At 40.4% G+C, this 72,089-nt stretch overlaps 1 protein-coding gene across 1 annotated transcript; it reads right to left on the bottom strand.

The window, feature by feature from the left end:
* Positions 1–16,993: 16,993 nt before the first annotated feature.
* On the bottom strand, positions 16,994–64,335 carry F9 (coagulation factor IX). Its single transcript, XM_006881832.1, has 8 exons — positions 64,248–64,335; positions 52,551–52,714; positions 51,718–51,742; positions 44,347–44,460; positions 33,007–33,135; positions 30,710–30,909; positions 18,415–18,529; positions 16,994–17,541 (listed from the first exon to the last, which is right to left on the bottom strand). Exons 1-8 carry the CDS (start codon positions 64,333–64,335, stop codon positions 16,994–16,996), a joined length of 1,383 nt encoding a protein of 460 aa, XP_006881894.1.
* Between the last annotated feature and the right edge of the window lie 7,754 nt (positions 64,336–72,089).

Here is a 72,089-nt window from a genome sequence, read left to right as displayed (position 1 = left end):
CGTTCTTCCCCCCCCTCCCCTGACTGCTTCATGATGCAACTATTATTCTGGACTCTTGTTATGCCAATAATGCCTAATCATATGTTCCTTTTACACAGTTCTCTCCCTTGTCTGTTTCAATGCCATGTATATTATTTATCCCCTCTGTTCTTAGTTTCCCCCCAACTTTCATATGTACTGTTTTATAACAGTGGAATTATAGTATTTTTCCTTTTGTGACTGAGATATTTAACTCAGCATAATATCCTCCTGGGTCACCCATTTTGTATAATATTTCATGAGTTCCTTATTTTCAATGCTGCATAGTATTCCATTGTGTGAATATCAGAGCCTCTCTATCCATTTGTTTGTTGATGCGCACTTGTGTGTTTTCCATCTCTTTGCTATTGTGAACAAAGCAGCAATAAACATGGGTGTGCATATATCTGCTTGGTGGGGGTTCTGATTTCTTTAGGGTATATTCCCAGTAGTGGAATTACTGGGTCAAATGGTATTTCTATTTGGAACATTTTGAGAAAGTGCCATACTGCCTATAGAGTGACTATAGAGTGGTTGCACCAATTGACACTCTCACCAACAGTGAATAAGGGTTCCGTCACTCCACAATCTCACCAACATTTGTTGCTTGCAGCTCTGTTAAAGTTTGCTATTGTTACTGGGGTGAGATGATATAGTGGTTTTGATTTGCATCTCTCTTAGAGCTAGGGATATTGAACATTTCTTCATTTGTTTGTTGGCCATCTGAATGTTTTCTTTGTTGAAGTGTCTGTTCATGTCCTGTTTCCATTTTTTCAATTGGGTTGTTTACCTTTATCTTGTTGTGGCATTTGACTATTCTATAAATTCTAGATATAAGTCCCTTGTCAGACATGTGATTACCAAATATTTTTTTCCCAGTCTGTGGCTTTCCTTTTTACCCTGTTGGAGAAGGTTTTGAATGTGTATAGGGATTTGATTCTTAGAAGGTCCCGTTCATCTCTTTGATCCTTTCCTGTTTTTAGGTTTTTCAGGATGCTTGGAAGACTGTTCATGTTGTAGATTAATGCTTCTAGGGTTCTTCCAAGCTTTTTTCTTTCTTTTTTTTTTTAAATTTAGGTTGTTTACCAAGCTTTTTTCTAATGAAGTTTATAGTCCTTGGTTTTTGTTCTAGGTCCTTGATCCACTTTGAGTTGGTTTTTATGTAGTGTGAGGTGTGGGTCTTGGTTTTTTCTGCTGATGTTTTCCCAATTTTGTGAACACAATTTGTTAAAAAGGCTGTCATTTCCCCATTTAACTGATTTCATCTCTTTGTCAAAAATCAGTTGACCATAGATAGATGGGCTGATTTCTGGGTTCTCAAGTCTATTCATCATTGATCTATGTGTCTGTCATTGTCCCAGTACCTTGCTGTCTTGACCACCACGGCAGTGTAGTAGGATTTGAAATCAGGGAGTGAGATGCCTCCTATTTATGGATTGAAGCTCACCATCAAGATAACGAAGTCTCAGGACTGGGCTGATTGACCACATCATGATAGATGTTGAAGAGATTGAGATTGTTGACAGCTTCAGTTTCCTTGGCTCTAGAATCAACACTCTTGGTACCAGCAGCCAGGAAATTAAAATACAAATTGCACTGGGAAAGTCTGCTGTCAGAGACCTCTCCAAAGTACTGGGGAGCAACGATGTCAGTCTGGAGACTAAGGTGTGCCTGATCCAGGTCATAGTCTTGCAATTACTTGCTATGCATCAGAGAGCTGGACAATGACTAGGGATGATAAAAGGAGAGTTGATGCCTTTGAGCTGCGGTGCTGGAGAAGAGTATTGAATAAATCATGGACTGCTAGGCAGGCTGCTCCTTGGAGGCAAGGATTCTGAAGCTTTGTCTGACACACTTTGGACATGTTGCAAGACGTCACCAGTCGTTGGAGACGGACGTCATGCTTGAGAGGGTGGAGCGACAGCACAAGAGAGGAGGACCCTTGATAAAATGGATTGATTTGGTCACTGGGGTAATGGGAGTAGGTGTGTCAGAGACAATAAGGTTGGCACAGGATAGAGCAGGGCTTAGGGCTGTTGTATATAGGGTCATTATGAGTTGCAGGCAACTCGATGGCACATAACAACAATAATACACAAATAATTTGTCTTTTAAATAGACGTGTTATATCAAGATCCTGGATTATACCAATGTTACCAGTTTGTATGACATACCCAGTGCATTTTATTCAAATAAACCTGCAAATTATGAATTTTCAAATAGCCAATTGCTGAAAGTGATGCTAATTGATTCATAATCCACTCATTAAGATGCCCTTACATTTTATATTTGATTTAATTAATGTTTCTTCAAAATAACAAAACAAAATAGAATATTTTTCTTTTTTGTGGTTAGAAAATAGAATTAGTAGATAAAAACTTTGAATAATACTGTTTCTCTGCATAAAATATTTTATTTTCATGATATTGAACTAAGAATTGTAATCATTTAAGATAAACCGGGCTCTGTATATTTAAATGTACACTTGTAATCTTTTAATCATTATACACTGAATACCATAGTTGTATATGCTTACAGGTATAACTACTGAATTAATCTTATTAGGCTATAAATGTGTGTTAGTATAAAATATAGCAGCAATTTAAAAATATTAATTACAAAAAAATATTAATTACATAGTAAATGTACTTTAAATGTAAATGTACTTGTATTAGTACTACATTAAAAATGTCAAATCTTAAATTCATTGATTTTTTTTTCCAGTTAAGTATGGTATCAATTAAACATTAAGAACACCCTTCCCCCACATATTGGTGATACCCTAAATGCACCATAAGTATTTTGAACTAAAATTTACCCTTAACCTTGCTTCTTTATCCTATCTCTTGATAGGCAGATTGAGAGATAATACCAAGACAGATAGGTTTGTAGGTATGTATGTATGTAGGTAGATAGATATATAAGTAGATAGAACCAGAGCTGGGATAAAATGTAAAATAAATTTCCTTATTCAAAACAATAAAGTTGAACTCATGCCTCACCACATATATGAAAATTATCTCAAAATGAATCAATAAGATATTTAAAAAACTGTTATACTCTTAGGAGAAAATAGAAGAGTAAAACTCCAAGACCTTAATAGTGGATTCTTAGATATGACATCAAAACATCCAAAGTACAACAATGAAACTAAAGAGACATTGGCCTTCATGAAAATTTAAAACTTTGGCACATCAAAGAACTTTGTCAACAAAGAAGTAATCTACAGAATGGGAGAAAATACTATACTTCAGAACCATAGATAAGGCTTTAATATCTAGAATATATAATAACAGTAATATTAAGAAGAAGCCTCGTACAACTCAAAACCAAAACTTGTTTTAAAAAAGGCAAAGGACTTGAAAGATATTCTTTCAAAGAAGATAGATCAATGGCCCATAAATACTCTAAAAGATACACTTTAAAATTTGCTGCTGTTGAGTCAATTTTTACTCCTGGAAACACTCCATAACCAATGGGAAGGCTCTTTTGTGAAAAACAATGTATTCAAACTTTCTAAAGAAATCAAAATAATCTAAAAAAATCTTCATGGGAGGAGATTGACCAGTCTTTTCCTGTAGAGCCACGGGTGGGTTGGAACTGTTGATCCTTTGGTTAGCAGCCCAACACTTAACCCGACACCACCAACACTTTTTTTTTTTCTTAATCATTGAGAATGTAAATAAAAATCACAATTAAATACCCTTTAAACCCACTGTTGTTGTGTCCCATCAGGCCAGTACTGATTCATGGCCGATGATCCAGAAGGTTTTCAGAAGCTGAAAATCACATGCTCCTCCTTCTCCTGTGGAAACGGGTGGATTTGAACAATATGTTTTCAGGTTGGCAGTGCAATTCTTTACCTTTAGCAGCCAGACATCCCTTGAAACCAACTAGGATGGCTATTACAAGAAAAGAAGGGTGCAAAAGTGAACTCTCTCTTGGGGTTGGAAGAAATGATACAAATACTTGGTGTTTTCTAACCATCGACTGGTTATGCTGGTGGTGCTGCTTTTAAATCCATTCTGATTTATGGCAATTTCATAAGACTGATCTAGGTCATGGTCTTTACAATTACTTATTATGCATCAGGGAGCTATACAACGACCAAAGATGACAGAGGAATTGATGCCTTTGCGATGTGGTTCTGGAGAAAAGTATCGAACATACATACCATGGACTGCTAAGAGAACAAACACTTCTGTCCTGGAGATGGTGAAACTGTTGGATAGAAAAAAAAAAAAAAGTAGGGAGGGAGAGGGAGCTAGAACTGGTCCCAAGAAAAAACAGGCCTTTATTAAGTGCTCTGGGAGGGATGCCAGGTGCTCCTCTGAAGAGAGGATCAGAGTGGCCTTAAGCAGGCAGACAAAAGCAGTTTCCTTTTATAGGGGCTGTTGATGGTCAGTCTCCTCCCTTTCAATTAACGGCCTCTGAAAACCCACTGGAGGATCAGCTAGGGTTTGTTTCTGACTCCATGGTACACACCACCACAAGGAGGTTTAGAGGGGATGGGAGTTTGCTCAGGAATCTGGGGACAGACGTCCTGTCAATGTGTGATCAGGCCCAGGGCCTTATCAGGATCCTGTCATCTAGTCATTTTATCATGATATGGACATTATTAGGTTTCCTCAAGGAATGGTCAGGCCTGAGGGGACCTGGGACAGTCTTCCTCCAAAAACCAGGCTGCTCCCTGGAGGTAAGGATTTCAAGCTCTGTCTCACATGCTTTGGGTACGTGGCCAGGTGGGGCTAGTCCTTGGAGAAGCTTAGTGGGTTTTAGAGCTTGGAAACATCATGGAAGGGAATAGTGTAAGTCCCTACAGACTATGCTACCAGAGTTCCTATATAAATCTATACAGAGAGAGCTGGACAATGACTAAGGATGACAAAAGAAGAATCGATGCATTGTTGTTGTTGTGTGCCATTGAGTCAAAACCAGCCCAAAGCTGACCCTCCACTAGGTTTTTAGAGGCTGTAATTGCATGGGAGGAGGTTGTTCATTTCCCCCTAGTGAACAACTGTTGTTGTTGTTAAGTGCCATCGAGTCGTTGGCGACTCATAGCGACCCTATGAATGGAAGTTCTTGACAGTTGCGCGACTTTCATCCTTTCTCCATGTTCGTAGGGTTTCACCGAGGCAAGCTATTTATGGAAGTGGATGCCACTAGGTGGGTTCAAATCGCCTGCTTTTGGGTTGGCAGCACAACTCCATATTACTAAGCCACCAGAGCTCCCTCAACCCCCACTAGCTTTTCCAAAGGGCTGCTTAGTTGGGTTTGCAGATATATTGATCTCTTCAAGACCATCATGAGGCTAGAACTGGCACCTTAATGTAGTGTGTGCAACCCTAACAAATTGATTTGATTGAATCTTACGTCTAAAGAAATCTCGAGATGGTTTTAGATGTTTTATTAAGTATCTGGTGCAATCCTATAAAACGGATTTGATTGATCTTTATATTAAAAAATTTTGAGATGGGTTTGGATGTTTTATTAAGTATCTTATCGCTGGACCAGCTATTCTTTGCCTTTAAATTCCTTTCCAGTTCTTTTGAAAAAGAACTGACAATAAACTCATTCATTCCCCTATCCATAGTCGCTGAATCAGAACTGACTATATGGCTGGTTTCCAAGGCTGTAAGTCTCATGGGAGGTGATTTCCCACCTTCCTTCCTTCCTCAGAGCGCTTGGTGGATTCAAACAGCCAGGAAGTCACCGCCTTTGAGCTAAAGCACAACTCCAATGTGGACAACACCACCAGAATTCTCTCCACCAATGGACTAGTTAATAAGTCCATCCATCTCCGAAGAACTCCCTGGAAATGAAAACGGGCATTCACATCTTCATTTTTATATAGAATGTGGACATTTGCAAAAAGAAAGAGGAATCTTACAGAATACACCCATCAGAGATGACGTCCATCACACAGGTGTACTGCAAATTTTCTCTTCAGAGGAGAAAAATTCAGGTACAATTTTGAAAGTGTGAGTGGATATAAGAAATACTCCGCTTGAAGAAAAATTAGGTCAGTGATTTTGATTTGGATTTAGTCAGAGGTCAATCCAGTTTCGCCCAACATTGTCACTACCCCAAACAGGTTTTCTTGGAAGGAAAGAAAAGCTTATTATTACTAGGTACAGAGTGCAGGAAACTTTTTCCCGCTGGAGCAGCAGACTCTAGAGTGCTTAACGAGTCGGCTCTCAAGCAATGAAATGCCAAAACAAGTCATGTCTATTACATTTGAGGATACTTCTGTACATTGATTTGGGATGGTGGATCTGCAAGTGGTCTTATGGGACCTACCAGGGACAGCAAAATGTGGAGGAAACAACTAGTGTGAAAAGCAAAACCACCTTTAACTTGCTCAAGATAAAATTAGTAAGAGTCACAGCTGGGTACCTCCCGTTCAGTTGAATTCCTTTTTTTTCTTGATGTGCATATTCTTTGCACAGATTGATGGTATATTAAAATCTTAAATTTTTCTCCTGCGCTGGTCGAGAACCCACCCGGAATTCTTGTTGCATGTAATTCCTGAAAGTACTGTTTTGCACATTAAATTCCGAGGAGGTATTTTTTGGCACAGGTTCACTAAATAGGAATAATGACCTGTCCTCAAGATAGTCAACGAAGTTGAACTTTCTGAAGATTTATTCTTTAAACGAAATGAAATTTAAATCCAAATGAATGTTACGGTTTCAAAGATAGGTTTAGGCTATGTTGACCATCTCATCTAAGCATTTGTGAGATATACTCTGCAAATTGGTACTACAGAATTACAAACAAAGCAGGTGGTTGTTGTGTGCCTTCAAGTTGAAACCAACTCTTAACTGATCCTCCAATGGGTTTTCAGAGGCAGTAAATCGCACAAGAGGGGATTGCCTATCTTTCTTCTGAGAAGCACCTGATGAGTTTGAACTAGATCCTCTGGGTTCTTTGGGCAACTCTTTATCCACTAGGTCACTATTTAAAAAAAGAAAAAAGCATATGTGCCTCAGTGATTCCATTACTGGGAATATACCCCAAAGAAATCAGAGCTGTGACACAAACAGGTGCATGAAAATACTGTTTATTGCAGCATTATTCATAATAGCAAAGAGAAGCTGCTCAAGTGCCCATCAACAAATGAATGGATAGAGAAACTGTGGTACATCCACACAATGGAATATTATGAAGCACTGCAAAACAACAAACATGTAAAACACTACACAACATGAATGAGTTTAGAAGACATAATGCTAAGTGAAGTATCTGTCACAAAAGGACAAATACTGCATAAGACTACTGGTTTAACAATAGGATGAATATGATGGGGAGGGGAAAGGAGAACAGGAAAACAAGGAATAGATGCACTTAAATAGGTAAAGGGAAGGACAATTGGAAAGAAACTGATGATTAAGTATTATGATAATCAGCAATCTGGAACAGGACTAGCATCACAAAATGAATTGGGGAAGAGGTGGGGAGGGATATGTGTGTATGTAAGAATGAACGAAAACCTATACCTTTGTAAACTTTCACTAAAATCACCACCACCACAGCAGAAGCATGAGGTCTCTAAAGACTGATGGTGTGAAATCACCTGTTATCATGAAAGAATGGCCGGGAAAACGATTTTCTTAAAAATTACAACCAAGAAACACCACCAACAAAAATGGAGCAAAAGAGATTTGTTGCATGAGAAGAATTCAAGTGCCAAGAATGAACCTGGTTAACTGCATAGCAGTTTGATCATGGATGCACTGTTTTACATAGCAAGCTATGAGAAATCAGCTACCCAGAAATAAAAACCTTAAGTCACTAAGACAATTAGGACTCTGTGATTATGAGAAAAATGCTGCAAAAGGAAAAAAGTACAATACACATTGTGAAATAGAATATTAAAGACTAAAATGAACCCTTGAATGATTTGCTCAACATATAGATTGAATCGCTGAAAATTGTTAATGTTTTCTTGCTAATCCAAAGGTTAACAATTTGAGTTCACCCAGAAGCATTTTGGCAGAAAGGTCTGGTGATCAACTTCTGAAGAAACAGCCATTGAAATCTGTATGGAGCATAGTTCTACTGTGATCCACGTGGGATCACCAGGAGTCAGAGTTGACTGGAAGGCAACCAGTGTTACGTTGTTTAGTTTGCATTCTGAATTGTTACTTGGACTCATTATGTTTAGATGGGAGTTTTAGTGTTATGAAAATGAACGCTTATTCTTGCCATGTAATCCAAGAGGAAAATGGGCTTTTTGCTATAGACCTTGACTAATGCATACACTGTGTAAACCATGGGGCCCCTTTTTACTGTTAAGGTCTGCACTTAAACCCCTCACAGTTATTGCTCAGGAGCAGCTATTGACAGCACTTCTAAATGTTTAGGAGTGACGACATTAGAGATCACTATGGTTAGTACGCTTTTCCTAGATTCAGATCTTCTATACAACATTGCCTTGAAGAGAAGTCTTTGGAATCAGAAACAGCTCTTTCTTTCTAACCATGTCTGGCTGCTAATAGAAAGGTTCTCAGTTCAAATCTACTAGCCCCTCCATAGAAGAAAGATGGACAAACTTCTCCCATAGATACTGCATAGTGCCAATGTTGTAAAATGGGACTGACATTGGGGTTTGGGGGAGACTGAGAAAGATGGGATAAAAAATGTATACTACATCGAAACAGATGAGGGAGAGAACTGTTCAAAAGGGATATATGATTAGGTATTATTGTCATGACAGGAGTCCAGAACGAAGGCTGCAGAGTGGAGTGGACTTAGGGGGAGGGATTGTATAATAATGAAATAAATTTTCTTTTACTTTTCAAAGAGAAGAGCAAACTGGGGGAGGGGGGCAGGGAGAAAAGTGCAACAATGAATGAATGGAAATCCAAAGTCTCTGTAAACTTTCATTAAAATTAATAATAAGAATATAAAACAAAACAAAAACTTGATGGAGGGTTGATATGAGTTGTAATTGTCTTGATGGTAGTGTGTTTGATTTTGGCTCAGTGAAAGGTAAAGTCCTCTGGCCAGGAGACTGAACTGTTGTCGAGTGTTCGGTGAAGGTGTGGGGGAAACGGCTTGGCTTTCTTCCAGAAGAGCTTCTTTGTCTCTATAGGAAAGGTTCAGCCTGCTGTTCCTCCCTTGATGTTGGTATTGGATGCTGTCAGAAGCAGTTAAGCAGCTCTTTCTCCTGCAGTGCCACTGGGTGGGTTTGAACCATCAACCTTTAACAGCTGAGCACTTTAAATGAGCTCTTTTGCCGCCTGAGACTTTTACGTATACTGGAGGTTTCCTTTAACTCCGGAGATCTCACAGCAGGCCACAGCCCCAAGAACAGGATGAAAAGGTCTCCTTTGGAAACAAACAAACAAACACACAACAAACTTTTGGAGAGAATGAACAATGATCTGTGTGCTGGGCTTGGTCAGAAAGAACAAAACTCTCAAAGTTCTTTGCCTCCTGTGACTCCTTTATAGTGTCCACATTGACAGAAGAGGCTGAGTTTTGTGGCTTTAGCTCTGAAGTCCAGAGGTCATTAGTCTGATTCAGAAAGAGCCCTGAGTCCTGGTGGCTGTATGTATGTACGTATGTAGAGGCCCTGCTAGCACAGTGGTTAGAGGTATCAACTATTAACCAAAAGATGGTGGCTTGACCTCCCCAGCTACTCCATGGGGGAAAGATGGCGCCGTCTGATTCCGTGAGAATGACAGACTTGACGACCCTATTGGAAGCTTGACTCCATTCTATAGGAGCTCTACGAGTTGGGAATCCACTCAGCTGCAGTGGGTTTTCGGTTTTGGGCATTCTGACAAGACTGGTGGCAGCTGTGCCCTGTTTTCCCAACATCCACAACTGTACTGCATTGTTAGAATCCCAGCTGCAGTGGGCCTGTCTTTCAACTTTACAGCCAGCCACAGCTGCTAGAGTAGCCTGCTGGCCTCCGCGTGGTTTGGAAGTCGTCTCCAGCCGATCTGAAACGCTGCTGGGAAGACTGTGCCAGATGACACCTTTGAGCGTGCTTGAGAAAGCAAATGTCACATCTGGAAGCTCCCAGGCTTGCAGCTGGGGTAGAAGCCAATGGCCCGGCTTCATTCCACATATATTTCCCAAGTGCCTGCTGTGAGTAAGGGGCTGTGGCTTCGGTTCTTTTCTTTGACTCTCATACTGCCTTGCAGGCTACCTGGTGCCCCATCTCGATTTCATCGCCCTTCTGTCAATTGCAGCGTCACTAGTGAGGCTTCCTCACCACCCATCTGTCAATCTGTTGTACTGTGGTGGCTTGTGTGGTGCTTAGAGGCTGAAAGCTCTGCCACGAGTGTTTCAAGTATCAGCAGTGTCACAGCACTTCCAGCCCAAGACGAAGTAGGAAGAAAAGGCTGGCAATCCACTTCTGAAAATTAGCCAAGGAAAACCTGTGGGTTACAGTGGTTTCAAGTATGTCAAGGATCATGAGGACAGTACAAGATGGAACAAGATTTCGTTCTGTGGCACTTAAGGTTGCCACCAGCTGGACCATCTTTAAAGCAACTAACAACAAAAAGTCAAAACTCCAGGCACTTTTCAATCCAAGATTTTCCACCGATGCAGAACGTTACCCTCAAAACTAAACCCAGCCCACTGCCTTCCAGACAATTCCAATTAACACCAATTCTATGGGACAAAGATGAAGTCTCCCGTAGAGTTTCCAAGCCTTGACAGAAGCATGTTGCTATAATGCCTTCTCTCTTGGAGCAGCTGGTGAGTTTGAACTGCCGACCCCTTTGTTAGAAGTCAATGCTTAGCCTGTTGAACCACCAGGGCACATTAGAAATACTTGAGCTGCTAAAATATGAAGACAGTAGAATTAATGTTCAATGTGGTTCAGTAATAAGTACTAAGGGAGTAGCATGGGAGACCTGAGTTCTAGGCCTGGATCTGCTGCTTGGACTTAGCCTTTTAGTGGTCTCAATCTTTTCATTAGTTAAATAGGTAGAGTGGAATGGGTGATATGTATGGGCCTTACAGCCTTTTTGTTTTAAAAAAAAATATTGTGATTTGAGTGAAATCTTACAAAGCCAATTGGCTTTCCATTCAACCATTCATACACATTTTGGTTTAACAACATTTGTTACAAAACTCAAAGTGTAATCACTTTCTTTTCACTTTCCCCTCATTCCCATTAATCCTTCTATCCTACTCCTCCCACCTTCAGGGCTTTATTCTTGAGCTAATGCTGCCCTTTTAAACCTTATGTTGTTGTTGTGTACCATAGAATCGGAACCAATCCACAGCTGACCCTCCGCAGAGTTTCAGAGGCAGTTAGTTAATCACACCGGAGGAGACTGTCCATCTTACCACAGAGCAGCTGGTGTCCTCGAACTGTGTGCCTTCAGCATTGCAGCACAGCTTCTTGCCACTAGGCCACCAGAGCTTTTAGCCTTATGTGTTTGGTTATTCTGTGGAGTGAGTGCCTCTCTGGTGATGCTGATCACCTTCTAGATCTGTCTATTATTGTTTGGTTAGAAATTGAGTCACTGAAGTGAGATTTCAGGTTTGAAGGGTGACTAAGGGCTGCGGTCTTGAGGGTCCCACCCATCTTTACTGGACCAGTAAGCCTGGCCTTTGTACAAAATGTTTTTGAGTTTTGGTGGACCACTTTTCCCGACACTGTTGAGGATCTTCTGTGATCACTTTGAGCGTGGTCAGTAGCGGTAGTCTGGCATTATCTAGTTCTCCTGGTCTCAGAGTCATACAAATGGAGGATCACATGGTCATCAGTCCTCTGAATGAACTGTTTCAGTGTGTCTGCTTCCTCCCCCCCCCTTCTGGCTTCTTTATTTTAGACCAATAATTGTACCTTGCCTGACTGCTAGGAGACTTTTTTCCATTTTTTTAATTTCAAAACAAACTGGCTAATTTTATTGATGAAAAATGTGACATGATTTCTTTTTCACCAGTCTGTTCTGGCATGCTTCTAATGATATCAGAATCACCTGCAGCAATGATAGCCAATGTGCAGACTCTGTCGTATTTTCCACATGCTGTGCCCAATTTAATGTTATTCTCACTGTAGTGATGGACACCAGTTTTGGCCGACATGGCGTAGTAACTCGGTTTCAGATTTCCTCAAGGCTGGCCAGTTGTGGGCGAGGATGACCAACCTGGCTTTTCCTTGCCTGATCATCTTCAGAGTCTGCTTGTACCCCAGCACGTATTTCCCACTTGTCATAACAAGTTGGAGCCTAGAGTTGATCTACTCCAGGGACTTTTTCGTCTTTTTTAGCAGCCACCATCTTCTCGCCTTAGGTGCTGGCTGGCCCTCCACCTACAGCTGCCGACGAAATGGCCAGGGAGGGATAAAGTTAGGAAACTCTTAAGACCCTAATTGCTACTACACCAAAGTGAGACATAGAACATTGTCTTTGTGGACTGTGGTCCCAAAGGCCTTACAGCTTTGGAATTTGTAGGTTTAACTAGAAGCTTTCAGAAGGTGTTTTTGAGTGGTAGGGTGTTGTTTTTTGTTTGGGTTTTTTTTTTTTTTCAGTGGGTATGTCAGGATTCAAGGGAGTGGGAGGTGTGAGAGTAGCCTCCGCCTTTTCTTTTGGCAGAGGAAATGAGACAGAGCTTTGTTCCCATCACCATAAATCAACCCATTTTTTTTAAATCCATACTTAAACAGCAAGTTAAAATGACTGCACTACATCAACACACTTCTCTCCACTCAGCAAGAGTCCTATTTTCATCTGTCACTTTCAATATTACAGCAACATGGTTCAGCCCATTTAGGCTAAGTAGCTACAGTGATTTTGAAAGCACTAATGATTCTTATACGGAGACTGTGAAAATGCCTGCGGCACAATTCACGAGGACCTGGCTCAGGAAGGAGCTGCGGGCATTGAGGTGGGCTTGAAAGCTCCACGTACGTGTTTCATGCTGGCAACAGGCCATATGTGGCTCACAAAAGAATTCAGTCATTCGAGAGCTCTGAGGCAGTAGAGTAACTGCTTTGGAGATTTGTGGCCCAAGAGCTCCTCCATCTGTCATAGGGAAGGCCAATCTCAGAAAGTATGAGGTTTGTTCCCCTTTGCCGCCTCTGTGAGAGGTGGTCTCCATGGCAACAAGGCCAGAGCATCTCACTTCTACCATCTGCAGAACACAAGGACTTCAGACCTTTATTCATTCAAACGTGAAGCAGTGGTTGTATGCCTGTGTTGACATCTTCCTTAAACCAAAGGCAGACAATGATGGTGCCTCCTCTCTCTTCCCCTCCTGCAGCCAACAGCAGCAGCACTGATGTCTTTGGTTGGTCACAAAACTGACATTCTTGGCATTGTTTGTATGTAAGTAGATACTCGCTTAATTCACATTTGTTGAGCAACTACTGTGGAAGTCGATTGCCACAGATTGCATCTCACAGAGACCTAGAGCAGCTGTGCCCCGTAGCATTTTCAATGGCTAATTTTCAGAAGTGGGTCTCCAGGTCTTTCTTCTGAAGCAGCTCTGGGGAGACGCCAGCCTTCTGATTGGCATCACAGTGTGTTACCTACTCAGGGACTAGGAATGTAGTGGGCATTGATAAAGCCATTTCCATATACTGCTTTCTTTAACATCACAAAATACATAACCATGGATTCATATTTAATGAAGATTTATTGTTATTTGGCATACAATAAGGAGCTCCTGGTAGCACAGTGCTAACCAAAAGGTGAGAGGTTCAAATCCAACAGCTGTCATGTGGGTAAAAATGGTAAATCTACTCTCATAACAGGAGAAGGCTGGGTAATCTCCTCCTGTACGATGACTGTCTGTGAAAACCCGTTCAAGGGTTGGCTATAGGTTAGTTCCAACTTGATGGTACACCACCACCACCACAACAACAATTGTCATAAAGATTTAGAGCCTTGGAAACTCTGTGGTGCACATCTACTCTGTCTGACAGGTTCTCAACGAGTTGAAATCCACTCTAAAGAAGTGGGCATTTAGGTTTTTGCATGTAGTGCTTTCTCCTTGAATAAATAGGGAGTTGTTGTTATGTACCGTAGAGTGAGGACCGATCCATAGCTGACCCTCCCGCAGGTTTTCAGAGGCAGATGGGAGAAGATGGCCCATCCTTCTTCCGCAGAGCAGCTGGTGGCCTCAAACCCTATGCCTTTGCAATTGCAGTGCAGCTTCTTGCCACTAGGCCATCTGAGCTCCCTATACAGGGAATACAGAAACAAAAGAGCATCCTAAAGAAATAAGAGCTGTGACTCATAATTATTTTATTTTATTTTTATTTTATTATTACTCATGTTACTGACGGCATTGTTTACAACAGCAACAAGATCAGTGGCCCTAATGGAGAAATAAACTGTGGCATATTCACACAATGTGGTATTATACAACACTAAAGAATGAGATAGCATTTGTGAAGCACTGCAGAACATGGGTGAAACTAGAAGATATTACATTGAGTGAAATAAGTCAGTCACAGAAGAGTACTATTACCCAAAGCTGAAGAAAGGTTTATGATAGCATCGTTCTTGGATGTTTACCAGAGAAGGGAAGGCAGGGAGGGGGTAAAAATGAATTGGTGACAGACACTTATTAAGATGGGTGAAGGAAAAGGCAATAAGGGTTGATCAGACATTACAAGTATTGTAATTAATGTTATAAAGCAAAATACATATGAATTATTGAATGGAAAAATATGTGTTGTAAACTTCTACTCAAATCACAATAATTTAAAAAGAGCCCCCCACTATACCCATCACTACTCGTTGTGGTGAAGTTGATTCAGACTCATTGTGACCCTGCAGGGCAGAGTAGATCTGCCTTAAGGGCTTTCCAATGCTGTAAGTTTTTACAGAATCTGGCTGTCACATCTTACACCTGCGGAAGAGCTGGTTGGTTTGAATAACTGGCTTTTCAGTTTACAACCCAGTACTTAACCCACTGAACCACCAGGGTTCCTTCTCACCCTATGTTGTTGTGTACCCTCGAGTCAGAACCAACCCACAGCTGACCCTCCAGCAGGTTTTCAGAGGCAGTTAATCTCACGGGAGGAGATTTCCCATCCTTCTCCCGTGGAGCAGCTGGTGGGTTCAAACTGTGTGCCTTCAGGATTGCAGCACAGCTTCTTACCAATAGGCCACCAGAGCTCCCTATAGGAATGGAGAACTCAAAGCCCAAATACTTGGGGAACTGCTTACATTATCTAGTGTAAATTCCCAGCTGGTCAGACCCCAATCTATCCCATTATTTTCAGTCCTTGCTAAGCCATTGCCCACCTGGCTGCATAGGAAATCCTACTGACAGCTGAGGATCAAATCTTAGCTTTGGTTCATTCTACTTGGATACTCTCTTATTAGATTTCCCTTGGATATTGTACACTACTCAGAAGAACATTTATCTCTTCTTAGCTCTTCCCTGAATATTGTACGCTACTCGGAACAGTTATTTGTGAATGATTCAACAACAAACACTTTCTGATCAAGTTAAAGGTCCATTTATTGATTTTTTTTTAATGTATTCAAAGACCGAAGGAAGAAAGATACTGACAAATGAGCAGGAGTAAGGCTTGGTTGGGAGTAGGGTGGGGCCAGGAGAAAGCACTCGCTTAGTGGGGTTAACGTGGTTTCGAACACAATTTATCAGTGGTCTTGCGTGTAATCAAATTGGCAGTGACTGGTTCACATTAAGCAAATAGGCTTAGCTATGGACTAGAACACCAATTTATTAATTCACCAAGAGAAGTGTGACTGGATCGAATTGAAGTGTGTATGTTGATTGGTCTGAAAATTCTCTTCGAGCAGAAAATGTGATAAAGAAGACCCAATTGTAATCCTGAGGGAGAAAGGGGGCAGTCTCTTCCTGTAAAGACGTGCAGCGTGGGAAGCCTGGTGGAGGGCCACTACGAGTCAGCACCCATTCAACAGCAGCGAGCAGTTGTGGTCAAAACCAGAAAAGGGGACTCAAGTGGCTCAGCGTAATGAACCAGGCCACTGAAACCCTTCTTGACTATAGAGATAAACTTGTCAAAGAGAATTAACAATAATGTTCTCTGGGGAACTTCTTCACTGACCGAGCACTGTTCTCCCCTTCCCTGAAGACTCTGATGGTTCTGGGATGCAAGTTATTATTATTAATTTTTTCAGACATGAACACTACAACTGGGTGTATTTCTTGGTCATGACTACAAGGCAGTCTTGCCTTCACGGAACCAGACCTCCACATCTACCCCATCACAAGGCCTTAGGGAACTTTCTTAAGTCCACCATTGCTTCTGCTCTATATCTATTTTAATAATGTTGCTTTTTTGAAAGGAACTTCCCCCTCAAGTTCCTGAGACTCCAGTACTTCATCCCTCTATTTCCAAGAAGCAAGTCTGAAGGTAAAGCAATAGCAAGTGAGAGCTTGATAAACATGTGTCACTGTGTACAGCAGTACAACGGTATGGTCTACCCCTTCCCTCCTTTAAAACCTATGGAGGGAAAGAGAAATTGATTTGGGAACTGGGAGATTGGAAAGGTAAAGGCTGTTTCAAATGAGTCTGAACCTGTTGACAGTTCCCTGTGCTCAGGGCATTGAGTCCAGCTATGATACCTACCACACAATTATTCCTTCATGAATGTGGTGCTGGCCTCGTGATTGACTAGCCAAGGATCCTAGGCAAATCCCTAATCCATATCGATGTGGTGGTGGAAGAGGCAAGAAAGATCTGGAACATGGAAAGGGAGATCCAGCCAAGTGGAAGACCATAGTGCTTGATGAGCAGGCGGAGGAACTTCTTCTCACAAAGGCTGACCCTATACACATGGCCAGGATTTCCTACCACTGTTTCTGTAGTGATCATACTTTCTGAGCTATTTACTCTAGTTAAATGTGTGTTCTAGACCAAATGTTCTCATTACAAGAAAAAGAGTACTCTTAAAACGCTTGCATCTAAATCTAAGAAGCGGTGGGGAGAGGATGAATGAGAGACTGTGCATTTTCAATTCCACATAAGAAGCCAGTCTTGGAAATACGTGCTACCCTAAGTGAGCTTTGTTTTTTCTTTAATCCAGTTGACATATCTGGATACCTTGGTGTAGATTCCATATTTACCTTTCATTGCACATTCTTCCCCCCAGCTAATAATTCCAGTTAAGAAACTCGTCCCTTCCACCTCAGTAACATGGGGTCCCCCACTGTCCCCTTGGCAAGAATCTTTACCTCCCTCATGATAGCCAGCACAGAACATGTTATTCAGGATGGTGACTCTCGTGGACCGAAGGCAGGTGGCTCGGTCAATAAGAGGAACTTTGAGGTACTGAAGAATTGAAGCTGATCTCCCTCTGTTGAAGATTTTCCCCCAACCACTCACATAGCCAGATCCGAGTTTGAGGAAAGTGTTGGTATATTCCCTGTTGGCCACGCAAATCGGTGTCACGTAGCTGTTCAGGACTAAGGGCTGGTCCAGTTCCAGGAGGGCGATGTCGTGGCTGTACCTGTTAACGCTCGCATTGTAGTGGAAGTGGGGAATCGTGCGGATCACTTTTCGCGTTTGCTCAGTGTGCTCCTTTTCCTCAATGTTATGTTCACCTAGTTGGGGGGGGGGGAGAAAATCAACCGAACTTTCTTCACTCACAATCTTTTCAATAACGCTGCCAATTTCCTAAGGACCTACTAGCTTTCACTGCCTTAACTGGCTCTTTTAAGTGTGTGAATTTTACATCGTGATGGTTTGGGTAACAGATCATCAGGGCTAGTAAGCAGGTTTCAAGCTAAGCCATAATCGAGGATCTGAAGTAGGGCATTGGCTCCATTTGTCTAGGCTTCTCTTAGCTTTCCATTGGGCAAAGGCAAGAATGAACCTAGTCCTTGTGAATTAGACTCTCAATTTTAAGTGGTCACACTCCTGCTCTGTAAGTCAGTCCATTTGGTCATTCTTTCAAATGCTGGCTGAAGACCTGAATAAAGGCTGTGCCAGGATCCAGACATACAAAGACCAATGACATGTCCCATTTTCAGGAGGGCTCAGCCTGGTGGAGAAACGGATATAGCTGTAAATGAGTGTATCCCGCTCAGATGGATGTTAGCAAAGGCTCACAAAGAGCAGTATGGGGGCTTGTGGGATGGAGCAAGCCAGTTTCTGAAAATATGACCCCTCTACCAAGAACCTGGCTCATTAAGTATTGATCTTACTAAAATCTACTGCTGTCAGGTAGATTCTGATGTATGGAGACCCTGCGGGACAGAGTAGAGCCATTTCTAAGCTTCTGAGTTCTTTAATCTTTATGAAAACAGAGTCTCATCTTGCCACCCCTCCACCAGTCTACTTTGCTAGACAGTCTTAACCACAGTGCCCCCAGAGCTCCTTTAGTGATCCTATCCTACAAGATTTGCATGAAATAGGATGCAGCAATGGCATAATAGATCCTGCAAGTTAGTGCTATTTATTTTTCACTTGTTTACCTGCGACGACCGTGATCTGATCCCCAGGTTCGATACAGTGGGCTGCAGTTACGACCCATTTTTCATTAATGATGGAGCCTCCACAGAATGCCTCGATTTTCCCATGCAAAACGACCTGAGGAAACAGAATCAAGAACCTTACTGTGTAACAAAGTTGCTCCGGACCAACGCAAACGAGTGTGCTGTTTAAAGGCTTCTAGGTGCTGGCAGAAAGGGAGTGTTTTCTGGAAAGTGTCGGGTTTGCAAATGAATGAGGGTTTCTGGAGCACAATCAGAAAAGCCATTTCTGTAACTGCCTGGAAGGGAACGTGCTGGATGAGAGCCAGAGGAGGGAGGGCCTTGCTAGCTGAGAGCTGGGGAGGTCCAGCTCCTTGGGAGCGGCGGGAGTCCAGCTGGGGAGTCCAGTGAACAGAAGGCTCTGTCTTTCTTTGGTGATGAGGGCCTTACATTCCTTTTCCAGGGGAGTCAAATATTCTCTGGGTGGGCATTTGAGAGGCATTTACAAAACACACTGATGGGACTTCTCGAGGTCAAAGTAATGACCGAGTTTGCTGTCCCTGCATGAGAAAATCATCTTGCTACTTGTCACTTATAAGACAAAAGCCAAGACACACTAACTCAACTGGTTGCCCCAGAGTTGATCTTGAGTCAAGGCAACCCGTGCGTGTCCCAGTAGACCTGTGTTACATAGGGTTTTTTTCCGTACTGATTCTTTAGTGGGGACTCCTGGTGGATCAGGTGGACCCAGAGGTAGACTGGAATCCCTACCCTTTCAGTTCGCAGTCCAGCACGTTAAACAGTTTGACGCAAGCACTACTTCTTTCTCTGGGAGGTCTCTTCAAGCTCCTTCCACACTGGAACGTTATAAAGTGGGATCTAGAATGGCCATCCAGGCAGGGAGGATTGCTGAGCCCCACGCACTCCTCCCAATTCCCCCTACCTATATGTGCATTTCCTTGAGTGGCTTTTGTCCTAAAGGTCCAGTTTAGTTGTGCTTCGTCCTTGGGCCAAATGGCTAAAGGTATTTGGGTACTATGTTGAGCCTGGGAATTATTAGATATGAAGCCAATCCAGTTTTTTCTCTGTACAGTCATTTGCATGAACACTGACTATGCAACCAGGGTGCTCCTTGGAGTCAAGGGTGGTGCAATTTCATCTCACAAACTTCGGTCGTCTTGCCAGGAGGAGCCAGTCCTTGGAAAAAAGACATCATGCTGGGAAATGTGGAGGTCACAGAAAGAGAGGAAGACCCTCAACAAGATGGGTTCAGAGTGTCTCAAGCATGTATCAGAGATGGTGAGGGAAAGGGCAAGGTTCAGATCTGTTGTTATGTGATGGGCTGCTAACCCTGGAGAATTTCACTTCTGTAGGCAAGGACTTTTCTTTGATTCATCTCTTTGAGAAGGAAGTTGAGAAATGTGAACGCTAGAGGGCACACTCAACATTTGGTAAGAGCCGTGAGAGTGTTGGCTTGCTCTCTGTGAACTGACGCCCTGGGCAGGAACCCTGCAAGGAAAAAGGAATTGTCAAGCTCTTTAAGTGTGTGTCAGAGAATCTTCACGGATAAGTTCGTTGAAGGTTCATTTTGTCCTGATTTCAATTTACAGAACACCTACTATGTTCTCGACACTGAAAACCTCGCCTCAGGCTGAGGTTGGCTCATTTCAAGCTTCTGATTCCCTTCATATTCAAGCTCCCTTTTTCACTCTACCTGTTGCTTTGCCTACAGAACAGACTCAAAATAGATGCAAACGCATAGAATAAAACGCATACATATCTGCGTGTCCACCTCAGAGAACCAACAATCAATCTTCTGAAATTTTTTAATTTTGTGAAGAATAAATGCATATAATTTATTATAGTGTAAAACATTTCTTATTAATTATTAAAAAGCTACTATTCATAATGTCATATAAAGTGGCACTAATAGGTGCTTTTGATATATTAGTGGACTGCAGTTTAGAGAGAGAAAATAATTTCTACAAGGATGAAGCTGTAGTTGTTGAGTACCAAAGAGTTGGAACCAACCCATAGCTGACCCTCTGGTGGGTTTCGAGAGGCAGTTAATCACATGGGAGAAGATTGCTCATATTTTTCCTGCAGAGCAGCTGGTGGCCTCGAACTGTGCGCCTTTGGGACTACAGCACTGTTTCTTACCACTAGGCCACCAGAGCTTGCAAACTCAGCTTAGCCTGATCCCAGAATAACTGCTCCTACCTACCTAGTATTTTACCACCTAGTATTGGTCTGTTCACCTGTGGCAGTTTTATAACCATCTAGTATGGTTGTAAAATACAGATTCTGGGGCTTGACCATGTTTAATGAAATCAGAATTTGTAATAGGTGGCACTGAGGAAATGAAAATTTCCCCATTTAGTCTCACACATAATTAAGTTTGAGAAGTATATCTACTGACTCAGAATTCCTAAGCATAGGCAGTATTTCTGTTTAAAAAATTGTTCATTCCATGACTGTATGAAACACAATGTGAATAAAGGAAAGTGTGAAAAACAATGTAAACGAATTTTGTATGCAAAGCAATGTAAAAGATTTTAAAAAAACAAACAACACCCCAATAAATAATTGCTCATTCCAGGCAGAGCTCTGTTAGGCCTGAAAACTCCTGCCAACACACACTCACTCTCACTCACACATACATACACATACACAGTGCCTGAGCAAGGAAAGATCAATCTTCCCTTCCCATTGGTCCATAACACCAACCAATGGGTACAGGAGGTACCTCCCAGGGGATTTCCACTTCCCTATCAGGATATACTTGTTGTCTTAATTGAAGTCAGATGAGAGGCTTAGTTGATTCCCTCCCCGAATCATCCTCTGAAAGTGCTGCGGGCACGTTCTTCATCCCAAAATACCACATGGTCATGCCCTAGCCCATAACGCTTTGAAGACTGTGCACTCCCCCTCTGCTCCCCTGTGTCTGTGCCCAGCAAATGAGTGAAGGTGGAGGAGGGAGACTATGGATAGAGTCTGAGGCAGTGGTTGGTGGGCAGACATGGGGAATGAAATCAGTGTAGGGCCCAGAGGACAGTGGAGTGGCGAGTGGGGAGTGCAGAACCCATCCCATAGAGATTGTGAGAGGTAGGACTGTATTTGGAGAGTCCAAGCTGACAGTTTATTCTCAATTGTCCCATTAGATTTCACATACAAAATAAAAAGCTCTGGTGGCCTTGTGTTAAGAAGGTGTACTGCAATCCTGAAGGCACTCAGTTTTAATCTACCAAGTGCTCCATAGAAGAAAGATGGGTAGTCTCCTTCCATGCATTTTACGCCCTCTGAAAACCTGCTGGAGGGTCAGCTCTGAGTTGGTTCTGACTCAACAGCACATTGCAACAGCAAGACAAGATAATTAAGAATTCACGGGCAGGGGGAGGGGTTTGTGCGGGGAGAAGGGTGCAACAATGAATGAATGGAATTCCAAAATCTCTGTAGATGTTCATTGAAATGAAAAATAAACAAACTAAATTAAAAAAAAAAGAATTCAAAACACTATAACCAAAAGGCAGATGGTTCAAACCCACCAACCTCTTTGAGGGAAAAAGATGGGCAATTTCCTTTCATGCTATTTACAGTCTCTGAAGACCCACCTGGGGTTAGCTCTGGGTTGACTTTCATTATTTAATGGCAATGGGTTGTTGAGATGTACCAGAAGGTACATGCGAGCACATGTACATCTGTAGGCATCTGTGTACATATATCTATATATTTATATGCCTTGCATATATATTCGTAATTAATGGATCTCACAGGAGTCCCCATTAGGGATACTACCAAGACACAAACAAACATCTTGTGGGATAGGTTTACTGTATTTGAAGGCTTGCAGCCACAGTCTTGTGGGATAATTGGTACAAGGTAGTTCATAAAGGCAGTGTTATGCATCCTAGTTTAGAGAATCGCATCTAAGGTCTTGGTCTCTGCTAATCTGACACAAAAGAATGAAAGAAACTAAAGGTCTGAAGAAGAAACTAGCACAAAAGACTAAATACTGATATGAATCACACCTTCCTCCATCCTGAGGACAGAACTAGAGAGTGCCCAGCTATCATTACTGACAGTTCTGGCCAGGACAACATAAAAAATCCTAAAGAGATAGAAATGTGTAGGAAAAAAAATTCAAATGCCTAAAAAAGATCAGACTTACTGGGCTGGTAGAGACCCTCAAGACTATTGAACTAAGATACCCTTTGGTCTTAGAACTAAAACCTCTTCCAGGGGTCATCTTTCATCTAAATAATATATAAATAAACACTGTTTAATGGAGTGATGATATATATCATGGTGCTGTTCCTCTGACCACTGTGTAAGGACAGTTGAACATTCAGTCTAGTACCTAGACCAAACAATTTCCACAGCCCTTGGGCCTGGAGACCTTGGTCTAGCTCATCTGATAACTGCCAAACACTCTTCACCTGAGACTTTTGGTAGATTAGCGAGAACTATGGCTATAGTCTATTAACCCTGAGGAGTGTTCTTGGCCAATTCCTGCCTAAGTATTAGAAATTTGAGCAAACATCTTTGCCAAGAAAAAAATCCCTTAAATATATTTGCATTTAAAGATATTACAAATGACTTGGTTTTGGAATGTTTGCTTGGCTACCTCATGATCACCACTATTTAAATATCAGCTATTTGGGGGGGGGGGACGAGCTGTCTGTTGGGCCAAGGACAAGTTCTTGCAAGCTATTAACTTGAGGAATGTTGGGGGAAATGAGAAGACATACGTTCTGAGCAAGGCATTTGTGTTCTGATCATTTTGGAGTGTTCATGTTTATCATATCCTTATGGAAATCTTTTTAAGTCTCTCAAACACACACCAGTATATTTACATGTACCTACAAAACATATATTCACACATTTTTTTATACTTGTCATTTAAAAAGTCAACCCAGTGTACAAATTGTCATCTTGTTTTCTTCTTAATTTGAACCTAGCCTTTCGGTAAAATGTCTCTTCTCTCTTCTTGCCTCCATTTTTACAATTACTTCCTCTGCTTGCATATTCTCTCTTTTCTACACAATGTGGTCCCATTTCTGCATGATGAGGATGTGTGGAGCTTATTAGGTCTACAGATAGGATTCACTCACTCTTTGGCTCAGGTCATGTTAGGCAAGGGGGGGGGGTGCAGTACTAACTTTTAGGTCTTTAATACATGACTAAATTGTTGTAGTTATTAGGGGCCATCAAGTCAGCTAAAACTTGTAGCAACCCTATGAACCACACAGCCGAACCTTGCCCTATCCTGTGCTATCCACGTGATCTCTGCCATGTTCAAGGCAATTGTTGTAGTGTCAATCCATCTTATCAAGAGTCTTCCTCATTTAATCTGACCAAAATGTTGAAGTTGTCAAGGATTTCATTTTACTTGAATCCACAATCAATGTCCATGTCAATATCCATGGTACATGCAGTTTAAAAAAATCAATATATCTGTTGCATTGGGAAAATCTGCTGTCGAGGACCTCTAAAGAACAAGATGTCAGTTGAAAGACCAAGCCATGGCATTTTCAATTGCTTCTTATCCATCTGAAAGTTGGACAATCAATAAGGATGACAGAAGAGGAATCTAAGCCTTTGAATTGTGGTGTTGGTGAAGAGTACTGGATATCTCATGGAATGCCAAAAGAATAAATAGACATGTCTTTGAGAAAGTGCAGTCCAGGTGCTCCTTAAAGGCAAGGATGTTGAAACTTCATCTCACTTACTTTGGGCATATTTTCAAGAGGAACCAGTCATTGGAGAGAGACATGCTGGGAAAGGTAAAGGGTTAGCAAAAAAAAAAAAAAAAGGAAAGACCCTTAGCAAGGTGGATTGACATAGTGACTACCATAATGAACTTGGCATGACAGAGGTCATGAGGATGGCACAAGGTAATGCAAAGTTCAGATCTATTGTCCACAGGGTTTCTGTGAGTCATAGGTGACTCAACAGCACCTAACAAGTCATCAAAACATATTTCATCAAGTAGTCTTAGGACATAAAGAGGAATATAGACTAAATATCTTATCTAAACTAACTGCATGGGACAAACTGAGTTCACATAGGCCTTACTTTTTATTTCTCTTAATTGATACTTGATAATCTGAACTAGAAATAATAGAAACTTATCTTTTTCAGGTAAAACTAAGTTTATATTCTTAGGATCTTTGTATAAAATTACCCCATGCTCTCCTCTCTTCTAAATGAAAGAGACATTTTTAGGTTATGTAAAGGTGGCTTTTCATGCTGTCTGCCACTGCTGTATGCCTCTACTGAGGAAAAGGAATTGGATTTGTCTAGGTAGATGTGATACACAGAGCACGTGCTCAGGCAGATGCCTTTTAGGGTAGCTGAATGGAGGCAGACTAAGGAAAATGCTAAGACATTCTAAAGATAATTTAGGCCAAGAATAAAATAAAGAATAGACAGACTGCTTCTCTAGATATTTTCTGTAGGTTGAAAAGGGTCAAGTGTTGGTAATTGCATGTGATATGTCTTAATAAAAAGACTAAAAAAAAGCTTAACCATTAAGTCAGATTAGTAAGCATACACTAAATATGGATATCATAGAACAGAGACTTGTGATAAGACAGAAAACAAGAAGACCAGGCATTTCACATGCAAGGTCAGACAGATCCTAGTCCAAAGCAGTAAATTGACTACAGTTCTTAGTCACTTTGCACATGCTCAGAATTGTCAGACAGGCCCAAGGGCACTGAACCAGATAATTTTCTCAAATCACTCACTCCTCTGCTGGTAAGAAAGGTGACCTAGTAGTACTGATGTTGCAATTTCCCTTTTACGGTAATATTAAGAAACCTTTGATTTCTCCCTTTGCTATTGGTTGCCAGGGAGTGGATCCTGACTTATGGTCACCCATTTGTTCAGAGGGTTCCAGTCTTCTGGGGTGCCTCTGTTTATGTTTGAGCCACCAAATTTCTCAGCTATCTATCAGTCAGGCACTTAGACTATCTATGTCACCTAGGAAGCTCTGGTGGTCTAGTGGGTAAGGACAAGGGCAAAATCCACGGCAGGGTTAGCTATAAGTTGGTTCTCATTTGAGGGTAATGAGTTATTGATTTAAGGGACTCAATAAGACGTGCTAATTCTAAGGGAAAAAAATATTTTCTGTTTCTGTATGGTGCATTCAAATACATAGTTTTTTTTCCTCTATTCTCCCCTAAGGCTTCTGTCTCAGTAATAAAAGTTCATAAAGCCACAGAGAGGTTGAGGTGACTACACAGAAACTCTAGGGGTACCTGGAAGAGGCTTCTGTTCTCCTAGTCTTGAAAACTTGAAAAAATAAAAAATCCTAGAAAAAGGTAATAAGAGATGCCAGACACTGATGGTTAAATGGAAGGTGAGCTATGCACTGAAGGAGTTTAAGATGACCTCCTTCCAGATGAAGAGATCTCTCTTGCACTCTTTCCTCGTAGAGGTGTCTTCCAGCTATTGCTCAAACACCCCTAGTGACAGAACTGTATTGCAGGTCAACAAACATTTGGAGAACAGCTCAACCCACATGCCTGACCCATTAGTTAGAAAGGATTTTATTAACCAGGTCAAGACCTGCCTACCCAAAGTTTCACTTTCAAGTCTACAAAGAAAGTTGTCTCTACAAAGAATGTCAGGACTAAGGAGCACCTGTTTCATACCATGGTCTTTCCAGTAACTTGCTATGCATCTGAGAACTGGACAATGACTAAGGATGACAGAAGAAGAATGGATGTCTTTGAGCTGTGGTGTTGGAGAAAAGTACTAAATGTACTTTTACATGGACTACCAAAGAAAAAACAGAACAAACAGCTATGTCTTGGAGAAAGTGTAGCCAGAGTGCTTTCTGGAGGCAAAGATGATAAAGCTTCCTCTCACATACTTTGGGTATGCTGCTGTTGTTGTTATGTACCATTGAGTTGCATGCAACTCATAGCAACCCTTTGTACAATAGCTCTGAACTCTGCCCTATCCTGAGCCATTCTCACTGTCTCCAACACACTTTACTTCTATTGCTCCAAGTACTATGTCAATTCATCTCATCCAGGGTCTTTCTCTCCTGCACTGTCCCTTCACCCTATCAAACATGATGTTCTTCTCCAGGGACTTGTCCCTCTGGGCCACATGCCTAAAATATGTGAGACAGAGCTTCAAAATCCTTATCTCCAAGGAGCAGCCTGATTTTCTCCCTCTCCTGGACAGATCTGTTTGTTCTCTTGGAAGTCTGTCATATGTTGAATACTTTTCTCCAGCACCACAACTCAAAGGCATCAATTCTTTCATCATCTCTAGTTATTGCCCAGCTCTCTGATGCATAGCAAGTAATTGTGAAGACCATGGCCTGAATCAGGCACACCTTAGTCTCCAGTCTGTCATCATTGCTCTTTAGCACTTTGAAGATATCCCTGACAACAGATTCCCCCAGTAAAATTTGTCTTTTTATTTCTTGACTGCTGGTGCTAAGAGTGTTGATTGTGGATCTGAGCAAATGGAAATTAACGTGGGTTGTTGATGAGTAGTCTTACTCCAATCCTGATGACACATTCCTCCTCATAAAGCCCAGCCTCCAGAATAATCTGTTCCACATACAGATTGAAAAGGTACGGAGACAGGATGCATCCCTGACACACTCCTTTCCTGATTTTGAACCATTCAGGGTTTACTTGATCTTTTTTGAGGACTGCTTTCTGGTCCAAGTAGGAGAGGTTATGCCTTGGAGAGAGGCATCATGGTTGGGAAGGTATAGTGATGACAAAGAAGAGGAAGACCCTCAATCAGGAGGATGGACACAGTGACTGCAGCGATAGGCTTGAGTGTGTAGAGATTGTGAAGATGGCACAAGATAGGACAGGATTCAGATTTGTTTTTCATAAGGTGGTTATGAGTCATACTCAATGACTCATAGTAATGGAAATACTCTTTTTATATATGCATTGCTTAATATGGTAGCTACTAGCAATCTGTGGCTATTCACTTGAAATGTGTCTAGTGTGGCTGGGGAATTTAATTTTAAATCCTATTTAATAAAAATTTGCATTTAAGTAGCTAATCTAAGGAACCAGTAAAGTGGCAGGATAGAAAAATCAATATACAAAAGTCAATTGAATTCCTCTACACCAAAAAGAGAACATTGGAAAGGAAGTCAGTCAAAGAATAACATTTACTTTATCTCCCCAAAGATAGAAATCCTTAGAAAGAAACCTAGCCAGAGATGTAAAAGATCTTTACAAAAATAACTACAAAACACTACTGCAAGAAATCAAGAGATCTACATAAATTGGAAAACATACTATGCTCATGGATAGGAAGACTTAGCATTGTGAAAATGTCAATACTATACAAAGAGCTCTACAAATATAATGCAAACCCAATACTTATTCTAATGCTTTTCTTTAAGAAAATGGGGGGAGCCCCTAATTACCAATTATATATCAAAGGAAAAAAGTCCCAGATAAGCAAAGCATCATCGAAGAACAAAATAGTTGATCACAGACTACCAGGTCTCAGAACAGTTTGATACAGTGATGAAGGGGCAGTTTCCCCCAGGGATAGACAAAGTCCCAGGTTTACTGCAGGTTTACTCCAGAAGGTGACAGGTCCAGAAAAGTGACAAGGTCCCAACAGTGTAACCCTCAAGTCTCAGCAGTCTAGGGAGTTTGGGGGCCGCAAGGAGCAACTTTCCCTACCTGAAGAAGTCCTTTTGGCTGGTGAGAATGCTCGCCTGTCTATGAAGATCCCCTTTCCAGGGGAGAGGAGGACAACCACCCTACCAAAAATATCCCTTGTGGACCATGCAGGAATGCTTGCTTGCTTGCTGTGGCCATCATACTGTATAACACCATTGTAAAAATAGAAGAGTAGCTTGTAAAATATGTATACATGTCCAGAAGCTAAAAGGGAAAGAGGGCAAGGGATCAAAAAGGGAAAGAGAAGAAAACACTAGGATAGCAGAATTTAGGGAGCAGGTGTGTGTGTGTAGGAATAGGAGAGATTCAATGGAGACTTGAGAAGGTTGGGTAATAACGGGCATAGATCAATAGTCATTAAGTATATAAAATACAATGTATATGAATAATTGCATGAAAGACAATATAAATGAAAGATTAAAAGAAAAGAAATAGTTCTGGAAAAACTGCATATCTGTGTAGAAAAATGAAACACGACCCATACCTCATACCATACACAAAACTACCCCAAAGTTTTAAATAAAAACCCTAACAATATAAAGTTCATGTAAGTAAAAATAGGGACAAGCCTAGGATCCTTGTGGTTATTGTGGTGTTGTGTGCCATTGAGTCAGAACTGACACAAAGATGACTCTCCAGTGAGGTTACAGAGCCAATAAATTGCAAGGCAGGAGATTTCCCATCCTTCCATGGAGCAGCTGGTGGATTTGAACCTTATGTCTTTGGGATTGCAGCACAATTTCTTAGCAGTAGGCCACCAGAGCTCCCCAGGGGCCATAGTATACGGCATAGAGTACCCAACAAAACAAAAAAATGCACAAACAGCAGGAGATGAGCTATATGAATAGGACTTCTTGAAAATTATTTATGTTCCTCATGAACACAATAGAATACATTGCATCAAATTTGCCCCATGTGATACGTGGTTTGCTAGTTTTGACTGCTTTTTCCATGGTCAGTGGTTGGCAGAGTAAAAAGAAATCCTTGACAACTTCGATTTTTTTTCTGTTTATCATGATATTGCTTATTGTTCCAGTTGTGAATATTTTTGTTTTCTTTGTGTTGATATGTAACCCAACAGCAGTATAAATAAATAATAATTTACACATGGACACATAAATAGTTAAGTATGCTAAAGGGATGCAGGTGTGTGTAAAGGACTATACCTACATGCAGGTATAGTTTTAGCTATAGATATTTCTATATACATATTTCTAAGTGCTGCATGAATGTTCATATCGACAGTGGAGCACATTGTCATGGAAACTACTTAAACCAAACACCTTGCTGGATGATGTTCTTAGCCTGGAAGGGGAAGGACCATGGAGACAGGAAACATCTGTATCAATTGGCACAACATAGTTCATGTACACTGTTCTGCATCCTCTTATGGTGAGTAGTGTCTAGGGTCATAAAGTAGTGGTCATTAGTATACAAGTATTAGTCTCTTTCTATCTGGTATAAATAGGAGTGAGTGTGTGTGTGTGTGGGGGGAAATAACCCTCAAGAGAGTAATTTGTGCAAAGGACTAAAGGAGCATATGAAGCACAGCCTGGATGCATCCTGAGACCAGAAGAATTAGATGGTGCCCATCTATCATTATTGACTACTCTAAATCAAATCACAACAGAGAGTCCTGGATAGAATGGGGGGAAATGCAGAGAAAAAAAAATTCACAAAATTAATCAGAGTTACTGATCTGACAGATACAAGAGGAACATCAGACATCTTTCTGATCTGGAACAGAAGCCATTCCCAGAAACTGCCTTTCAGCCAAATCAGACAGGCCCATCAAATAATTATACTCAAGAGAAATGTGTACCTTAGAACAATCAATTATATGAGATCATAAGGATGAGAAAGACCGAGGAAGGACAGGCAATTCAGACAAAAAGAAATGAGAAACAAAGGCTGGAAATGGGAGAGAACTGACAAAATTCAGGGAATGCAACCAACAATTCTATGGAATCCTTTATATACAAGCTTTTAATGAGAAACTAATTTGTTATGCAAATTTCACCCAAAGAACAATAAAAATTAAAGAAATGGAGTACAGTTCTACTCTGACACACATGGGGTAGCCATGAGGTGGAATGGGGATGGCAACTGTTTGTTTTAACTTTCTCTTATTTGTTTAATAAATTCCCAGATGATGCTGAGGCTACCAAACTTTGAGAACCACAGCTCTGAACAAAGCCCCTATCTCATACCATGGCTTTAACAACTCAGTTCTTGCCTTAAGCATCAAACATCCTTTAAAATTGCTTTTGTTTTGGCAAGACACTTACGGACTCTCACCAGTTTTCCCAGCATTTGAAGCTGAAGCAGCACCCTGACCTCATGTATCTGTGAGCTCACTTTCACACCTCCCTATTGCTGACATTTCCCCCATTTGACCACCTGGAATCCTGCTGTGCTGATTCTTTGAGGCCAAACTCGACCTTGCATAGTAGGTTCCTGCCCTTGGACTTCTCACCAGAGGCCCATCCCTGGGTACGCCTCCATGTTGCTTAGTGCTGAAACTTGCTTAAACAATTCTCTCAAGCTAGTAGGTCCTCACCCTCCCACCTAAGCCAGCTGAATTCCAGTTTTGAGACATCATTGGTATAAAGTACCTGCCAAGGGAATTGACCTGGTATGGCGTTGTCTCCACCAACAACCCGGGTGAACTCCGATTGTGATGAGTTGCTTTCAGTAACATTATCCCACTCAGCTTCAGTAGAATTTTCATAGTCCACACTGGAGAAAACCGTCTCAGCACGAGTGAGCGTCTTAGATGAGAGTGAGACAGAAACTCTTCCACATGGAAATGGCACTAGAAGGATAGAGAGAAAATCAGTATTCTGGTCTTTCTCATTGGCAAGCATAAGAAGTATTAGAAAAATCGAGAATGAGACCCATCCTTGTCATTGCTGAGAAGAAGGCCCATCAATATTACCAAAATTGAATCAATAAATACAGTCTCAAGCTAAAAGGCCGATTGCATTATTTTCATGGAAAGTTTTCAAACCTTCATGAAAAGAGCTTTTGGCTCAGGAATCCATATCTTTATGGAAGTAGGTGTTCCAGAATCCAATTTGGGGGAAGACTTTTCTAAAGTCTAATGATTTTCTGTTTAGTTGTTTTACTAAACACGTTTTAGTCTCAAGTGCAATCTCTGAATGGAAGTCTGATGATTGGTGTCAGGTAACAGATGGGATGACTATGAGTGACAGTTAACTCCAAGGCAGCTAAGTAACTTAAGCTCTAGAATTAGGTAGATAAGGTGCCTGTTGTTTCTTGTTAACAAGCTTCCTTTTGCAGGTTAGAATGCTTTCCAGATCCCAAACTGGACCTTTTAGATGTCTGTTGTGCTAGATCATTATGTTTTTAGTTACTTGGCTATAAAATAGTAACCAAATAGATTACTAGTGTAATTATCATAGCCACATCCATCCAGGATCTGATTCCCTTTTTACCTCTGGTTGGTTTCTTTTCGGGAACAATGGAAGAGTCTACTGATACATTGGGTCCACCAGAATGTGAATTTGTAGTCAAGCCAAGTCACCACATATTTTATTTTCATTTCTCACTTTCTTACTAACCACATTCCTTATAACAGACATTTCTATAGCAACCAGCTGCCGCAGAGTATCATGAAGACAGCATGAGGTTGAGAAAACAGGAAATTAGTTAAAAATATTTCTGTATAAATACAAATCATCAACAATCGCCAGAGATTTTGGGACCATTACTATTGAAAGGCAGACACACTTATTTTGAATCTGACCTCCTTAATCTGCTAAAGGATAAAGCTATAGATTTGAAAACAGCACAATATTTGAGAGCAGTTCTTGGGATTCCCTCCCCTCCCTCTTCCTAAAGCAACAGGTTTGTAAAGGTTTAGCCTTTGTGTCATTCTCTCTACCTTTGTAGTTTGGTTTTAAAAGATAAAATTATTCATTTTCTTCTTCCCAGGATAGGCTAGCACTTACGCTATGTCAAAAGGTAATAAGGACAGATAGCCATGAAATGTTAGCCACTCATCTCAGTTGCACCATGTGTTCTCCTGCCTTCTAGTCCTTGCTTTAATTTCCTTTGCCTGGTGCCCTGCTGAGATAGGTATCGAACCCAGCTACAGAGGAATGGTGCATGATTTAATGTACCCATTTGATAAGATACCAGGCTTTGGAAACTTTTGGAAATGACATTTAGTTTAATTCAAACAGGCCCCTCATTTGCCAAATGCAACTGATCCTGCCATGTGTGTGCTTTTTCTTTTTTCTATCAGTTCCTACTGCTTTCATTTTTCAGGCGAGAACAATATGTATGCAGAGTGGAAACGTTCAGAAGAATACAACAGTCAGCTGCCAATGGAATGTCATGGTTAGCATAACTTGGAAACAGTGCTTTGTCCATTGACGGTGCTGAGCAGTCTGCCAAGAATTTCAAACAGATGGTGGTCAGAACCATTCTGGCACCAAGTGTACAAACTCAAGGGTATGAAAAAAGTTTCTTAAGAGTAAACCAGTCAGAGCCTAAGAGAATCATGTCTAAAAGTCAACATCATTGAATAAGAAGCCTACCACCAAACCAAGCCATCTTCTATAGTTACAATATTACTGAATGGCTTTGTCTTGAGGAATTACGAATAATTATATGGAAGCCATGAGAAGACATGCTTTATGATAGCAAAGTTAGAGGGGGAAAAAGAATCACTCCTAAAAACTGACCAGATTTAAAAGAATTCAGTTATGGGAAGTTCCAGAATTTATCCTTAAAATAAAGCTGCAATTGGAGGAATCAAGTTTGACTAATTCAAGTTAGCGAGCTTTTCTGTGATTTCAAAGGGGAGTAAATGCAAGTCTTAACAAGTTGAAATGTAGATTTGTCGACTGTATCTGTAAAGACTTTTAAAAACATCAATTTTAACCTGCTGGTATACAGGAATGCTTGTCTTCTGCAAGTTGATATCCATCAGTACAGGAGCAAACCACTTTGCTATCAGCACCTAGTTTGCAGAACTGCTTGCATCGGCCGTTCTTCATGTTGCATGTTACATCTGTAAGAAAGTAAAGTCAATGGTGAAGAGAATCAAAGACTCAAAGAAACAGTCTAAAGTAGTAATTGGACCTCCTGAACCCGCAGCTTCCATGATTATGAGATGAGAAGATGTAGATGATGCTTAGCTAGATTTAGATGGTGACTGCTTTTAACAGGTCCTTAGGAGGTCCTGGGTAGAGTGGGAGGAAAATACAGAACAAAAGAATGAAAAATCAGACTTACTTGTCTGATGGAACCTGGTGGAATTCTGAGACCATGGTCATTGTTGTTGTTGATTGCCTTCAAGTCGAGCACGACTCATAGTGACCCCATGAACAAAAGGCCTGAAGCCCCTCTACAACTATCAACATTTATCAAAGTTCATAGATTTTTCTGGAGGCATGTTATTTAGGAAGTGGATGTCAAGCTGTTATAGTATGTTATTGTTGTCATGTGCCGTTGAGTCTCTTGTGGTGTATAGTGACCTTACGTACAGCAGCTCTGAACCCTGCCCTGTCCTGAGCCATTCTCACAAATTCTGACATACCAACCCCCATTGCCCCATTTACTATATCCATACATCTCATCCAGGGCTTTTTCTCCTTCCAAGGACTGCCCCTCCACCCTTCCAAGCATGATGTCCTTCTCTAAGGCCTAGTCCCTTCTGGTAACACGCCCAAAGTATGTGAGATGGAGCTTCAAAATCCTAGCCTCCAAGGAGAAATTTGGTTTCACCCTCTCCAAGAACTTTTTGTTTTCTTGGCAGTCCAACTGACAGACCTATAAAGTGAACTATGATACTTATAGGGAACAGACTCTTCAGAATAGTAAGTCAAATGGGACTAAAAGTCAGTACTTGCCCCCAAACAGAACTCAGAAGGCAGTGAAGAGCAACAAATTGGAATAGGGAACCTGATGGAGAAGCAAGAAGAGTGCAGATATATTGAGAAAATGGCAATGAATGTTATGAAACATCATATGGAAAATTAACATTCTCTGTAAACTTTCACTCAAATCACAATTTAATAAAAGAAGGCAAAGTCAATAGTAGCATCACTGCACATATATTTCTAAAAAGTGTATGGATTTACTGACTTACTTCTGGGTCAAACATACACTAAGGTCAGAAACATACACATGCATGGCCAGAAACCTGGGACTCAAGGGACCTCTGGTGGCTTAGTGGCAAGAAACTGCATGGCAAACGCAAAGGCATTCAGTTTGAATCCACAAGCTACTCTGCCAAAGAAAGATGAACAGTCTCCTCCCTTGTGATTACTGCTTCTGAGAACCCACCAGAGGGTCAGCTACGGGTCGGTTCAGACTGCATGGTACACAACAACAAGAAAAGAAAAGTCTAGACAGAATGTTAAGCTTGGGAGCCTTAAACTATGAGTAGAAAACCAGAAAATGTAAGTCTAAAAAGGGCATAAAAATAATAGCAGCAATATCTTTGGGTGTACTACCATTTTAAAAAGAATCTCTTATTGAACGATAGTATGTTCAGAAAAGTACACAAAACTTAAGAGATATGACATTTCAGAAAGTGAATATACTAGTGATGTGGATACAATGGTGAAGTCCTAACCCTTTTACCTGTCAATGTGACCAAGTTTAGGAATAGCATTTTTCTTATGTCGATGTGGTCATGGGGTGATCTTAAACTTACTCTTTTCTGAGAAGTCTTTTATAAATAAAGAGAATTGACAGAACCACACAGAGGGCATACAGACACTGTGTGATGACAGAGACAGACACATTCTTTAGCCCAGGAACTCTGAGATGAAGAAGGACTTTTGGATTTGGACTTCTAGTCTCCCAAACCATGAAAAAAAAAGTCTATATCCTGTAAAGGCCCCATTTTGTGTCATTTTCTTATAGCAGCCCTAGCAAATGAATACAACCTGTAAAAACACTAAGAAATCAACACATGGACATTATCAACCTCCCAGCAACTCTTCTAATGCTTCCTCTCGCCTTTCCAAAGGTAATCATTATCCTAACATCTAACACAGTAAATGACTTGTTTATGAATCACGTCTTATATACTATTCTGTGTTTTGTTTACTATATCTGTGAACTCCATCCATGTTGGTTTGTGTAGCAATTGTTCATTTACACTATTAGAAGTTCAAGCAGGATTTAGAAGAGGCTGTGGCACCAGAGATAGCATAGCTGAAGTCAGATAGATCCTGTCTGAAAGCAGAGGATACCAGAAGAATGGCAATCTGTGTTTTATTGACAATGCTAAGGCATCTGACTGGATCATAACAGACTGTGGCTGACCCTGATAAGCGTCGGAATCCCAGAACACTGAATTTTGTTCATATGAAACCTATGCCTAGATGAAGAAGCTGTTCTCCGGCTGGAGCAAGGGAAGGGTTACTGCATCAGAATGGGTGTGTGCTAGGGATGTATCCTTTCTCCATATCTATCCAGTCTGTATGCTGAACAAATAATTCATGAAACTGGACTCGGGAAGAGGAAGGTGGCATCAGAATTGGAAGAAAACTCATCAGCAACCCATTTTTTTCACCAGCAACCCATTTTATGCAGATGATACAACCTTGCTTGCTGAAAGGAAGGAGGACTTGAAATGTCTGCTGTAGAAGAACAAGAACTACAGCTTTTACTGTGGACTGCATCTCAACATCAAGAAGACAAAAATCCTCACCACTGGGCCAATAGGCAACATAATAATAGATTGAGAATGAATTAAAGTTGTCAATCTTGCTTAAGTCAACAATCAACAACCTTGGTACCAACAGTAAGGAGATCCAGACACATATTGCATTGAGAAAGTCCACGTACAGGGACCTCTCCAGAATATTGAAGAGCGATGATGTCAATCTGATTCAGGCTTTTCAATCATACGCTGGATAATCATCGGAGAGCTAGACAATGAATAAAGATGGCAGAATAAGAATTGATGCCTTTGAGTTGTGGTGTTGGATAACAATACTGAATATTCTATGGACTGCCAAAAGAACAAACAGATATGTGTTGGGAAAAGTGCAGTCAGATTCCTCTTGGAGGCAAAGATGATGAAAGTTCATCTCTCAGAATTTTGGCATGTTGCTAGAAGAGGCTATTCCTTGAAAAGGGACATTATGCTTGGAAAGGTAGAGGGTCAGTAAAAGAGAAGAAGATCCCCAATGGGTTGACACAGTGACTGTAGCAATGGGTTCAAGTGTGTCAGGATAGGTCAGGGTTCCTGTCTGTTGTTCACTGGGTCATGAGTCCCACTTGACACCTAACAACAACAGCTACAACTATAATCATCCAATATAGAGATATGACTCATTTTACTCACCTGTGCTATCATCAGTGTATATTTGGGGTTGCTTCTGAGTTCGGGGTCTTAGGCATACTGCTACAATGAGCATTGCTGTCCAGATCTTTTGGTTGCAGGTATGCATTTTTACTAGATAAATAATTATAAGTGGAATTATTTGAACATATATTTATAGATTTAGATTCAGTAGATTATATTGTCAAGAAATCCTCTGACAGTATTGTACAAATTTCTTTTTCTACCATCAGTGGATGAAAGTTGCAGTTGTTGGAGACCTTCATTGCAAAAGGTACCTTCTTCCACTCTGTAACTTGCCTCTTCACTCTAAATGATGTCTTTTGTGAAAGTGAAATCCTTAGCTTTAGTGTAGTTTATCAGTCTTTTCACTTATAGTGAGCAGCTTTTGAATCCAATTCGAGAAGTTTTTGCTAATGCCAAAGTGATAAATATATCTGTTTTTGTAATTTTTTTAGAAATTCATTGTTTGTTGTGCCATTTTTAGATACTCAATCCATCTGGAAATTACTGTGGTGTATAGTGTGAGATAGGGATAAAAATGCATTATTCTAGAATATCTGATTGAAACACCACAATGCATTGAAAATTCAGCCCCTTCTGTACCAAAGCAGTACTTCTCTTTCTCCTGTGCAGTCTCAATAACAGGAAGTGGTGTGGCTCACGACTTGTTAGCGAAGAGCTGTTTGTTTAAGAGAAATAGCTCTGCCCTTGTGTTGTTTTTATCTATGGAATTCTTCAAAGCAAGGATGGAAGGGCTTCATCGCATACACTTTAGACGTGTTATCAGAAAATCCCAATCCATGGAAAAGGACATCACACTTTCAAAAGGAGGCCGCAAAAAAGAGAAAGAACCTTAATAAGATGGAACGATCAGATGCAGTGGCTGCAACAAAGAGTTCAAACAAAATGATCTGGAGGATAACACAGGGCCAGGCAGGGTTTCCTTCTGTTGTACATGGGTGGCTGAGTTGGAACAAACCTGCTAACATGGAACAGCAGGTTGATAATTTATCCTCTTATTGATTCTTTCCTCCCTGTCCTTCCCTCTTGTTTTGCCACAGGCTCCTCTGTGTTCTAAGGCATCTAGTGGCTATGTTGGTTTGGAAGTGCATCAGGAATTTTTAAAGTAACAACTCTAATCATCCTAATTGGATTTTACAAAGGCTATCATAGGTTAATATAATAATTAGCTCATTTGCTTATGATGGCAATTCCAGGAATAGATGATTCAAAGCCATCTGGACAAAGGAGCCAGCCTGAACTTTAGCCTTTGCTTCCAATAATCCAGTAAGTCCATGATCCACAGAGATGATACTACGTCCTTTTTTATTTACTTACTTATTGTCTTAGGACCTTTCTCCTCACTAATGATGATAACATCCCTGACTATTGCTACAAAGCAACTCGAAAATGTTCAGCCAAATCAAATACCATCTGTAGAAAGTGTTCAGTCAATGTGACAATGAGATAAGGGACAGAGGTACATGGTAGGAACAACCTGGCTTTGGCCACAGCACATACAAGGGGAGTGTGTAAACTTGGTATGGCTTTCCCATTGTCAATCCTGTGTCCATGACTGGGCAACTGTCTTAAAATCTTCCATGTTTACCATAGTCCTGATGGCCAAGTATGCTGCTATTGGTTTTCAGCTTGGTTTGTGCATGTGGTAGGAAATATTGCTGCCCAACCAGTAGTGCCCTACCCTCACGCAATGTGTATAAGGATTCCCAGAGTAACATCACCAGGAGCTCCAGAGCAGAGATTTGTAGACTAGAACCTATAAAGCACTTAAGACGACAGGTGTTGAGTTGGATGTGGCCTCTCCCCTGATCCTGAAACTGACCTTGGAGCCTGGGACATCTGTTGAAGAACATCTTAAAGCATCTCTTCTCCACTCACGTTAGCACGAAGTTCATTTGTGTCTAGTGCAAAAGTTATCCTATTCTGCTTTAATTTTTTTTTTCTCAGCCTTCCTTTCCTCTGATGTGAAATTGACAATTTGGCCAAACGTCTAACAGGTTTATCACAAGACATCTTGCTATCTGGCGAACCTCAACGTATATATCCTTCTCCTTCCCCAACTGACATACACAGCAAGAAAAACAAAAAAAAAAAAGAAAAGAAAAAAGAAAAGAATATTTATGTGCTTGGTTTGATTTTTAATTTCTCCTCATTCTACTTGGTTATGGAAAGAATACCCTCTGTATTCTCTAAAACAGATGGAAATACCAAGTGTCTACAAACCTTGACCTGTCTGATTTTGATATGAGCTGAACCTGGACCATACTTTATTCTAGCCAAAGCACCCAGTAGCGCCTTAATTACTAGTCTTACGTTTCTTATAATTAGAAAGCAGGCCTTCATCAATGTTTCTACCGATGGAGAAGGGGTGGGGTGAAGGCACAAGATTTTAACAATGAAAATCCTCTTTCCTTTTCTGAGGTTGGTGAGGCCAGAGACTTGGTGCACAGATATTACACAAGCTGTGCTCTCTAAACATTTTCGAGAGTAGATTGAAGTTCAGTTTGAAGCAAAAAGCTCAAATAGGAGTGTATGTGTTCTTTTGCTGTTTCTTTCCTCTAGTGTATGAGAAAAAGCTTTTTCTTTTTAAGATATGGAAATTACAGTTGAAAGCTTCTCTGTCCATGCTCATAATAAAAATTCAAACGGACAAAAATCAGAAGATGAAAAGTAAAATTCTTCTTAAAAGTCTACAAAGGTCTACGAGGAAGGGTTTCTTGCATATCCTTTTTATAGATCTCTGTACATTTATGTAAATATACATGGTGATCCTTTTCTCTGAACAGATTCAGTCTTGTATAGAAGGCTGTTGGTGTTATGTGCTGTCAAATCGACTATGACTCACAGTAACCCTATGTACAATAGCTCTGGACCCTGCTCTATTTTGAGCCAATCACACTGACTCCGACACATTTATCCCCATTAAATTACTGTGTCAATCCATCGTATCCAGGTCTTCCTCTCCTGAGGTGTCCCTCCACCCTTCCAAGCATGATGCCCTTTTCCAAGGACAGGTCTCTTCTGGCAAAAGATGTCTATACCCCATTCTTTTTAATGACTGCACAGAGGGTTGGCATAGAAAGGAAGACGTTCAACAAGATGGACTGATGCAGGGACTACCACAATGGGCTTGTGCAAGACAGACATTGTATAGACTGTGCAGGATAGGCAAGGCTCAGATTTGTTGTTCATAGGATGGCTATGAGCCATAACCGACTGGATGGTGCCCAAAAAACAACAGCATAACACACTTTATCAGTGTAAGGCTGTGCTGTAGTGCACTTAAGCAGCCTTGCTATGGTGAATGAGCAAGTTGTATTCCACTTTAACCAAAACCATTTGCTGTGGAGTTCATTCCAACTCTGGGCAACCTCCTATGTCGCAGCTAGAACTCGCACTACCACAATACATTCCACTTTAGCTGTTTATAAAATACCTAAGTACACCTTCTTCATAGGTCATTGTGCACTCGCGCAGCACCCTTGTGGGAGAATATTCTGAAAGAAAATGTGTTGAGTTAAAGCATGTATATTTCAAATTACCAAAATTCTGTCAACTTACCACTCAGAAAATTATACCAAGGGAGCTCTAGTGGTCTAGTGGTAAGAAGCTGTGTTACAATCCTAAAGGCAAATGGTTCAAATCCACCAGCCGCTCTGTGGGAGAAGGATAGGTAATTTCCTTCCGTGTGATTTACGGCCTCTGAAAATCCACTGGAGGGTCACTTATGGGTTGGTTCTGATACAGCAGCACACACTGCCACCAACACACTGCCTAGGGTGTTTCTGGTGGCCTACTGGTACGAAGTTGTGTTGTCAACTGAAAAGCAGGTGGTTTGAATCCACCAACTGCTCCATGGGATAAAGGTGGGTAACCGCCTCCTATGTGATTTACTGCCTCTGGAGGGTCAGCTATGAGTCAGTTCAGATGTGACAGCACATGACAACAGCAATGAAATTGCACTGATAACAGCGACACCCCTCTAGTGCTTCAAATGAACAGCAGATTTTCACAAGAAAGATGGACAGTTTTTCATCAGAAACCCAATAGTAAGTAGGTCAGGGACGACTTGGCTCCAACATGATGGCAGTGAGGGAGAGAGAGACCCTGATTGGTACTTGAGACAGTTTAGCCAAGTTGCTTTGGAGAGTTCCCTTACACATAAAGAACCTCTTGGGAGCATTCCTCCTTTGTTTCTGCATTTACTGAACAGAAAGGATATTTCTATACCTTTATCAGGATGGCCAGGCAGATCCATGTACCCTAGAGGCCAGGTGTGGTGATAATAGCTGTAGGCTGCAGTACAACCATAGAGATCTGAGCAAACCAGAGTGTGGCTCCCCAGAGCAACCAAGATACTACCCATTGTGGATGGCACCTCTGTGCTGTGTGAACCACCACCTTCCGTTTGAAACAAAACTTGTTCTAGATGTTTTAGGCTAATACGGAATTCTTCAAGATGATTTGCCTCCTCCCTCAAAGTAGTTTGTTTTTTGTTTGTTTATGGTGTTTGCTGTTATAGTTGTTGTTAGGTACTGTTTATTTGATTCCAACTCATAGTGACCCTATGTGCAACGTAACAGTGCATTGTCTGTTCCTGGGCCAACACAATCATTGCTATGTTTGAGCCCATTATTGTACCCATGTTGTCAATCCATCTCACTGAGGGTTTTACTCCTTTGGTTGATTCTACTTTTCCAATCATGAAGTCTTTCTCCAGTGACTGCTCCCTTCTCATAAGATGAACCTCAATACCCTCATTTGTAGTGTACCCCCATTCTGGTTGTACTTATTCCAAGGCATATTTGTTCCTTGTTCTTGCAGTTCAGGGTGTAGTCAAAACTGTTCACTAATACCATCATTCAAAGACATAAATTCCTTTTCAGTCTTCTTTATTCATTATCCAGCTTCTGCATACATAGGAAGAAATTGAAAATACTATGGCTTGAGTCAGGCCCACCTTAGTTCTCGAAGTGACAGCTTTGCTCTAAAACACTTACATTTTTTAGATTTTATTTATTTATTTCTGCTTTTGAACACTTTAAAGAAGTCTTTGGCAGAAGATTTTCCAAGTGCAATGCACCTTTTGATTTCTTGCCTTGCTGCATTTAAGAATGTTTGATACTAAGCTCTGTTTTCAATTATGCTTTCTCCATGAGCCATTCCGTTTTAGCTGAAACTAATTGGGTTACTCACTCCCTTAGCTCCAATAGTTGTGTTATTAAGTTGATAATGAGTAACTACTCCAAAGGTTTCTGTAATAGCAGCATCAGCTTATCTAGGTGAATCTGAAATTATAACCTTTCAGCTCACAGGAGCACTTCGGAGCTGTTCAACCCATTATGACACATATAGGAAAGGTAACCAGCATCAGTTTGTCCCAACTCTTTGGTGGTATGAAGATTTGTACCAGGTAACCTGAGGGAATTCAGGTTCACTCCAGATGTACCACTTCATCCCCCACCTTTACTCTCTTCTGTCATCGTGTTTTTGCCCTGTCACTTTTTACATTTTTTTTCTTTTCGTTTTAATCATTTAGTTACCAAAGGAAGGGGATCAATTGATTTATCTTTAATGTGCAAAAGATTTCTGAGCAACTTGATGGGCTACTTTATTTCCTTTCTCAATAAGATCAGTGCAGCTGCTACAATTAATTTTATTTTATGCCGTTTTCATCCATCTATCAGGTGGGTTGCTATGACGCCGTAATAGATCCTTGCTAAATTTGCACTCTTTGCCCTTAGTCATGTAGCCTGTGGTGTTAAATCCTTTTGCTAGTATTCTATCTCTATTCCTCTGGTGATTCTGACTAGAAAGAATCCTTCATTAGCATTGTGTGCTTTGCACAATTACAATGCCAGTCATATTTTGTCAAGAGGTCAGGAGATAATAAACAAGTAGCTAAAGGACTTTGGGGTTGACTGCTTCAATTATCAAAACCTCCCAACAAAAAAAGGTTCCAGCCTATGAGAAGAAAGGATACATGATGATCCTAGATTTGCTATGGAGCTCTTTTGTCATTATCAATAGAGTCAAATTCAGGAACGAGCTCTGATTTCTGTTAACGCATTTAACTCATGAAGTGCTGTATATCAAAGAGGGTGGTTTTCAATTGCTACTGAAATATTTTCCAACGCATTGCACTGGGAATATCTGCAGTTAGGGACCTTTCCAAATTATTGAGGAGTGATGATGCCAGTTTGAGGACTAAGGCACGTTTAATTCAAGCCATCGTCTTTTCGACTTGTTATGCATCTGAGAGCTGGACGATGAATAAGGATGCCAGAAGAAGAATTTGTACCTTTGAGCTGTGATGTTGGAGAAGAACACTGAATATCCCATGGACAGCCAAGAAAATGAACAGATATATCTTGGAGAGGGTGCAGCCAGAGTGCTTTTTGGAGGTAAGAATGATGAGACTTTGCTTCACATACTGTGAGTATATTGCTAGGAGGGACTATTTCTTGGAGAAGGACATGATGCTGGGAAAGGTGGAGGGTCAGCAAAGGAGAGGAAGACCCTCAGCCATGTGCATTGATATCGTAACTGTTGTAATGGGCTATCATGTGTCAGGAAGTGTGAGAATGGTGCAGGATAGAACAGGGTTCAGAGCTTTTGTTCATAGGGTCGCTATGAGTCGTACTCAACTTGATGGCACTCAACAACAACAACAACAACGACTCCTTTAACTCAGGCAACCCTATATAAAATGGAATGAATCACTGTACCATCTTTACAATTGTTGGTATGTTCAAGTTCATTGTTGTGTGGCCATTGTGTAAATGTAACCTAGAGGGCTTATTTTCTAGCATTAAAGTATTAATAGCATTAATAGTATTCTATTTTGATCTATATGGTTTCCATTGGTTGATTTTTGGAAGTAGATTTCTAGACCTTTCTTCATTAGTCTGCTTTAGTTCAGAAGGTCTGTTGCAACCTTCCCACCATCAGTGGCCTTAAAGATACTAGTGGCGTAACTTCCAGCAGCACAGCTACCTATAAGCCACCACAGTACAACAGACTGATAGCCAAGTTGTGGTATATTGAAAAAGTTCCTTTGACATGGAGGAATTGACTTTACGCCCTATCGGTGTTGGAGGAAGTGCAATCAGAGTGCTCCTTAGAGATAAGGGTAGTGAAACTTTGTCTCACATATTTTGGGCATGTTGTCAGGAGGGGCTAGTCCTTGGAAAAGAATATCATGATGGAAAAGGTGGAGGGTCAGAGAAAGAGACAAAGGCCTCCAATCCAATAAGATGGATTGACACTGTGACTAACAATGGACTTGAGTGTGTCAGAGACGGTGAGGATGAAGCAGGTCAGGTTCAGCTCTGCTTCTCATAGGGTCACTGTGAGCGATGGTTGACTCAATGGCACCTACCAACAACAATAACAACGTACTTAATTGACTTCCTCTCCCTGTGCTAACAGCAAAGAGTCAGCAGTTGAAACAGTGCTATAGGTTCTCCTTTCTCCTTTCTCTTTTCTCTGGCTATGAGTATAGTGGGTTAGAAGTATTGAAATTGAGGTCATACAAATAAAATGTCAAGTCGTGACTTTGTCACTTAATCCTTCTGTCATATAGAACCCTTTGAACAGCTGTTTTTGTGTCTTTATAGAATGGAGATCATAATCTTTCCAACACTATATGCTTTATTAAGCATTAAATCTGGTAGTGTATGTAATAAAGTGACTGGATAGGTACTAAATGTTATTATAATATAGTTTCTCAAGTTTGTACTTTGAAAACTATGGCTCCAGTTGGAGTGAATGGTCATAGGCTTTGAAAGAACATATTTTGAGAGGGAATGATAATGTATGAATATTATATTTTCTAGTTTCATCTGGTTTTGAAGGGGAATTTTGGAATAATGAATAATTAAAAAGTTTACTTACCCAATTCACAGTTCTTTCCCTCAAATCCAGGTTGACACCAACATTCATAGGAATTAATGCCATCCTTACACATGCCACCATGCAAACATGGGTTGGAATCACACTGGTCTCCATCTTTAAGATACACGAAGATTAAAGATTAATTAGCAGACAAAAGGTTTGGAATGCCCAGACCTCCCTGTGCAGACACATGGATATAGGGTCAGAGCAGAACTCCTGACCCAGAAGTCATGCTACAGTCATGTCCTGCTCCTGTCATTTTGGATTTCTAAATTCAAATAAGCAAAAGTTCTCCAATCAAACCCACCTGAGGGAATTGTCCTGAAGAAGAGCTGTTCATAGCCTATACAACAACCCAAGGAAGAAGGAGATGGAAGTGAATTCCTGGGTATAAAAATGTGCTATTTCAGTGTAGGTTGAAAAGGAAATACAACCCTTTCATATAGAATGTTGTTGTTGTTAAGTGCAGTTGAGTTGTAGATGACTCATAGAAACCAAAAGAATGAAAGTACTGAACACTTGTATAACTTTCATCATTTCTCCATGTTCATAGAGTTCCTGGAGGCAAGCTATTTCAGAAGTGGATGCCACTCTGGCTTCCAAGCTTGTTTTAATTGGGGAGCTCCACCACACACTGTCCACCATGGGTAACCATTATTGTATTTGACACATCAGTGTCACAGTGTTCAGCATCACAGCTACCATGTACAGCAACCTCTGTACAGCAAATGGACAGACCAGTGCAATACCACTTAGAAGAATGTTTGATCAAAAACAATGAGGAATTAATTTGAAACCACATCAAATATTAAAATAAATTATTAGCTATCTACCAAATAATATCTGCTCTGTTACAAGCCCTGTAGAGTAAGCTGTTGTAGAATATCGCACTTGGTGCTTCTTAAGGAATTTATCACCAGGTTGCAGAGTAAGAGAGTGTATTTCCCTGTATTGTCATTTAACTTTTTCAATATGAAGTCAAGAATTAACATGATAGTAAAGGTGCCAGTAACATTTATTGTTACAGTGCGTTAGTCTGCTGTATAGAAGTTAGGTTTCAATTGGTTCATGTAAAGGGAGTCCTGGTGGTGTATTGTAGTACATTACATATTGCACTTCCAGCCAAAATGTCAAAAGTTCAAACCCACCATCTAACTGCTCTGTAGGAGAAAGATAGGTAATCTCTTCTAATCATAGACCTGATGGAGGGCCAGTATGAGTTGGAACTGACTCAAAGGTATTAAGTTTGGTTTTTGATATAGGTAAAGTGAAGATCAATTCCAATATACCCTAAAGTATTAACATGTAAGTGACCTCTGTAAAAAAATGCATATTCGGTGCCCATGTCTCTGTTCTACCTTTCATGAACTTTCTACATTTACAGAGTTCTTGGAGACCTTTGAAGACACTATTGTTAAGAAAAAAGGAGGAAGCAACAGTGAAGAGGAAAGGTCAGGATGAGAAGTGGACTTTACGTTTTCTTTCTCTCTCTCTCTTTGGAATTTTGTTTCAATCCATACTTCCAAGGAAGCTTCTGAAGAAAAGGCTGAACAGAACTAGAAGGGAGACTGAAACATACTTAGAGCTAAAAACAAAGTTGTTGAGCATTATTGAGTCAGAACCAACCCCTAGCTGAAACCTCAGCAGGTTTTCAGAGGCAATAAATTACATGGGAGGAGATTTCCCCATCTTTCCCCCCACAGAACAGCTGGTGGATTCAAACTGATTACCCCAAATTTAAAGAAAAGGGGGGAGCTACATCTATAAGAGTCAACATACAAGAAACAACATAATAAGATGACAAAAATAATAAAAAGTGAGATTAAAAAAAAGAAAGAGAAAAAAAATACTTTGGCTATGTTGTTAGGAGAGACCAGTCCTTGGAAAAAGACAGCATGCTTGGAAAGGTGGAGGGTCAGTGAAGGAGCAGAAGACCCTCAAATATAGATTGACACAGTGACTATAATGGTGGGCTTGAGTTTTCCAGAGATGGTGAGGATGGCACAAGACAGGGCAGGGTTCAAATCCATTCTTCATAGGATTGCTGTGAGTCATAGTCAGCACTTCCCAACAACAGTCAACTCTCTGTCTTGAAGGAAGTGCAACTAGAATTTCCCTTAGAAACAAGGCTAGTGACATTTCATCTTCCATTGGACAAGTTGTAAGAAGATGCTAGTCCTTGAAATAAAGACCTCATGCTTGGAAAAGTACAGGGTCAGTGAGAACGAAGAAGACCCTCCATGAGTTGCACTGACACAGTGAGTGCAACAAAAGGCTTGAGTGTACTGGAGGTCATGAGGTTAGGGCAAGATTCAGATCTGTCATTCATAGTCACCATAAGCCATAGTCAACTCAACGGCACCTGTCAACAGAAGTCAACATCCACAGTGAAGCTGATCAACATCTAGTGCGTGTCAAAGCTTGTTGCCTCACTATCTTCTGTCAGAAGCATGTCTCTCTGTTCCATGGACTTAGGAACTAATATCCCTTTCTCAGAAATAGTCCCTCTCTGGAGAATCTACTTGCTGTAAAAATTAGACCTTGTCCCCTATGCCCCTTGATCCAATGTGCTTTTTGCAAAAATACTGCAATTTGTTCCAAGTGCATGAAACCCAGATACGTTGTCTCTGGTTTATTATTGTTGATGTTCGGAACAGGTCTAAAAAAATGAGCTACATTTGCACTTTATATTATAGACCAACGAATCTGAATTATTTAGGATGTTTCACTGAAAGGGTCTGGGCTTGCAGCCAGCTACAAAGCAACTCATTTGCTGAGACACATCTTTAAAATGAGTGTCATTTTATAGTGTGTTTAGTTCTTCCTTTGGGTGGTTGTCTTTGTGTACTTTGGGCCCAGACAAAGCCATAGACAGCAGCAGGGTCAAAGACAACAAAAGATAAGACCTGGTCTAACGAGATATTCCTGTTTAAGGTTGTTGCTTAATTAATAACTGCATCTGAAGACAATAGAGAACTTGGGTTTGGTTCTGGGATTCATGACTCTCCAACTGGATGACCTTTGGCAAAGTGGCTTAGTGGTTAGGAAGTTGTGCTTCTGACCCAAGGGCAGATATTCAAATCCACTAGCTGCTCCAGGAGAGAAAGATGGGCGATTACCTCTTATGTAATTTAGTCTTTGAAAACTCATTGCGAGATCAGTCGTGAATGAGTCACTTCCAACTCAATGACAATAAAAGAATGAGTTTGAGTGTAACTGTCCTCAACTCTCAGTTTATTTCTCTATAAAATCGAGACGGTAACAGAGTTGGTGTGAGGATTAAATGTAACCGCCCCTTCGCAAACAGTAAAATGCTGGGTGGGGGGAACAAACTCACTGTTATCATGTGTGTTTTGATTCATAGTGGCTGCTCGTTGGGTTTCTGAGGCTGTAAGTAGTAATAGGAGAAATTGTCCATAATTCCTCTTGGGGCCATTGGTGAGTTTAAAGAGTTGGAACAACTCACTACAGATTATGTCACCAGTATTCTTCTAAAATGCTGGAGAGATGCTAATTAATACGGCTGGGCAATGATTCTTCAACCAGACTATTTTCTATAGCAAGTTGGTGGGAAGCAATGGGGTGAATGGGAAAGTTTATGCAGTAAGAAACGACATGGCCTACTTTTGTGATGGTTAGGAATTTCAGCTGCACACAAAAAGAAGTTTGAAGGTCCTTTCTTTTTAGTTCTTGGTTTGTTTTTTTTTTAATTTATATTTTTTCCCCATAGGAAAAAACCCAACAGTAGCTGAATCAGAGGTACAACACAGGACAACTCATGTGACCTAGTAGACAAAAGCTTGCACTCAAAATATAGTACTGAAAAGGTGATCAGTGTTTGATGGGAAATGAAGGATCATGGCAGTTTAAATGGGAGATTCTTCTTGGAAAAGTAGAAATTTATCTGCTTTTAAAAAGAAATTTAAAAAAAAGAGAAATTCCAAGATTTGAAGTTTTACATTCAAAAGAAATGGAAAGTAAAAATATTTGTTTGGACTGGTTGTTGAGGAATACCTCAGTTGAATTGTCATGGTTGAATTGATTATGAAGAACAAAGAAAGGTAGTTGAACCTATCCAGTGGCTTGATCTTCTCATGACTGAAAAACAAACGTGCTGAAATGATGAAATTGGGAGGATACAGCAAAGTGCAATAAAACTGTATCTCAAAAAGATAGAACTCAGTGAATTTGGTTCTGGTTGTTTCTACCCAAGCAGTCTTATACTCCATCAAAATTCTGCTCCTAGCTGTTGTGTACCATCAAGTCGGAACCGACCCACAGCTGAGCCTTCAGTGGGCTTTCAGACGCAAACTACCTATCTTTCTTCTTCAGAGCAGCTACTGTATTTGAACCATGTACCTTTTGAATTGACAGGCCATTAGTCTGGGTCTTAACCACTTATCCACTTAAACAATTATTTGTCTCTCACTGTCTGGAACAAAGAAGAGAGAAGGAAAGCAAACAAGGATTGGATCAATTAGTCCAAAGAATAGACCATGGGAACCTCAACTTCCATGAGCCTGAGACCAGAAGAACCAGATAGTGCCTGACTACTACCAATGACAGCCCTAGAAGGGACCACAACAAAAGATCCTGGACAATAATCGGGGAGGGGGTGGAGAACAAAGTGAAAAATCATAAGAAAGACTGAACTTCCTGGTCTGATAGAGACTAGTGGAATCTTGAGTATAGCCCTACTTATCCTTTGAACCTAGAAACAAAACTCACTCCCATGGCTCCATGTTTAGTTAAACAGTAGACTGGTCTACAAGGTGACCAATAATACCAAGAAGATGTTCAATCTTTAGAATATTCAATCATACAGGGTTAAAAGAACAGCATTTTACTAAAGATAAATCCCTGAAGGCAGTAAGAGTTAGGATCAAATGATTAATGGAAGTGAAAATTAAAAGGGAGGAAGTAAGAAGAGTGTTGTTGTTTTGTATCATTGAGTCAGAACTAACCCATACTTGAACATCTGGCAGGTTTTCAGAGGCAGTTGAATTGCATGAGGCAGTTAATTGCATGGAAGGAGATTTCCCATCTTTCTCCTGGATTATATTGTAGGCATTGAAATGAATAGAAAACAAAATGTGTATGAATCTTTACATGAAAAGCCAATGTACTTTGTCACCTTTCACTTCACTCACACTCAAACAAACAGACAAACAATTAAAACAAAATGCTGCTGCTTGATTATAAACTAATTTTAAAAATATAAACAGTACATATGTTTGTGTCACACAAATTCTTTTATTGTGTCATTTTTCACATTAGTGAAGCAGCTCAACTGCCCACCAGCAAATAAATGCATAGAAAAGCTGTGGTACGTCTGCACAATCAATGGAATATTACTCAGCATGGAAAAACAACAAACTTGTAAAATTCTGCACATCATAGATGGGTCTGGAAGACATTATGTCATTATGTGGAGTGAAAGATCTCAGTCACCACAGGACAGATACTGTATAAGACTCTAGTTATAAAATAAGATGGACATGGGGTGGGACAAAACAGGAAAAGAGTGGATAAATAATGAACACTGCATTAGAACAGATGAAGGGAAGGACTATTTTAAAGGAATATATGATTAAGAGATTATGTATATATGACAATCTGGAATAAGAAGTGCATTGCAAAGTGAATTAGGGGAGGGAGGAAACCATGCACCAGTGAGTGAATGAAAACTGAACCTTTCTGTAAAATCACAATTTTAAAAAAGAAAATAATTTAAACAGTAACCAGTTGGCTTACTCTGATCTATCCATGGGGTTTCAGTGTCTGTGATCTTTTAGAAGTAGATCCCAGGATTTTCTTCCTGAATTCTTTTGGGTAGATTTGAACTTTTAATCTTTTGATTAGTAATTGAGCACATTTGTACTACCCAAGGACCCTGTTGTACAATTGTTGTTGTTTGTTGTGTACCATCGAGCCAAAAATGATCCATAGCTGACCCTCCAGCAGGTTTTCAGAGACAGTAAATTACATAGGAGATTGTTCATCCCTCTCCCACAGGGCAGCTGGTAGATTTGAACCATGTGACTTTGGGAACGCAGTACAGTTTCTTACTACAAGGACACCAGAACTCCCAATTTGTTGTCATTAAAGTGTTGACTTTTCCTCTTTCTGGTCAACTCATTCAATCCACAGTTATTGAATGACTGTGAACAAAATCACTTGCATAATTCTGCCTGCATGATGCTTGTCTTCTATTGGGATGAGATGACAAATAATAAATATTAGAGACAGGAAAATGATATGTTAGATGGTAAAAAGCATTATCTGGTGGCACTGCAATCCCAAAGGCACGTGGTTTGAATCCACCAGCTCCTCCGTGGGAGTAGGATGGGCAATCTCCTTCTGTGATTTTTTGCCTCTGAAAACTCGCTGGAGGGTCAATGATGAGTTAATTCCGACTTGACAGCACACTCAACAACAGAGTAGATGGGCAGGTTCAGATAGTAAATAAATGTGAATCTCATTGAGATGAGGACCATTGGAAAGAAACCTGAAGAATGTGGAGCAAGCCAAGGAATACCTAGGAAAATGGTGTTCTAGGTCGAAGGAATGACCAGAAAAATGATCCTGAATAGGGAGTAGTGCTAGAGTGTTCATGGAGCAGAGAGGAGCCAGGTTGGCCAGAATCCAGTGTGTGAAAAGCAGGAGAAGAGCCCTGACATCAAACCGGAAGGGAGAAGGGCAAACATGGAGGCTACCTTTAGGAGTAGGACTTTTAACCCTTCTGTGACTCATGGGACAGATTTTCTACCTCTAGTGTTTAATGTGAAACATTTATTCTACTATTAATGCATCTTGGCAGCCAGTATAACTGCATGAGTCCAAGGAAATGGCCTTATCCCATCAACTCCAGGACTAGAGATCCCTTGGGAATTTCATGTCCCACTGAGTATGAAGAAATATATATGGCCTTACATTTTTTTCCATTTCATTAAAAATGTTTTCCAATATTGAAAACATATGGTTTCACAAAAATTCAAAGCATAAAGTAGTTTGATCTTAAAGGGTTAAACCATAAACAAAGAAGGTAATCTGTATTTTCCCATTCTTTACTTCAGATTACAAACTCTCATTCAGTGCCAAGATACAATCATTTGTATTTCTTCCTTCCACCTTCCTGGGTTGGAGTGATGGATGGTCTTTTGAAGTCCTAAGAAAGAATACACTTATCCACCAGCTGATGTCTTCTACATTATCATAGACCTGTAGGCTATCAGCATTCAGTCTTGGGTAAGGACTTGGGCAGCTTTTTCTGAGTATTTTTGAGAGTTTAATAGCGCATTTATGAAGGGAACAAATACACAATTCCCAAGTGTTTCATGTACACACAAGAAGATGTTATACATGGCTTACCAACATACTGCTTCCAAAATTCATTCTATAGAGAAAAACAAAATGATCACAAATTAATGTTGTTGTTAGAGTTGCTTGCAACTCATAGCAACATTATATACAATGGCTCTGAACTATGCTCTATCCTGAGCCAATCTTATTGACTCTGACACACCTACCCACCTACCCCCATTACCCCACTCACTGAATCAATCCATATCATTGAGGGTCTTCCTATCTTGAGCTGTCCCTCCACTCTCCCAAGCATGATGTCCCTCTCCAAGGACTGGTCCTTCCTTGCAACATACACAAAGTATGTCAGATAAAGCTTCAGATTCCTTGCCTCCAAGGAGTAGCCTGGGTTCAGGATGAACCTATTTGTTCTCCTAGCAGCCCACTGGATATTTAATACTCTTCTCCAGCACCATAGCTCCAAGGCATCATCAATTCTCCTTCTATCATCCCTAATCATTGCCCAGCTTTCTGATGCATAGCAAGTAATTGCAAAGACCATGGCATGCATCAGGCACACCTTAGTCTCCAGACTGAAATCGTTGCTCTTCAGTACTCTTGAGAGGTCCCTGACAGCGGACTTTCCCAGTGCAATTAGTCTTTTGATTTCCTGGCTGCTGGTACCAAGAGTGTTGATTGTGGAGCCAAATAAACTGAAGCTGTTCACAATCTCAATCAGTTGTATTTAAAGTGTTCAAAGAGGATCTATTCCTTCTCAATTACAATTCTATATATTATAAATTATATGTATAATTTCAGAAAATAATTTACCCCCCAAATTCTTTTAAAGATTTCCTGTTTATTTGCTCTTCATCTGAGAAGTGCTACATGTAAATACTCACAGTTTTCTCTGTGTTTTCGAAAACTTCTCGTGCTTCTTCATAATTGCACTTTTCTTCATTACATTCCCTCTCAAGGTTCCCTTGAACAAACTCTTCCAATTTACCTGAGTTATATCTCCTTGGCCGGTTCAGAATTTTGGTGGCATTTTCACGATCAAGAAAAACTGAAATTAAAAGAGCCATTCTTTAGTTTAAGGGGGGGGGGGAAGAAAACATTGTGACAATTAAATACATCTCTTATTAAACACTTTGTTTTTAATCCAATAAATTTCAAAGCCAATTTCTCTGTGAATCGTAGAGCCAAAATTGCGGAGAAATCAATTTCAATTTTAGTCAGGATAGCTTTAATAATAAGAGGTCAGATTTTCAATTGTATTTGAATTTACTATGTCTCGCAAAGAAAGTTCTCAAATAAGCAGTTAACTTGACATATCGTCATCACTCCAGAAGAGCTAATTGCAGGACCTTGCAAGGTGCACCATCACCTGATCCAGACTAGTGGCAGAAAGCAGTTGCCCAAAGGACCTGGTACATGCTTCTCCTGGAACAACAAAGGTCTGATGGGTCCCGCAGCAAATCTGACCCTTGTATCTCCCACTAGATATTAAAGAAAAAACACTGTCCTGATTTTCTCTCTTCAGACTGACAACACCTTCAGTTGCCATGTGCTGCAGTTATTCTAATGGCTTAAAAAAACCCTGGGGATTAAAAGTGTGACTTATTTTAGTGTTCTGGTGGCACAGTTGGTAGAAGGTTGAGCTGTTAACAAAAAGCAGCATATACTCAGCAGCTCCCAGGGAGAATGTGATTCCTTGCATGTGATTTACAGCCTGTTAGATGGTCAGCTAAGAGTTTATTCCAATCCCATAACAATAGATATGTGATTTACAAAATTGTGTGTGTGTATTTTAATTAGAATCAGGAATTAAGAAGCCACTCAGCCTCACCTCTTTCTTCAAAAGACTAGCAAGGTAACCATTTGAAAATGAAGGTAAGAATAGTCTTACAACTGTTGTTGGTGCTGTTGTTAGGTGACATTGAGTCTAGTACAACTCAGATCTGAACGCTGTACTCTCCTATTCCCTCCTCATCATCTCTGACATACTCAAGCCCATTGCTGCAGTTACTGGGTCAATTCATCTCATGGATAATCTTCCTTTCTCTGAACCACCACCCTCCCAAGCCTGATGTGCCCTTTCCAAGGAATAGCCCTCCCAGCAACATGCCCAAAGTATGTGAGATGAATCTTCACCATCCTTGCTTCCAAGAAGCACTCTTGCTGCACTGTTTTGGGTTTTGTTTTTTTTTTTGTGCAAAAGATGCTTTTATTTTTTGATGATAGTTTCCAATCTCCTAAAAACTATCATGAACATTTGAGACATTAAGTAGGTAATTGTAACCATCTTTTAAGAATATCACAAAACTCATCGGATAAACAGAACAATGATTTATTCTTGTTGAATATACCTGACAGTTATATATACACCAAATAGTTGACAGGTTCAAAGTGGATGTATCCATCCCATTAGCAAAGAAACATGGGAAAACATTTAATTCATAGTAATATGTGGAGGCAGAAATTACTCCAAGAAACTAAACAATTAGAAATAAAGTAGAAATTCTGAATCTTTATGCTAAAATAGGTGGTTCAAAGTGTTAGTCAAAACTCCATTCTTTAAAAATAATAATTTTCAGTTACATGAAGACAATATTATTTTTCTTATTTTATAATTGAGAATTATTTGAACAGAGATAAAATTATTGGTTATTCTTTTCTCTTCCTATTATTCATGTGACATATTTCAAGAAACATGATGAGGCTTAGTTAATTGTAATAATTCACTTGAACATTGAATTATTCTAGATACATATTTATTTTAACAAGTGCAAAATATTATAAGACAAACTTATCTACCATTCATGACAATGATGCTCTTTTATCATGCTTATTGTCAAATGTACTTGAAGAAAATTCAGTTAAAAATCATGATGCTTTCTTGAAGACATATCTGTTCTTTTGGAAGTCTATGGAATAGTCAATATTTTTCTTTTTTAAAAAAAGTAATTTTAAATAAAGTTTACAGAGACTTAGGGTTTCCAGTCAATCATTGTTGCACTTTTCTCCCTATCCACCTCCTCTCCCCCAATTCACTCTTCTCCTTGAAAAGCAAAACTCTTTCATTGTTATGTAATCCCTCTCCCTCAAGTCCACTCCACTATGCAGCCTTGAATACCCATTCATATAGCCCTTTTAAACAGTTCTCTCCCTCATATGTTTCAATGCAATATACAATACAATATACAAGGCAATATATAATACAATATACAATATCCCCTCCTTTTCTGTCTTCCCTTAACCCTGATGTCAGTTCTGTTTTACAACAGTGGCCCTATGCAATATTTGTCCTTTTGTGACTGAGATATTTCACTCAGCATAATGTCCTCCAGGATCATCCATTTTGCAGAATATTTCATGAGTTCCTTGTTTTTCAGTGCTGCATAGTATTCCATTGTGTGAATATAACACTGCAACTCAAATGCATCAATTCTTTTTCTGTCATCCTATGAATTGTCCAGCTCTCACATGTATAGCAAGTTATTGAAAATAAGATGATCTGAATCAAGTGTACCCTAGTCTTCAAACGGAAATAATTTCTCCTCAGTAATTTGGAGAGGTTCCTGACTGCAGATTTTCCTAGTTCCGATAAACCTCCTGACCTCCTGATTGCTGATATCAGGGGTGTTCATCCAAGTAAGAGGAAGTCATTGATAGTTTCAATCTTTTCTCCATCTACCATGATGTCCTCTATAGGTTCAGTGTTGAGCATTTTTGTGCATTATGTAGTTACCTTCCTTGTCCTTTGTGGTGGTTTTGGCATTGAAATTTATTTTATCGAGATTACTATCATTTCTCCTGCTTTTTTGTGGTTGCCATTTGCTTGGTATATTTTTTCCACACTTCTTTTTAGTCTTTATATTCACTTTTCAGCTGTGTCTCTTGTAGGCAGCATAATGATGGATTTTGTGGGTTTGTTTTAATCTAATCTGCTATTCTTTTTCTCTTCTGTGGTGCATTTAAACCACTTATATTTAGGGTGATTATTTAAAGGCAAGGTTTCATTGCTATCATTTTATTGAGTTCTTTTTGGTGTTCTTGGTAGTTAGTTACTTTGGTCCATCCTGCTTCTGTGGCACCTCTGTAAGGAGGACATCTCTCAGTGTTTCCTGCAGGTCTTGTTTTTACAAACTCCTTTAGGTTCTCTTTTTCTGGGAATATCTTGATCTCTCCTTCATATTTGATGGACAATTTTTCTGGGTACAATATTCTTGGTTGACAGTTGTGTTCTTTGCATGTTAAAGATATGTCATTCCACTTTCTTCTTGATCTCATGGTTTCTGCTGAGAAATAGGCACTTAATTTTATCTTCTCTCCCTTATAGGTTACTCTTTTTTCTCTCTCTCACTGCTTTCAGAATTTTCTCCTTATCTTTGGTTCTGGAAAATTTGACTATGATATGTCTTGGTGTTTTTCTTTTGGGGTCTATTCTGTATGGTGTTCTTTCAGCTTCTTGAATATATATTCTCTCATTCTTCATTATGTCTGGGAAGTTTTCTTCTAGTAGTTCTTCCACAACTTTTTTGGTGCCTTTACTTGCTTCTTCCTGTTCTGGGATTCCAATGATGCACATGCTATTTCTCTTGTGTCCCACATTATTCTTAGATTTTATTCTTTTTCCTTTCTTTTTGCTTCTGCTTTTTGCTCTGGCTGATCAGTGGTGATGATTCTATCTTCTATTTCACTGTTTCTGTGTTCCATCTCTACAACTCTGTTCACATGTTCCTTGATCATGTTGACAGCATCTGAAACATTTGTCCTCATATTTGGATTGTGGTTTCTTATTTTTCCAGAGCCCCTAATGCATCGTTTGTTTTATATATATTGTTTTGGATTATTTTTTAAAGCTCCTCCTGCTGTTTGCTTGCAGTGTCCTGTAATTCTTCAAGTGTGTCTTTCACCCATTGAAAATATTCAATCACTGTTCTTTTCAATTCTGTGTTGGAAAGTTTCATTAGACTTTATAGCTTCTGGTAATCTATTGATACTGTGTGTCAATTGGGGGGTGTCATCTTGTTTTGTGCTTGTGTAGGGTGTTAGGTAGCCTGTTGCCTACATAACATTGCTGTGGTATTGATGTCTGAAGTGATAGCAAGTTCTTAATCTGAAGTCACCACTCCAGAAGAGAGTGAGTGGGACAGTTACCCTACCTGGGTTTCTCTCTTCCTTCTGACCCAAGGGAAGATCTTCAGTTTGGTAGAGAAAAGGCCTGTGAAAGCAGCCTCCTTTGTTAGACAACTGCTGCTACTAGGCTATCCCTAGGTGCTCCAGGCTAAATAAAGGCTGTTGATTGAGTGGACATGAAAAGACACAAGGCAGAGTGCGGAGACCTGATTGGGAAACCTGGAAGCCTTGGTTTTCCCTTCAAGAACAAACTACAGCTGTCTCGCTCTCTTCTGATTGAGCTTAAGAGGCCCCATGTAATCCAAACAAACAACATTGCCCCCCCCCCAAAGTATCTCACTCAAGTTCCAGCATTGCTCCGGCTTGCATTCTTCCTGGCATGCATCACTCCCATGAGTCACATCACGTCATGTGCGGCACCAGCATAAGGAGAGGAGTTCCTTAGAAGGTGTGACCCTCCATCTTCTTTTGATACTTCCTGGATGATTTTATATTTTTCCCATAGCATTGCTCAGTATTGCAACCCAATGCTTGAATTTGTTTTGCAGTTCTTTCAACTTGGCAAGTACTGCTTTTTCCAGTTCCATTTCTACACATTTTGTTTTTTTTTGCTTTGTCTTTTTCAGCTGTCTTTCTAATCTTCTGTTCAGATTTTTTACTCCAGCATCTCTTCCCTTTATTTTGGCTTCTCAGGGCTCTCGTCTGATTTTCAGAGTCTCTTCTGACATCTATTTTGGGGTATTTACCCCCTCTGTCTTTGGAATGACATTTTCCTTTCTTCATAGATAATAGCCTTGATTTCATCACACAACTCATCCAGTTGGTGCTTAATGCCTCAAACCTATTCTTAAGATAGTTTTTAAATGCAAGTGTGATAGACTCAAGACTGTCCTTGATTTCGTGCCACCTGAATTTAAAAATCACGTGGGCATGTTTTAGTTTACTTCAGTCTCACTTTGAACTTGCACACATGGAATTGCTGATCTGTTCCATAGTTAGCAGCTGGCCTTATGTATTGACTGTGATGTTAAGCTTCTTCAGTGATTCCTTCCACAGATGTAGTCAATCTGATTCCTATGTAATCCATCAGGTGAGGTCCATGTGTAAAGTTATTTTTTTTTAAAAAAAAGGTATTTGTAATGAATGCATAATTGAGCCCACAAAATTGTATTTCTGACCTTGTTTGTGCCAACAAGTCTGTACTTTCTGATTACTATTCCTCCTTCATTGTTTCCAGCTTGTTTGGTTATGTCTGGACTGCAAAAATGGATAAAAATCTTTAGTTTCTTCCTTTTTGGCTTTAAATGTTGGTGCATATATTTTAATAATGGTTGTTTTAACAAGTTTTCCTTGTATGATATCACTCACAACATTGTTCTTTAGGAAAGATCTTTTTAACTATTAATGCAACACCATTTTTTGACTGTTTTTCATTTCCAGAATAGTAGTTCCATGTGATTGTCTGATTCAAAGTGGCCAAAGCCAGTCCATCTCATCTCACTGATATCTAGAATATCAATGTTCATTCATTCCATTTCATTTTTTACTTCTAATTTTTTCTATATGTATAATACATACATTTAACAATTGTACAAAAAGTACACTTGATCCCTGTATTTTCAGTGGTACCATCTAGTCCCTTGACAACCCCACTTTTGTCTTTCTCTACAAATCCCCTCTAGGCTTTACTTTTTCTCTGAATTTAGTCTAGACTTTCCCCCTTCAACTATTCACCTTAAGCCTATCCTGAAATCCCAAATTGTAGATCTATGCAGCTATCTGCCTTCTGTCTACTGTTCAGAGGCAGCTAGGCATTGTGGGAGAAAGTCATCAGGCTGCAGATGGGTGCAATTACACTTTACTACTCGTTAAGCTACGTCTTCCTCTTGGCAACTTGCTTACTTGGCTCTCTGTGCTCCTACAATGGTACGTATGTCTGTTTCTATTTACAATATGGTAGCATACCAAAAAAAGTCCCTAGGTGTCACAAATGGTTTGCCCTCAACTATAAGCTGTCCTCTGAGGCAAATTTCATTGCTAACCAAAAGACCAGGTGTCTCCAGTGGTTCAACTCCACCATCAACTCCTTGGGAGAAAGATAGCAGACTCCTTCCGTTAAGATTTACAACCTCTGAAACCCTCTGGAGAGTTACTTTGCATCAGAACTGACTAAATAACAGTGAGACTAACCTAAAGGCTTGAATCTGTCCATGGGAGAAAGGTCTGGCTCTCGCGTCCATAAATATTACAAACCAGAAAGCCCTATGGAGCCGTTGCACTTTGTAGCACATTTACTTAATATGAATCAAAAGCGATTCAACAGCAAGGAGTTTAAAGTGAAGCAAAAGTTCCCGTGTCTGCCACTGTATTACCTCGGGCAAGTCACATATTCTCCGAACCTTATTTTCGTCAAATGTGAAATGTGTATAAAAAAGTAAACGTCTGGCTCAAGCACTGTTGGCAGGATTAGTGAGATAATCTATGTGGGCTGGTGAATGTTGAGGATCTCTTTTCCTCCTTTCCATGCTCTTGCTTGCCTGCCTTTATGTTTATCTCAATTCCTTTTAGCAACTCAATGCACACTTTTCTAGCTCTTTGCATCCTTAAAACCAGTTGCCTTTAAGTCAATTCAAATTCCTGGTGAATTCACAAGTCTCAGAGGGGAGTCGGGAGTTTTCCAAAGCAGATCACTAGGCTTTTGCATCAAGGAGCCTTTAGGTACACAGGAACCTCCAACCTTTGCTTTAGCAATTGAGTTTTTTAACAATTTGCAGTGACCATGGGCTCCAGGCTGTATGCTGTTTTGTTGTTCTTAGATCCCTTTGGCTCCAACTCACAGCAACACAGAACACTGTCACATCTCATGCCGTTCTCCCAATTTCTATTGTGCCCAAGCCCACTGCAGCCACTGTCAGGCCTTCTCACTAATGGACTGGTTCCTCTTGGCCACACATCCAGAGTCAGTGAGGTGAAGTCTTAGCATCCTCACATCTGAGGAGTGTTCTGTCTCATTATTGTGTGCCGTAGAGTCGAAATCGACCCATAGCTGACCTCACAGGTGATTTTTCAGAGGCACTAAACCACACGGGAGGAGAATGCCCCTCTTTTCCCCACCAGACAGCTGGTGGATTTGAACTGCATTATCGTTGGGTTGACAGCATAGTTTTCTAAGATGTTTAAAAAGTGATAAAAAAGCCACTACATGAGATGCCCTGCCATCCGTTCTCACTCCCTGCGTGCTCCTGTCTGCACTCCTGAATTCTTATACAGCAATAAGTCCCACATACCCATCTGCAGTTAGACACAGCTTCTGAATTCCAGATCATTTTCCCAGCCCCTTAACCGGAATGTGGCTAATGGTGGGTGATGTTTATTTTATGCTTCTGATGTGGTGGACACTCTGCTCTGTGCTTTGTATCCATTATCTCATTTCATCCTCCTAACAGTCCCACGAGATAGGTGCTTTCATCTCATTTTTGTAAATGAGAAAAAACAAAGTTCAGAAAGGTTACGTAATTTTCCCAAAGTAACATACTAGCCTCAGAGCCAGGATTTAGACCCTGCAAGTTACTTGGCAGAGACAAATGCTCATGACCACTATGCCATATCCAAGAATCACAGCATCAATTAAAAACAAAAAATCCCCAAACACATTCTGTAGATATTTCCTAAACCCTTTCCATACCAATATGGTTAGTGAGTCTTGTCTTTCTACCTCCTTAATATCACTTGTGAGGGTAGTGATGTCAGAGACAGAATTCCCCTCTTCCATGAAGACCTGGGTTCGATTCCTGACCAATGCCTCTAATTTTGAAGCTACCAGCCATCTACCAGTGGAGGTTTGCGTTCTGTGTTGTTGAACTGGTTTTGGCAGAAATCCCTAGATAGACTACGAAGAAGGGCCCGGTAGCCTCCTTTTGAAAATCAGTTAATGAAAATTATGCATCACAACAATCTAACTGTACTTGGTTGTGGGGGGCGGGCAATAGAATAAAGCAGTGTTTCATTCTCTTGGGAATGGTGTAACCATGAACTGAAGTCCAATCAAATGGCAGCTAGCAACAGTAACAGTATCCTTTGAATCATCTCTTGTCTGTCTGTATAAGCATTGTTTTGATATAGGCTCTTTTGTGTGCTTTAGATAATGCCAGTAGTCTCAAGAGTGGTCTCCCCTAGTCTTGCACCAGCCCTATCAGTTCAGGAAAGTGTGGGTGCAGGTGAGTGTCAGTGACACTCCCCAGGTTTTACATTTGTGATTATTCCATGTCCTGTTCTGTTGTCCAGATTCTTCAGCTCGGGGTTTCCTTATCTGAGGACCTGACCTCGCCTGGTCAGCCTGTTTCACCTGTTTCATTTCTTATTTCCACCTTTCAGTATCCATGCTGTGCTAGTTGGAGTCTCAGAAACACCTCACATTCTTTGTAGATCTATCTGTACATGAGTAAGCCTCTTGGTATAGAATGTCCTGAATCTGGAATTTAAAGAGAAAGATTGGCAGTTTCAGTCCACCTACTGGTACCACGAAAAAGATGCCTAGTTATCTCCTTACATGTTGTTGTTGTTAGGTGTCATCAAGTTGCCCATGACTCACAGTGATTCTTATAGACAACAGATGTGAACCCTGCCCTATCCTCACCATCCTTACCGTTACTGATGTGCTTGAGCCCATTCTTACAGTCACTGTGTCAGTCCATCTTGTTGACAATCTTCCTCTTAGCCTCCTCCTTACCAAACATACTGTCTTTTTCCAAGAAATAGTTGCTCCTAACACCATGCTTAAAGTATGTGAGATGGAGTTTCACCATCTTTGCTTCTAAGGAGTACCCTGTTTGCACCTTCTCTAAGACATATTTGTTCTTTTGGCAGTCCATGAGATATTCAGTAGTCATCTTCAACACCAAAATTCAAAGGCATCAATTCTTCTTCTGCCATATTTAGTCACTGTCTGGCTCTCAGATGCAAAGCAGGTGACTGAAAAGACCATGACTTAGATCAGGTCCACCTTAGTCTTTAAGTTGACATCCTTGCTCCTTAGAATGATGGAGAGGTCCTTGATAGCATGTTTCCTCACTGTAATACTTTTTAAAATTTCTTGGCTGCGGTTACCATGAATGTTGGTTGTGAATCCAAATAAAAATTGACAACTTCAATCTTTTCTCCATCTTTCATAAGGTCGCCTATTGGCCAAGTGGTGAGGATTTTTGTTTCTTGATGGTGAGATATTCTAGCCCTTGAAAACTCCATGGAGCACAGTTCTGTTCTGACATATACACAATTTGTTTGGCTTGAATTTCTACTCCCCTTCAGGAAGCAGCTTAAACATTTCTCTGTTGTATCTTCTCCATTTAAAAGATTGCTTTCTTTGTGTTCCCTTAGCCTCTGGTACTCACCTTATCATACATACTGAAATCTCTCACCTCCTCCCATGTATCTTAGGTCAAAGAGAAAGCCTGGTTTAATGCCAGTACTGTTTGAATTACTTGCAGATGGTTTCTTCCATATGTTTCCATACACACAACTGAACTAGTTTTGTGGAACATTTTTTAATTCAAAATTCCAAACTGATGCCATAGTACCTAAAATGCACTACTTCAGTGTACCACACAGAGAAACTCTCCGAGTGTGCCAATAAAAGCAGAAGATAGGGAAGCATCAATGCCGCCCATACTTAGGGAGATTCCCCTGGCCCTTGCCTCTTGTTGTTGAGTTGATTCCTGCTTCTGGTAACCCCATGTATGCAAAGTAGGGTGACTACAATCTTTCACAAGCTCACCAGGCCTTACTTCTAGGTGGATTTGAACTGCCAATCTTCTAGTTAATAGTCCATTACTTCACCATTTATTCCATTCAGGGACTTCTCAGGGGATTATCTTTGACCTTGTCAGCTCTAGAGTCACACTGCCTTTCTCCTAAGTATTATGTCAGTATATAAAGCCATTCAGTAACTCTGCTGCAATCAAGTTGAGTCTGACTCTTAGGTTTCCTCCATTGAGTTTCTGAGGCTATAATATATTTTCTTTCTCTTTTTTTGGCTATAGATTTTTGTAGGAATCAACTGCCCATCTGTTTCGGGGGAGCAGCTGGTGGATTTGAACTTCTAACTTTGTGGTTTGCAGCCTGTCACATTACACTCTATGCCACCAGGGATACTTCCTAAGGAGCACACTTTAGCTCTGGTCATACATCTCCAAGCTCTGAACAATTAGTACCTCTGTTGTTTGTAGCCTACGCCCTGTCATTTTCCTGACATCTCAGGTCTCAACATTTGTGGGTTGCAACAGCCCACTGAAAAGCCCCTTTCCCTCTCTACTTCTCCTAACGTCCGTTGTCCTCCCAGATTTCCTGTTTTTTCTCCTTTGCATTATTTCCAGCACATTTTATTTATCCTTTAACTGTACCCGCTTCACTAGTTTGCATGAACCTTTGTGTTCTCACACCATTATTTGTTCCTCTCAGGCTGCATCTGTAACTGACATCATGTCTGGAGTAGGCACCACAGTTCCAGTTGGTTTTCTGGGGACACTTGGGGTTGGCACCCCTGATCCTGATGCTGTTGGCTCAAAGATTTGATTCTAGTGGGTTGACAAGTAAGTGTGATAAATGCTTCCTGCGAGAGCATGCTGTTTGTCCGAATGGGAGAACGTGTGCACTGGGTGCCTTCCTCCAGGGAGTGTACAAAGTCACTGAGGTTCTGAAAAAACAAAGTGCTCCAAGCGGTGAAAGGAAGCTCCTTGTCGTTATGTCAATTCTTGCACTTTATCTGTGCCCCTAGGGAGCTCAACTGTACAATGAGTTACCCTAACATTCCAACTCTGAAATGTTTAGAATAAGATTCAAAATGATTTCCTCCTAATCCCTGAAATAGTTGGGTGATAAATAGCAAGTTTCTAATGAGAAGTTTAACAGCTGGATTTTTATGAAAACTATCTATTAAAGGGAGAGAATCCAGATTTTAAAAATAAGATATGTCTTACTATATAGTTTCAAATTTTGGAAATCCAGGACATATATTAAAATCAGAGCTTTCACATTAAAGAAACCATTGTTTGCCTTTTAGCATTTTGAATTTTTATTTCAAAATGCTGGACCCCCCAAACCCAAGATGACACTACATTTCTTTTTCAACATTCTGCTGTGTCCTTGTTAGAACAGTTCCCCCTTTTAATAACTTGAACCAAATAGAATATTGTTTTCTTAGAGGAATGACATTGCATTATCATAATCTCAACAATGTTCCTTAAAGAAAAAAATATATATATTAGGTTGAGATTCTGTTTAGTTAAAGAAACAGCAGAAGACTCAGTCGCGAGAGAGCACACACCAGCCCACGTGATGGCTGCTACTTAAACTAAAATCTAGCTTTTCAGTCACAACAAAGACCATGACAAGGATTGCCCCCGGCGTTTCTCTACCTACAAACCAAATATGCTCAATGCATTTGAAAGAAGGAAACCAACCTGTACAGTCAGCGCTGAGTAGATATCCTAAAAGGCAGATGGTGATGAAGCTTAGCGACTCTGCCATGATCGTGCTCAAGCACTGCATAACCTTTGCCGGCAGATTGTGCAAGTGGCAAGGTTGACCAATTGTTCCAAAGTACAAGTGCAGCTGTATTTACTTCTGGTAAATAGTATCCATCTCCCTCAATGGGCCTTTAGGCTATTGCCATTGGCCTCTTGGGTCAAGTGAAGAGATGGGGCAGTGGCCATCATTCAACTTTGCCTCTGGTTCATGAGCTTCTGTCACCTGTGGTTGCTTTGAAGCTGAAGCAGAAGACCGGATGATGCTTCCTTACAGTGGGGGTTGGCAGTAGTAATCACAGTCACTGTGGCAGCAAAATTCATCAGTGGGGCCCATTGTTTCCTCTGTCAAGGAGCACTGTCATATAGTTCAAAGGTAAAGAGATGGAAAGAATGGATCATTTGGTCTCTCACCTTAAAATAAGTCCAATTACTATATGTTCTCTGTCACCTGATGGATTTTCTAAATGCTCCTCCTAAAAATTTGTACACTTGACTGTGTTAGGAGCCTTTATGATGAAACATATGGGCTCCAGCTCAGAAAATAAGAATGCATATGAACTTTCTAAGTAAACCTGTATTAAAATGTTAAAGAAAAAGAATGTGTATATGTACATACTGGAGAAAGGATGAAAGTTATACAGGTGTCCAGGATTTTCATTCATAGGGTCTCTATGAGTCGCCTACGACTCGATGGCACTTAACAACAACAACATATGTACATATGTATGTATGTGTGCATATATAAAGACAAGTGTCCACATACACGCACAAATATATGAGTTTTATTGTATAATGTTATTGTTAGGTGTCATCTGGTTGACTCCAACTCATCAATAGATGAGTTGCCCTATCTTATACCATTCCCACGATTTCCATCATATTCAAGTCCATTGTTACAGTCACTATGTCAATATATCACATTGAGGATCGTCGTCTTTTTTGCTGCCTTCCACCTTTCCCAGCATGATGTCTTTTTCAAAGTACTGGCTCTTTCTGACAACACGCCCAAAGTAGATGAGACAAAGTTTCACTAACCTTGCTTCTAAGAAGCACCCCCTTATTGCACTTCATTCAAGAAAGATTTCTTTGTTCTTCTGGCACTCTACTGGATATGTAATTGCATAACAGTATGCACTAACATATGATATCACTTAATGAATAGTTTAAGAACCTTCCACCAGTATACTATCATTGACCCACCATTCTTTGTGCTATTGTGATACATTTTACAAGGCAAGACATTCAGTCTCAGGAAACTCCAGAGCTCCGCATCAGAGAGCTGACAGTGACTAAGGATTACCGAAGAAGAATCGACACCTTTGAGTTGTGGTGCTAGACAAGATTCTTAACATACCATGGACTGCCGAGAAAACAAATAGGTCTGTCTTGGAGATGATGAAACCAAGTTTCTTCTTGGAGGCTAAGATTTTGAAGCCCTGTTGCACATACTTTGTGCACTTGACCAGGAGGGACTGGCCCTTGGAAAAGAGAATTATGCTCAGAGCGGTGGAGGGATGGCACAGAACAGGAAGACCTTGGATGAGGTGGATTGATACAGTACCCATGACAATGGGGCTATGTGTCAGAGTCAGACTGACTCAGGACAGGGCAGGCTTCGGAGCTATTGTATATAGGGTCGCTATGAGTCACATGTAAGTTGACGGCACCTATCAATAAAACATTATTATAAACCTTATATTTTATTATTACTTTAAGCACTCAACAGACTTAAAATGAAATTTAAAAATGAGATTTAAAAAAAATATTTTAATTTTAATGAACATTTACAGAGATTTTGGATTTTCATTCATTCATTGTTGCACTTTTTTCTTTACCCCCCTCCCCCCAGCTTGTTCCTCTCTTTGAAAAACAAAAGATAAACTTCTTCATTGGTATACAATTCCCCCAACCCCAATCCTGCCCCTCCACCCCAAATGCACTTTTTAAAAAAAAATATATATTTGCTCATCTCTTCTCCATTCCAACATGGCTCAAATCTTTGTGAAGGTCCAAATTTCAGAGAGTTATAATGTTTATGATGACTCTGATGAGCTTTTAAAAATTATTTTGGTGGTGTAGGTCTTTTCATGATGACTTGTCTCAGTTTTTATTTATTTGAAAAGTCTTTATTTCATCTTCATATAAAAAATGGTAATTTTGGAATATAGACATCTAGACTGACAGTTCATTTCTCCCTATCAGTGCATTAAAGATCATGTTATACTGTATCTGATGTTCATTGCTTCTGATGAAAAAGAAGTTTGTATTTTAAGGTAGGTTTATAGAAAAGTTGGATTTTCTTTCATTCTTTGTTTCAAATTTTCCTTCCTACTCCTGCCCCCAGTTCACTTTTGTTTAAAAACAGTTCATTTATTGTTGCATAATTTCCTCCCTTTCCCATATTTTGTCATTGTTAGCCTGTACGCAATCTCTTTCTCTGACACTACCCCATTCAACCCCAATTGGTGCTGACAAATAATATTGAACACACCATGGATTGTCAAAAGAGCAAACACGTCTTTCTGGAGGAAGTGCAGTCAAAGTGCTAAATGGTGAGACTTCCTCTCACGGACTTTGGACATGCTGTTTAAAGGGGCTCGCCCCTGGAGAAGGACATTGTGGTGGCAAAGTAGAGTGAAAAGGCCTTCAGGATATGGATTGCAATAATGGACTCAAACATAGCAGCAATCGTGAGGATGGTACAGGATCAGACAATGGTTCAGGATCAGACAATGGTTCATGCTGTTACGCACAAGGTCACTGTCCCCTGGAACCAACCTCAGAGCACCTGATAGTAACAACAGCAGCATACTTGGCCTTTTTATATGCTCCACAAAGAAGAAATGCTTTACATTTTTATGAAGTCCAACTTATCAACTTTTTTCCTTATAAACATTGTGCTTTTGGTGTCAAATCTGAGAAGTCTTTGATTAGCCCTACATCTTGACAATGTTCTCCATTTTCCCTAAAATATTTATATTTGTTGTCTTCTTTACAATTTTTATGTATTCATAAAATTAAGCAAATTCAATTCTATCCTATTACATAGTTTAAAAACCAAATCACACTCATTACCATCGTGTTGGGACCTACTAAAAATTGACCCCCTAGCAGGTTTTCTGAGGCTGCAAATCATATGGGAGACTGCCTGTTTTTCTCCCTCAGAGCCACTAGTATATTCAAACCACCAGAGAGGTATGGACTGTGAGTTAGAACTAGGCCACCCAACGTCAAAACTCAAACATAGGAAACCCAAAACTCAAACTCATTGCTATCAAGTTGCAACTAACAGCTGACTGTCCAGTGGGTTTTCAGAGGCAGTAAATCACATGAGGAGATTACTCATCTTTCTCCTGCTGATGGATTCGAAACATGTACCTTGGGTTGGCAGCACAACTTTTTACCACTAAGCCAACAGATCTCCTTTAAATATCATGCTATTGTTAGGTGCCATTGAGTTGAATATGACTTATGATGTTATTGTTATATACTGTCGAGTCTCCTGTGATTCATAGCGACCCTATGTACAACAGCCCTAAGCCCTGCTCTATCCTGTGCCAATCTTATTGTTTCCGACACACCTACTCCCATTACCTTAGTCATTGAATCAATACATCTCAACAAGGGTCTTCTTCTCCTGTGCTGGCCCTCCACCCTCCCAAGCATAATGTCCCTCTCCAAGGACTGGTCCCTCCTTGCAACGTGTCCAAAGTATGTCAGATGAAGCTTCAGAATCCTTGCCTCCAAAAAGCATCCTGGTTTAACCTTCTCCAGGATGAACCTGTTCATTCTCTTAGCAGTCCAAGGTATGTTCAATATTCTTCTCCAGTACCAAAGTTCAAAGGCATCAATTTTTGTTCTATCCTCCCTAGTCATCGTCCAGCTCTCTGAGGCATAGCAAGTGATTACAAAGACCATGGTCTGTATCAGGCACACCTTAGTCTCAAGACTGACATAATTGCTCTTCAGTACTCTGGAGAGGTCCCTGACAGCAGACTTTCCCAATGCAATATACCTTTTAATTTCTTGGCTGCTGGAGTGTTGATTGTGGAGCCAAGCAAACTAAAGCTGTTTACAATCTCAATCTCTTCACCATTCATCACAATGCTGTCGTGATGGCCCAGTGGTGAGAATCTTTGTTTTCTTCATGTTGAGCTTCAATCCTTATTGAAGACTGTAGTCCTTTACCTTCTGCAGCAAGCACTCCATGAACACCTTTGAGGCCTTGAACATTAATGAGCAAAGACCAGCTGAGTTATAGGAGGATATCAAGAATATCATCCAGGTCATTACAAAGACAGAGGAGGAAGAAAAGACCAATGGATACCAGAAGAGACTCTGAATATTGCACTAGAGCGCTGAGAAGCCAAAGCAGAGGGAAGAAATCAAGATATTAAGGAGCTGAACAGAAGATGTCAAAAGACAGTGTGGGAAGACAAAGTCAAGTATTATAATGAAATGTGCAAGGAGCTGGAGTCAGAAAATCAAAGGGGTCAAACTCGCTCAGCATTTCTTAAGCTCAAGGAACTGAAGAACAAATTCAAGCCTCGAGTTGCAACACTTAAGGATACTTTGAGCAGAATATTAAATTATCCAAGGAATATTAAAAGAAGATGGAACGCGTATACAGAGTCATTGTACCAAAAGGAATTGGCTGACACAGAAGAATTTAATGAAATAACAAGCTGCTCTGAAAGAATTGGCAAAAAGCAAGCCCCCAGGAATTGATGGTATACCAATTGAACAAATGACATGTACCAATCCTATAAACAACAGATCTAAACTATGACCTTTCCTATGCCCTCCTCGACATCTCTGACATATTTGAGCCTATTTCTTCAGTGACTATGTCAATTTATTTTGTTAAGGGTCTTTCTCTCTTTCACTGACCCTCAACCTTTCTGATCATGATGTCCCTTTCCAAGAAATAGCCTCTCCTAGTCCAAAGTTTGTGAGACAAAGCGTTATCATCTTTGCCTCTAAGGAGCAATCTGGGTGCACTTACTCCATGACACATCTGTTCTTTTGACAGGCCATGGGATAGTCAATACTCTTCTTTAACACCACAGCTCAAAGGCATCAATTCTTCCTTCGTCATCCTTATTCATTGTCTGTCTCTCAGATGTGTACTCAGTGATTGAAAAGACCATGGCCTGAATCAGACACCTTATTTTTCAAACAGACATCACTGCTCCTGAATAATTTGAGAGATTACAGGTTTTCCTGGTTCAACACATCTCTTGATCTCTTGACTGCTGATACCAAGGATTTCGACTGTGGATCTAAAAAAAAAAAAAAAAGTGAAATTGTTGAGAATTTCAATTGTTTTTTCTGTCTCTCATGATTGTTGCCATCAGCGTTGTGGTGACAGTATGTTCAATAATGGCTCAGAAAGCTGTTTCTTTTGCTGCTGTCACTTGCCATGGCAAATGGAAATAACAATGACAATGTGAGGTGCTGCAAAGAGAAGGAAGGAGTGGTGAAACAGGGAGACGGATGGTTAAGGCTGAATGTCAACTTCCTGGTTTGACAATTATGATGGAGTTATTCCCTTGATGAAATATGATATGATAATTTCCTTAGCAGGATCTACTGAACAACCAATCAGTGGCAGGAAGCTTTATCAGCGGTATGAACTGTGTCAAATAGAAAAGGAAGTCTGGCAGAGATCACATCTGGCTCCTCACCTCTTTGGTCCTTGCACTGGTGGGTGGTCTGTCTCACCTGCTGACCTTGGATTTGTCTGGCTCCACAGCTCTGTGACTCAGGAGAAGCCTCTCTCCTGCCGACCGACTCACTGGTCTGGGACTTGCCAGTCTCTATGAGCAGATGAGTCATTTGCTTTGCAGTAACTCACTCTCTTGGGGGCGGGGGGGGGGGACTGGCAATGACACATCTAACAAGGGCCTCATCTCTAAAATATATAAAAAATTCCAGTACCTCAACAAGAAAAAGACAAAGTACCCAATTACAAAATGGGCAGAGGACACAAATAGACACTTCACCAAAAAAGACATTCTGATGGTCAACAAACACATTAGGAAATATTTAAGAGTATTAGCTATTTACTACTAATACTAATTTCCATCGAGTAAGAATTGCCTCTTGGCCATGCCCGTAAGGACCTCGCCACCAGAGCTCCCTCATTAGCTACTGCTGCTGTTATGTACACTTCAGTTGGAGCTGACCCGTAGCTGACCTTCCAGTGGGTTTTCCAAAGCAGTTTAATATCATAGGAAGCGACTTCCCACTTTTCTTTCATCAAGCAGCTGGTGGATTAGAAGCTCGTATCTTTGGCTTGGCAGTGCAACCACTTGCCACTAAGCTGCTAGAATTACCCCCATTCTGTTATTGTTTACCTTTGAGTCAGAAATGACCCACAGCTGACCCTCCAGCAGATTTTCAGAGCCAGTACAGGAGATTGCCCATCTTTCTCCTGAGGAGCAGCTGGGGATTTGAACTATGTGCCTTTGGGTTTGCAGTGCAGTCTCTTACCAAAACAACAGTGAGAGATCATTGCACCTCAGCAAAAAAGAGCAAGATTCCATAAGCAGTTAAGTAAAAAATGCTGATAAAGGTGTGAAAATATTGCAACTTTCACACGATGCTGGTGGGAATGTAAAATGCGGTGCTTCTTTAGGAAGATGGGAATATAAATACCATTTGATCCAGTAATCCCACTGCCCATCATATATCTCAAAGAAACTGCAGCACAAATAGACATATTCATAACCATGTTTATTGTAGCACTATTTATAATAGCAGAGTTGGAAACAAATATATAGTTCCCATCAATGGATTGGCTAAAGAAGTGGTACAGTCACACGATGGTGTATCATGCATCAATAAAACCCAGTTCATTGTTAGTGAAATACTGCACAAAATGGACAAAACTGGAAGAAATCATTCTGGATGGCATAAGCCAGCCACAAAGGGACAATTATGGTATGAGACCCATAAAACAGCTGGTGGATTCAAACTTTGTACTTTCGAGATTGCAGCACAACTTCTTACTACTAGGCCACCCCAGATCTCCCTATTATTTGAAATACTGGTGGAATAGTGTCTACAGCATCCAACTAACACAGAAGATTAAGAAACTGTTTACACACAGATCGAATCCTTTTTAGAGGGTTAATAGAGATCAGAAGTGAGAAGGGACCAAAAATTAAAAAAGAAATTAAAGATACAATTTTTTAAAAATACATAAAAATAAATTATAAAGTATATACACACTTATTTGCTCTTGCTGTTATACACCATCAAGTCAGAGCCCACTCAAAGCTGACCCTCTGGTTGATTTTCAGAGGCAGTAAATGGCATGGAGCAGCAGTGGATTTGCCCTGCCTGCCTTTGAGTTGCCCAGCACAACTCCTTACTACTAGTCCACCAGAGCTCCCTGTTGTCAGAACTGACCCTCCAACGGGTTTGCAGAGGCAATAAATCATGGAAGGAGATTGCCCATTCTTCTGTGGACCAGCAGGTGGATTTAAACTGCATGCCTTTAGGATTGTGGTGCAGTTTCTTACCAAAAGTTCACCAGAGTTCCGTAGGGTTTGATTTACCAATGCTATAGCTTCTAACATCACAACAACATACAAAATATCATAATGAATGAGAGTTGAGGAAATAGGTTATGCGTGTGGTCCTGTGTGTCAGGGAGAGATGGTTTTTGGAGGTCAGTCAATGGTCAGATGCTGCCTCCTCTTACAAGGAAACCAGTTGGAAAATTCTTGGGAACTGGCAGTTGAGGACTGTTCCCATGACGCTGAAGTT

This window comes from Elephantulus edwardii, unplaced genomic scaffold (assembly GCF_000299155.1).
Source record: "Elephantulus edwardii isolate Elephantulus edwardi_28Jun2011 unplaced genomic scaffold, EleEdw1.0 scaffold00016, whole genome shotgun sequence".
Taxonomy (NCBI): Eukaryota; Metazoa; Chordata; class Mammalia; order Macroscelidea; family Macroscelididae; genus Elephantulus; species Elephantulus edwardii.
Note: the sequence above shows the minus strand (reverse complement) of the source record. Positions and strands in the feature narration are given on the sequence as shown.

Coding starts and splice junctions, on each gene's coding strand:
- F9 (XM_006881832.1), bottom strand. CDS start 64,335: ATGCAGTGCTTGAGCACGATCATGGCAGAGTCGCTAAGCTTCATCACC. Junction 30,910..33,006: donor GCATTCCTGTATACCAGCAG/GTTAAAATTGAT, acceptor CTATCCTTCTAG/TGCCATTTCCATGTGGAAGA. Junction 17,542..18,414: donor TCAGATCACGGTCGTCGCAG/GTAAACAAGTGA, acceptor CCCCCCAACTAG/GTGAACATAACATTGAGGAA.